The 56,153-nt window shown below is 53.4% G+C and overlaps 5 protein-coding genes and 1 long non-coding RNA gene across 13 annotated transcripts; 2 read left to right on the top strand and 4 right to left on the bottom strand.

Moving 5' to 3' along the window:
• Positions 1-7,556: 7,556 nt before the first annotated feature.
• MAMSTR (MEF2 activating motif and SAP domain containing transcriptional regulator) lies at positions 7,557-17,069 on the bottom strand. Of its 3 annotated transcripts, none has more exons than XM_037819180.1 (10): positions 16,590-17,069; positions 16,091-16,174; positions 14,907-14,945; positions 14,194-14,405; positions 13,850-14,034; positions 13,357-13,471; positions 12,951-13,145; positions 12,478-12,669; positions 12,332-12,386; positions 7,557-12,204 (listed from the first exon to the last, which is right to left on the bottom strand). In XM_037819180.1, the coding sequence occupies exons 2-10, from the start codon at positions 16,146-16,148 to the stop codon at positions 11,921-11,923; spliced, it is 1,335 nt and encodes a 444-aa protein (XP_037675108.1). In that variant the 5' UTR covers positions 16,149-16,174; positions 16,590-17,069; the 3' UTR covers positions 7,557-11,920. The 3 variants fall into 3 exon arrangements, with proteins under 3 accessions (XP_037675108.1, XP_037675109.1, XP_037675110.1); XM_037819181.1 differs by having other exon boundaries at positions 14,194-14,369; XM_037819182.1 differs by having other exon boundaries at positions 14,194-14,339; positions 16,590-17,068.
• A 355-nt stretch (positions 17,070-17,424) lies between these two features.
• RASIP1 (Ras interacting protein 1) lies at positions 17,425-29,756 on the bottom strand. 2 transcript variants are annotated; one of them, XM_037819176.1, is made up of 12 exons: positions 29,483-29,756; positions 29,116-29,256; positions 27,900-28,585; positions 25,832-26,187; positions 23,148-23,801; positions 21,911-21,948; positions 21,520-21,671; positions 21,298-21,413; positions 19,867-20,110; positions 19,472-19,644; positions 18,348-18,495; positions 17,425-17,832 (listed from the first exon to the last, which is right to left on the bottom strand). In XM_037819176.1, the coding sequence occupies exons 1-12, from the start codon at positions 29,695-29,697 to the stop codon at positions 17,633-17,635; spliced, it is 3,123 nt and encodes a 1,040-aa protein (XP_037675104.1). In that variant the 5' UTR covers positions 29,698-29,756; the 3' UTR covers positions 17,425-17,632. The 2 variants fall into 2 exon arrangements, with proteins under 2 accessions (XP_037675104.1, XP_037675105.1); XM_037819177.1 differs by having other exon boundaries at positions 21,298-21,401; positions 29,483-29,755.
• LOC119521123 lies at positions 28,696-34,880 on the top strand. Its single transcript, XR_005214311.1, has 7 exons — positions 28,696-29,266; positions 29,503-30,319; positions 30,621-30,731; positions 31,292-32,056; positions 32,205-32,920; positions 33,847-34,609; positions 34,715-34,880. It is a non-coding gene; the product is annotated as an uncharacterized LOC119521123 (long non-coding RNA).
• IZUMO1 (izumo sperm-egg fusion 1) lies at positions 29,781-34,785 on the bottom strand. Of its 4 annotated transcripts, XM_037819184.1 has the most exons (10): positions 33,652-34,785; positions 32,810-33,115; positions 32,386-32,460; positions 31,920-32,006; positions 31,734-31,754; positions 31,308-31,388; positions 31,050-31,150; positions 30,628-30,781; positions 30,231-30,459; positions 29,781-30,008 (listed from the first exon to the last, which is right to left on the bottom strand). In XM_037819184.1, exons 2-10 carry the CDS (start codon positions 33,042-33,044, stop codon positions 29,969-29,971), a joined length of 1,023 nt encoding a protein of 340 aa, XP_037675112.1. In that variant the 5' UTR covers positions 33,045-33,115; positions 33,652-34,785; the 3' UTR covers positions 29,781-29,968. The 4 variants fall into 4 exon arrangements, with proteins under 4 accessions (XP_037675112.1, XP_037675111.1, XP_037675113.1 ...); XM_037819183.1 differs by having other exon boundaries at positions 32,810-34,785; XM_037819185.1 differs by lacking the exon at positions 31,734-31,754 and having other exon boundaries at positions 32,810-34,785.
• On the bottom strand, positions 34,742-38,141 carry FUT1 (fucosyltransferase 1 (H blood group)). Of its 2 annotated transcripts, none has more exons than XM_037819179.1 (2): positions 38,135-38,141; positions 34,742-37,249 (listed from the first exon to the last, which is right to left on the bottom strand). In XM_037819179.1, exon 2 carries the CDS (start codon positions 37,245-37,247, stop codon positions 36,159-36,161), a length of 1,089 nt encoding a protein of 362 aa, XP_037675107.1. In that variant the 5' UTR covers positions 37,248-37,249; positions 38,135-38,141; the 3' UTR covers positions 34,742-36,158. The 2 variants fall into 2 exon arrangements, with proteins under 2 accessions (XP_037675107.1, XP_037675106.1); XM_037819178.1 differs by lacking the exon at positions 38,135-38,141 and adding an exon at positions 37,413-38,128.
• Positions 38,142-40,752: 2,611 nt separating this feature from the next.
• On the top strand, positions 40,753-42,176 carry FGF21 (fibroblast growth factor 21). Its single transcript, XM_037820553.1, has 3 exons — positions 40,753-41,132; positions 41,223-41,326; positions 41,881-42,176. The coding sequence occupies exons 1-3, from the start codon at positions 40,898-40,900 to the stop codon at positions 42,151-42,153; spliced, it is 612 nt and encodes a 203-aa protein (XP_037676481.1). The 5' UTR covers positions 40,753-40,897; the 3' UTR covers positions 42,154-42,176.
• Positions 42,177-56,153: the final 13,977 nt, after the last annotated feature.

The raw sequence follows: 56,153 nt of genomic DNA, 5'->3' as shown, positions 1-56,153 counted from the left end.
AGAACCCTATCAAGCAAAGCAAATGCCAAGAGGCCAAAAACAACAGAAAACCTTAATGCATATGATAAAACCAGATGATATGGAGAACACAATCCCAAAGACCCAAATCAAAATATCAGAAGAGACACAGTACTTGGCACAATTAATCAAAGAACTACAATCGTGGAATGAAAACATGGCAAAGGATATAAAGGACATGAAGAAGACCATGGAACAGGATATAAGGGACATAAAGAAGACCCTAGAAGAGCATAAAGAAGACATTACAAGAGTAAATAAAAAAATAGAAGATCTTATGGAAATAAAAGAAACTGTTGGCCAAATTAAAAAGACTCTGGATATTCACAATACAAGATTAGAGGAAGTTGAACAATGACTCAGTGTCCTAGAAGTCCACAGAACAGAAAATGAAAGAACAAAAGAAAGAATGGAGAAAAAAATAAAAAAAATCGAAATGGATCTCAGGGATACAATAGATAAAATAAAACATCCAAACTTGACTCATTGGTGTCCCAGAAGGGGAAGAGAAGGGTAAAGGTCTAGAAAAAGTATTCAAAGAAATTGTTGGGGAAAACTTCCCAAGCCTTCTACACAATATAAATACACAAAGAATAAATGCCCAGCTAACTCCAAATAGAATAAATCCAAATAAACCCACTCTGAGACATATTCTGATCAGACTGTCAAATACTGAAGAGAAGGAGCAAGTTCTGAAACCAGCAAGAGAAAAGCAATTCACCACATACAAAGGAAACAACATAAGACTAAGTAGTGACTACTCAGTGGCCACCATGGAGGCGAGAAGGCAGTGGCATAACATGTTTAAAATACTGAAAGAGAAAAATTTCCAACCAAGAATACTTTATCCAGCAAAACTCTCCTTCAAATTTGAGGGAGAGCTTAAACTTTTCACAGACAAACAAATGCTGAGAGATTTTGCTAATAAAAGACTTGCCCTACTTCAGATACTAAAGGGAGCCCTACCAACAGAGAAACAAAGAAAGGAGAAAGAGATATAGAGAATTTTAACAGACATATATAGAACCTTACATCCCAAGCTACCAAGACACTCATTTTTCTTTAGTGATCATGGATCTTTCTTCAGAATGGACTAATATGCTGGGACATAAAACAAGCCTCAATAAATTAAAAAAAAAAAAAAAAAGATTGGATATACGCAAAGCACATTCTCTGACCACAATGGAATACAAATAGAAGTCAATAATCTGTGAATTGTAACTCCACTATTTACTTCCTACATGATATAAAATACACAAACTCTAATGACAAATCAGTGGTTTTGAATGCAACGTAAAATATGTAAGTTTTGACAAGAACTATATAAAGGTGGGGGAATGGAGAAGCATAGGAGCATAGTTTATGTGTCCTATTGAAGTTAAGTTGGTATCAAAGAGAAACAAGATTGTTATAGATTTAAGAGTTTAATTTTAAGCCCCACAGTAAACACAAAGAAATTATCAGAATATGACCATAGAAATGAAAAGTAGAGTATGGGTTAAGAGAAATGGGGGAAGGGGCAATGGGGAGTCAAGAAATGAGTGTAGGGTTGCTGTTTGAGGTGAAGGGAAATTTCTAGTAATGGATGGTGGGAAAGAGATAGCATTACAACATTCTAAATATGATTAATCCCAGTAATGGAATGCTAGGGAGGGGATAGAATGTGAAGATTTAGGCTGTATATATGTTTCCACAATTGAGAGAAAAAAAAAAAAGGACAGTCTAAATAGATGACAATTGAATGCCAAGGATGACCCTGGATGGGTTCTGAGGATGGAGGACAGGAGGCTCAAAGGGTCACAGTTGAGACATAGGGGAGAAAAAAAAAAAGAAATATAGGATGTATGCTTTGTATCAATGCTGAATCCCTAGTACTTCTTAGCTGCATTTAATGGGATTGCATAAAAGAATGTTCTTGTTCATGGGAATTGTATATGTGAATTATAGTGTTTGTTCAAGGATGGGTGCAGCTAGCTCTCATATGTTCAGAAGACAGAGCAGTAGATGATGGATGATAGATAAAGAGGGAGGGAGGGAGGGAAAGAAATACCAGTGTGACAGCATGTTAAAGCATGTTAAAGTTGGTGGATTGGGATATCAGGGGAGGGGGGTCAGGGTATGCTGGAGTTCTGTGTATGGGGTTTGTATTGTTTTTGCAACTGTTCCTATAACTTTGAATTTATTTTGAAATAAAATAAAATAAAATTAGAAAAAAAAAGAGGCTGTTCTTACCCTTGGTTCCTTTTGAAGGGTGGGAGAAACTTCCTAAGCCTTCCAGCAACTTCCCCTCATATCTTTTTGATCAGAATTGTGTCACTTGCTCTCACGAGCCATCATGCAACAAAGCCAATGAGACCCCCGGGACTGGCTTAGCCTTAGACCAACAAATATTCAGTCCCTGCAGCTGGGGAGTTGATCAGCCCCCTCTGAATGAGATGGAAGCTTGAAGAAAGAAAACTGGAGGGGGTGGGCAGGGGGGCTGTTAACGAGGAAGAGGGAGGAGGGAGTGACTGCAGGGTTGACAACAGGGGTCCCTCAAGCCATTGTACAGGGCGTTCACTCCATAAAGGCAGCTGGCCAAGGAGACAAGTGGGGGCTTAAATAGGACCCACAGTCTACGCAACAAGCCATGTGTCCTTGGGCCTGTGTCCACTCAGAGGGCTCATTTTTTCTACTATTCTGTCCAGAAGGGGAGGAAGGGGAGCCATATTGGCTCATAGCTGGTATGTATCTTCTGCTTTCCTAATGCTGCTGTTATGCAAAATACCAGGAAAGGATTGGCTTTTATAAAGGGGATTTATTAGGTTACAGTCACAGTTATAAGGCCATAGTAGCGTTCAAACTAAGGCATCAACAAGAGGATACCTTCACTGAAGAAAGGCCAATGGCATCTGGAACCCCTCTGTCAGCTGGGAAGTCACATGGCTGGCATCTGTTGGTCCTTTGCTCCCGGGTTGCGTTTCAAAATGGCTTTCTCCAAAATGTGTCTCTCAGCTTCTCTCTCAAAGCCTCTGTGCATCCTTGCTTGTTCATCCAGGGCATTTCTATCTAAGCATCTGGGTATCCTCTCTTATCCTCTCCAGGGCAAACTCTGGGCTTCATCTCTTAGCTTAGCTACTCCAAACATCCTTCTGTCTTCACGTCCCAGTGTCTCCAAGCGTCAGCAAGCATCTGGGTCTGTGTCAGCTCTTAGCTTCTCTCTTAAATACTCCAATGAACCAGTCAAGACCCCTCTGAATGGGCGGGGTCCACATCTCCATGGAAATAGTTTAATCAAAGGTCTCACCCCCAGTTGGGTGGGTCACATCTCCATGGAAATACTCAATCAAAATGTTCCACCCAATAAGATTGGGTTAAAAGATCATGACTTTTGTAGGGGGCATAATATATCCAAACTACACAGCGTCCAAAACCATATGCCCCACCTCCGCAGTTCTGGCTTCCTTGGGCCTGGGATGATTACAGCTGAGAACGCCGAGGCCAGCATGGCTCAATGAACTTCAGGAGCTTCTACTCATTCTCTCAGCACATGGAGCACATCTGTCATTCCTCAAGCCATGAATGCATCCCTCAACATCTTTCTCTCTGGGAGACATTTTCAACCATTACCCAGACATCAAATAACCGATATTTATTTAACCATCATTATGAACATAGCCATGGCTTTTTTTGGAGGGGGGGAGGCATCCTCTGAGAGTTTATTATATGGGCACATCATGAGGTCCAAAACACATCTAAGGAGAATATGAGATCGTATTTCAAGCCTGAGTCCAAAGCCAACTCCTCCATATATTTTATAGATCTCAATATTACAGTAATGTCTCCAGACTACCTCCCTGAATATATGTATTGAGAACCTGTTACATATCAGAAAGTGGTCTAGGATGTGGGAACACGATGGTGGACAAAGCCGACAAGATCCCTGCTCTTAGGGGCTGCTCAACAAACGACCCCAAAACCTAATGGCTTAAAACCACAGCATTTCCCACAACCTGCAGGTCAACTGGATGGTCCTCTGCTCCCCATGATGCTGGCTGAGGTCTCTCATGCAGCTGCGTTTATAGAGGTTGGGGCTCAGCTGGGCATCTCAGCTCTCCTCTCTGTGGCCTCTCTGTCCTGCAGGATAGGCTCAGCCTCTTCACCCCATGGCTCTCCACTTGTTTGCTGGAACCCTCACTCTTGAGTCGCCATGTAAGGAGTCCAACAACCTGAGGCCACCACATCGCGAGGAAGCACAAGCTCCAATGAGGGGCCATGCATAGACGCTCTGGTTGGCAGTCTTTGCTGAGGCCAACTGTGGTGGTTTGAAGCTGTTATGTACCCCAGACAAGACCATCTTCTTTTAATCCATTTCTGTGGGTGCAGACCTGTTGTGGTTGGGACCTTTTGATTAGGTTATTCCAATTGAGATGTGACCCAGCCCATTCAAGGTGGGTCTTAATCCTGTACTGGAGTCCTTTATGAGAGGGTAAGGGACAGAAAAAGCCAAGAGAGCTCAGAGAGAAAAGCCCTGGAGAAGCTAAGAGAGGATCCACAGAAGCTCAGAGAGGAAGCCACTGGAACCAGGAGCTGAAAGCAATGAAACCCAGGAGGGAAGGACCAGCAGACGCCGGCCATGTGCCATCCCATGAGACAGAGGTGTCCCAGATGCTGGCGGTCTGTCTTCGGAGTCCAGGTATCATCCTGTTGATGCCCTGAGTTGAACATTTTCACGGCCTAAGAACTGTACGTTGTAAGTTAACAAAACCCCATTGTAATAGCCAACCCATTTCTGGTATATTGCATGCCGGCAGCTTTAGCAAACCAAAACACCAACCTTCGAGTCATTCCACACCAGACATCGGCTATTCTAGCTCAGAGCTGTTCAGATTTACCTCTCCTTTCAGGCTTTCCAGCTAAGGCTCCTAGCACCAAGCAATAGAGACAAGCCATGTCTGAATTCCTGAGCCACTGTATTTATGAACATAATAAGATACGTTTTCTTTTTTTTTTAATTAAAAGAATGTTTAATATTAGAGAAACTGTGAGTTTGCAGAACAATCATACATAAAATACAGAATTCCCCAACACTTGCATTGGTGGAGAAATTTGTTACAATTGATGTTAGCACTTTTTTGTAATTCTACTATTTTTAACAGTAGTTACATCTGTTACAATTGATGAAAGCTTATTATTGTCCATAGTTTACGAAGGGGTATTTTTTTCCCATACTCCTGACTCATTTTTTTTTTTCATACAAGCCTATTTTATTACTCTTCTACCCATATAGTGGATAAAGGGTGCGTCAGTGCAAGGTTTTTACAATCACAGGGTCACATGATAAAAGCTATATAGTTATACAGTCATCATCAAAGGTCAAGGCCAAACGAGATGCCTTGGGGTGGGGGGTGGGCTGGGCTGCACCTATAGCCTTAGCATGGCGGGGACGAGTCAGGCTACAAAAACAAACCAGGTCTTCACTCAGGCTTGCTCAGATTTGTTCACATGATGGAATCACAGAACTGTAAAAGCTGAGAAGCCCCACGGCATGAGAGCTCTTCAAACCTCTGCTTGCCTCATGTTTGCCAGCATCTTATGGGCCCAGACAAGTCACATGGCTGAGCCCAGTTAGAGTGGGACTGCTAAAAGCACAACACAGATTAGGACTAGCTGCTTTCAACACAGATCTAGAGAGGGGAGAAGACGTCTCTCAGGGTCCAGAAGAGGATTTTTCTCCAAGGGAGCCATCTTTGTTGTGGGCGGTAGTTCTGAATTAATAATTTCTGCTTTAAAAGTAAACAGATAATGATGGAATTAGAATATCTCTGGTTTGCTATCTCTAGTGAAATAAAGGATCTAGGCAATGATGGACAGTGCTGCTGACATCCCAAAAAGAGAGGCTGGCAGACACCATTGCCTCCTAATGGAAGAACCCAACAGCTTCTCTGAAGGAGACAAATCCGAACAAACCTCCAGATTCAACTCCAACTGGCAGGATTTACAGCTTCTAGAAAATATGAGGTACATGTTAAACCACATCACAGGGTCACAACAACAAAATCCAATCCTGTGGGAAATGTCAGGGCAAATGACCAAGTTCTTTCAACAAATGAATTGGGAAAAAAAAAAAAAGGAAGGCATATTAGGGTTCTCCAGAGAAATGGATGTGTATGTGTGTGTGTGTGTGTGTGTGTGTGTGTGTGTGTGTGTGTGTGTGTATATATATGTAAAGTTAAGGGATTTATTATAGGAATTGGCTCATATGACCACTGGGATTGGCAAGCTGCAAATTGAGAACTCTGATGAAGGTTTCAATGAATTTCCCAGAAGATGGCTGGCTGGCTGATGTAGAGATAGAATTTCTCCCTTCTGACTGCTGAAATCATCAGTTCTCCCTGTAGGGCCTACTGATTGGATGAGACTTCTCTCCTTGCTGAAGGTAGCCTCCTTTGTTGATTGTAGATGTCATCAGCCATGGATGCAATCAGCTGACTATTGATTTAAATCCACGAAATACCCTCACAGGAACAATCAGGCCAGTGCTTGGTTGGCCAAATAACTGGACACCATAACCTGGCACAGGTGATACATCAACTTAAACCATAATGGAGGGGAAGTATGCAGATTTAAAAAAGACTCAAAAGACAAAGAACCAATATCAACATGTAGACTTTATTCGGATCCTGATTAATAAATTGTAGAAAATTGGATTTTTTGAGACAATTGGATATTTGATGATATTAAAGAAGTATTCATGTTTCTTGAGATAATCGTATTGTGTTATGTTGTTAAAAATACTTTTTTTTAGAGGTATGTACTGAAACATTTACAGGTGAAAGGATATGAGGCCTGGGATTTGCTTTGAAACGAATTGGTAGGGGGGACTGGGGAGGGGCTATAGAGAAAGCAAGATTGACCATGAACTAATAATTAGTAAAGTGAAGTGATGGATATATGGGAGCTCATGAATTCCGTTCTTGCTACTTTTGTATATGTTTGAAGTTTTCCATAATAACATGTAAAAATAGAAAAAGAAAAAAAAAAGATCAAGGCCACTGGATCACAGTTCAACAACCCCAGGTGTTTCCTTCTGGCTATTCTGATACACTGGAAACTAAAAAGAAATATCTGTATAAGGAATCAGTAGTCATAATAATCATTTGTTAAATCCTAATTTCTCAGTTACACCTCTTCCCTGCCATTTGAGCATTCTCTCAATCTTCAGGGATAGCTGAGCAATGACCATTTTAACTTCTTCATGGGGTAGAAGAATGCAACTGGTTTACATTCACTTCAGGATAGTGACATTAGGAGGTATTTTTTCCTGAGATGTTTCCTTGCTACCACATCTGCCGTCATCACCTAGAAAATTATTCTGACCCACACACCTCTCTACAAAAGGCTCAGTTTATCACTAACCTCCACGTGGTTTCTAGCTCACCTTATTTCTACTTCAATTATGTTTATTTCCCTCTCTTTTATCATATATGTTACGACTTATGCAAACCTGGTTTCTACTGGGGACCTCCTTTGTCTCCCTGTCCTTTTTGCTTGCAACAGCTTCTGATGCTCCTGCTCTGCTTAGTTCCAGCTTTTTTTTTTTTTTTTAATCTAAAATGGGTTCAAGCATCTGATACCTTCACTATCTTAGTTATTTAACCAGCACCTACATATAGAGCTTACTATATGCCAGGCACTGTCGTAAGCACTTTTCAAAAACTAACTGATCTGAAGCTCACAACAATCATTTTGCATATGTGGACACAGCAGCCCAGAGAGGGTGATTCACTTGCCCAGGGTCACACAGCTCCAAGGTGGCAGATGGCCCAGGATTCAAAGCTCTTACTCACTTACCGTATTCATTTCCTGAGACTTCTGCAACAAATTACCGCAAGCCTACTGGCTTAAAACAGCACACATTTATTTTCTTACTGCTTTGGAAGTCAGAAATCTGAAACGGATCCCAGTGGGCTGGAATTGAGGTGTGGGCAGGGCTGCTGCTTTCTGGAAACTGTCCAGATTCCTGGGCTCACGGATCCCTGGAAGCAACTGCGTCCCTCCAACCTCTGCTTCGATCATCCCTTCTCCTTCTCTGACTCTGACCCTCCTGGCTCCCTCTTTTCTTCATAAAGACCCTCACGATGACACTGGGCCACAAAGACAATCCCCCCATCTCGGCATCCTCCCCTTCCTCTCATCTGCACAGTCCCCTTTGCCATGGAAGGGAACGTATTCCCAGGTTCTGGGGATGAGGATGTGGAGTATTTTTTTTTTTTTGGGGGGGAGCATTATTCTGCCCCCCACAGGTTGTATCCAGGTCGCAGCTATTATATATGAGGCTGTTAGAAGGACTCAGGTACAAATCTTCATGTGGACATATGCACACATGTACATATTACTGTAGTAACAGGTATAACATAAGATTTGTCATTTTAACCATTTTTAAGAGTCCAACTCAGTGGCACTCATACATTCACACTGCTGGGCCACCGTCCATCACCAAACCTTTTCCGTGTCCCCGGACGGAAACTGTACGCAGCAAGTATGAGCGTCCCCTTCCCTACTCCCACCCCAGCCCCCGGTAATCTGTATTCTCGTTTCTGACTCTACGAATTTGCTCATTCTAATTATTTCATATCAGCGAGATCCTACAATATTTGTCCTTTTGTGTCTGGCTTATTTCACGCAACATGAAATCTGCAAGGTTCATCCATGTAAACGCCTGTATCAGAGCTTCATTCCTTTTTACAGCTGCATAATATTCCACTGTGTGTATAGACCACACTTTGTTGAGTTTCTTGGTTTTTTTAATATTCTACAGATATCCATCTTCTGTTCAGGCAATGGGATGACAGTATGGTGCAGGGGGACCCCTAGGGTGGCTTGGGGACCTCCTCCTTTCTGCTCCCCCATCCTCCACCAGCCCAGCCCTCTGTTCAAAGGCTGGAGGGGGGGACAGATGGACATGTCTGGAGGCAGGCCGGGGGACAGGCAGAAGGGAAGTGCAGAACCCAAGCCCTTCCCTCCGGCTCTGAGTTCAAACCCCCACACCCCACTCCAAGCTCCTGCCTCCTCTCACACTTCCACTTTCCAGGGGATCCCCTAGACTTCCCTGGCTCTGCCTCTCTCTGGGGCCACCCATGTGCCCCTGGATCTCTCAGCCCGAGGCTGCCCTCCTTTGGACATGGGAGATGGGGACACGGCGGGGGCAGAGGCAGGGGTGGGACCTGATAACAAGGCCGCCTGCAGTGAATGGGGTGGGGGGATGGGGCAGGGTGACAGCAGGGGGAATGGACGTAGGATAGAGAGGAGGGAGCAGAGAGCAGACCACAGTCTACTGGGAAGAAGGAATGAATGGAGGAGAGACGGGACAGAGGGATGTGGGCACAGTCAGGCAGAGAAGTAACAGGGCTTTCCTCTCCGTTCCCATGCACATCTCCTCCTGCCCCCTCTCCATTTTCCTGTGCACACATCTGCCTGGCTCCGGCGCTTTTTTCCTGCACCCCCGTACGGCTGACTCTGTCCCTTCCTCTCAGCCACTGCCCTGTCCCACCCTCTCCGTTCTCTGCCCTCATCCCCATCACGCCACGTCCACTCCACTCTCTCCATCCCTCTGCCTGATGCTCTGTGCACAGAGAGAGAAATGCACAGGGTCCCTCAGAGAGTTGCAAAGGGAGAGAAGGGGAGACAGATTCGGGTAGAGAAAAGGACAGAGAAGGAACTAGAGACAGATCGGGGCAGAGGTGTAGTCAGAGAGAAGTGGACACAGGGATGGACGGGGATGCAGACGGGCCAATATGGAGACGACAGGGGTGCAGGGGCAGATGGGGACAGGCAGAGGTGGCCATGCTGCAGCCCCTCCCTGCCAGCTTTCAGCCTGACATGGAGTCTGCAAGACCCAGCCCCACCCCCCACCCGACCTCTCCAGCCCGATTTGGTCACAGCAACCCTGAACCTCGCAGGGTCCCGATGGCCAGCGTCCCCCAAAGCTTTAGATCTTTGTCTGCTGCTGGCTTACAGCTCCTCCTCGACGCCCATCCAACTCGGCTCCAACACTTTCCCTTCCCCTCAGGGCTTCAGGGACTTTTCCTGATCTTAAGGTGCCCCACAAAGGGCCCTCACTCTTTGCAAAACTATGGGTTTCACCAGATTAGTGTGATGCTTTTTGTCTTTGCAGCTCTGAGGACACAGGCTGTGTCCTGTGCAAATCCGAGTTGGCTCCCCAGTCCAGACTCCCCCACCCCACCCTGTCTGAGCGACCCTGGACACGCCAGCCCCCTTCACCAACCCTCAGGGATCTCATCTGACAAGTAAGGACGACAAACGCAAACTGCGGGGCCCTTAACCACACACTGCCTTCACCCCAAGCAATACACCCTCGGTCTTTAACACCCACCGAGTTTAACACGTGGTGGCATGAAAATGGTCGGTCAGCTGCTAATACCGGCAGGTCCCAGGTCCTTGCTGGGGGCCACTTGCGGGCAATCTTAAGGAACACTCCCGTCCACACTGGGCCGGACGTGCATATGGGGAAACCGAGAGCAAGACGAGGGGACATCGCTGGTTCTTGGCCATATTGCATGGAACAGAGCCACTGTTCTCAGATCCCCCTGACCAGTCCTTCTGCCGGCTTCACTGCTGATGGCTTACCCCACCACCTTCTTCCCGGGACTGCCCTTTGGGCTTGGGGTGTCTGGGAGTTAATGATTGACCTGAGGACTGCGGTGGCAAGTCTCCATACATGGCACCCCGCGACCACGAGTCCTGGCGTTGGCAGCCTCAAGTTCCCTCCCAATTCCGAGTGGTCACAATATGCCAGTTCCACAGCTGGTCTTTCAAGAGCCCGGCAGCTTCTGCTTCCTTCCCTTTAAATGCTCACTCCTGGGAGCCCTGAGCTCGCACGTGAGAAGTCCAGCTATCTGTGGGACAGACGACCTGCGAGGGCAGGTGCTTAGACCCCATGGGGAATAAGAGAGGGCCAGATGGACGCCCCAGCAGCCCAGTCGGCCCGGCCTCGTTGCCATCCCCGCCAGGGCACCGGGCACATCCGAGTGGGCCATCTCAGAAATTCCAGCCCCACTGGGTACCCCCATGACTGCAGTCAACGTTGCATGGAGCTGAAGAACCATCCTGCTGAGCCCAGTCAACCCACGGAATTGCGAGAAAGCATAGCCAGTTATTGTTCTAAGGCTGTATGTTTTGGGGGGTTGTTATGCAGCATAGTAAACCAAAGCAGGTGACACGCGGCTCAGTTCCCTTTGCCTGGAGGAGGGAAAGACCCTATGATGTGTTTTTGCCCCTGAGCTCCCCACAGTTACAGGCTGAAGCAGTGACTTCTCTAAAGGTGGTTGTGTGTTCTTGTTTGTCTTCTTCCCCTGCCGGATCCTCTTATCACTGGCCCATGAATCTGACTTCAGGGTCTGCTTCTAAGAGCGTAAGACCTAAGACACGAACTTCTGATTTTCTCACCTCCAGCTAATACCCAGAGTTCTAGCACCCCTTTTCTCCCTCTCCACTCTTCCCTGCTCCTCTCCCACATCCAAAAAAGCACAGACAGCCGTCCAGACTTCCCAGAAGACAGACAACCCATAGTCAGGGGGCGGGGAAAGGAAGGTGGGAATAAAAACGTCCATGAGGTCTCTGAAGGGAGTAGCAAGCAGCTTGTTTGCTTTGGTCACCAGCAGGCACCCCCCCCCACCAACCACGTGACCATGGAGCGAGCTGGGACCGGAGATCCTGCAGGCAAAGGCCAGGCTGGTGGCTTGTCAGCAGCCCTTCTGGGGGCCAGGAAGGGGTGGGGGCTGTCTCTGACCCTGAGTCTGTGGGTGCGAGGAGCTGCGCTGGCGGTGCCGGGGCCCCTCCCCCGGGGAGCTGCTGCTCTGTGGCCGCCCTCCCCCACTCGCTCTCCGGAAACCCTGGAACATCACCACGGGTCGCCCAGCACGTCCCACAGCCGGGGCCCGCTGGAGTCAGAGAAGTCGGCGGAGAAGATGCTGGGGGCTGGGGGGTCACAGGCCAGCGGGGGACCTCCACTCAGGGCCTCCAGCCAGTGCAAGGAGTCCATGGGAGCCCTGGGAGCAGGGGACGGGGAGTTCGCCGGGGATGGGAACGAGGAAGAGAAGACAGACGATAGGCCTTCGGAGTCCGGAGAGGGGGACAGCACGTCGAAGGAGCCGGGGAAGTCCAGGGGGATGGGGGGCAGCGGGTCTGCAGGGGAAGGAATGGGGTGCAAGCTTAGGCGGGCAGGGGTCAGGCCCCAGCCCCCTCCTCCTTCGGACCCGGGAGTCCAGACCCCCAGCCCTGATCTCCCCCAAATCAGAAGTCCGTGTCTTACCCTCAGGCTCCACCGGATCCTCCAGGATGTCATCGATGCCCCGGTTCGGAAGCAGCTGCGGACCGGCAGAAGCTGCGTGAAGCCGGGACTCCGGCACAGATCCTAACCCGGGGCCCCCAGGCCCGCCTGGGTGCGCTTTCTCTCACCTGCGCCCTCCGGATCGCTTCCTGCAGCTCCTCTTCCAGAGTCAGGGCCGCCGAGGGCGGTGCTGAGGAGGAGATCAAGGCCGGAGCCGGAGCCGGAGCCGGAGCCGGAGCCGGAGCCGGAACCGCCGCGAGGGTTCCGGGAACCCATGAAGGAGGCTGCCCGCCAGATGCGGGACTGCAACCGGGCTTGACCTAGAACCGCGAAGGGGCGGTGCCTGTAAGTCACGCCCGCCGGACACACCGCTTCGCGCCCTGTGGCTCCACCCCCTGCCCTCGGCGACCCGCCTTTGGCCAAGCTCCCTATTATTTCATTGGCTCAGCTTCCCTCAGGCTCCTCCCCACCACGCTCGGAGCCACGCCCGTCGCCTTCAGAGGCTTCTCGCCACTCTTTTTTCGACTTCCCGCCCCATCCCGCTTTGTCTTCTCCTCATTGGCCCGCACGCGCCTAGCACCGCCCCAAGCCCCGCCCTCACCGAGCCCTGCCGCCGGGAGGCTCCCGGAGCCTTGGGCCTGAGCCGCGGCCAGGGAGCCCCCGTGGGACTGTCCTCCGGCCGCGGCTTCGGCCGCTCGCGGGGCGGAGCGCCGCCGCGCATGCGCTCCAGGAGCATCGACTTGGTCCCCGACACCGGGAGGCCCCTCAGGCGCAGCTGCTGTCGGAGCTCCGAGACCTGGGGCGGGCGGGGAGAGGCGGTGCTGGGCGGGCTCCCCCGGCTCCGGGAAACCGAGAGGAGGGACCGGGGATCCGGACTCGGGGGACCCTGGAAGGGATGGACTGGGCACCCGGCCTCTGGGCTTCCGCTGGGGCAAAGGCTGCGGGACTAGACCCCTGGATCCCATCGAGGGAGAGGATCAGCCAGGGAAGTTCGTCCCGCAACTCACTGTCAGCTCCTCCAGTTTAAGGGTCTGAAGTTCCAGCTTGGGTGTGGGGGCCGAGGGGCTGGGGTCTCCCTGTGGGGAGGGGGTGAGGGGAGTGGGCTTCCTCCTGGCCATAGTCCTGAGGGGCAACAAAAGTTAAGAGGGGCAGAGAGAGAAAAGGCATTCTGGGGTCCTCAAGGACAGAGGCTCAAGAAGTTGCAGGAAAACGAGGGCGCGAACCCGACAGGGCTAGATTCCTGTGTCTCAGGGAGCGGAACTGGGGGCTCAGACTCTTGGGTCTGGGGCCTGGACTCCCGGGACCTGATGGCAGGAGGGTACTGGATGCTTGATTCCTGGGGAGCTGGGGGCCTGGACTTCTGGGTTCTGGGGGAAGGGCATGCAGAGTTGGGGGCCCAGTCTCCCCTGGTCTTGGACTCTGGGTTTGAGGGAGGATCGTGGGGGCCTAAAGTTTCTGGGTCCCAGGGGAACGGAATCGTGGGGGAGGCAGGGTACATACTTGGGATGTGGTTGCTGTGAGTTTGTCCCTTCCCCCAGGGGCGGCCCTGGGGATCCCAGGGCCGCACCCTTGGCCTGGGAGTCTGCCCCAGACCTCTGTCCCGGCCCCGGGGGCATGTATTGATGGTATGTCAAGTTGCCCCGGGCCTTGGGCTCCCTCCAACGTTGGGCGATCTTGGGAGACTCCTGGAAAAGCAGGTAGGATGTAGTCATATCTTTCAGCTTGGTTCCCATCTTGAGTCCCAGGGCCTCTTGCAGAGGAGCCAAAGGGGAAACAGGAGCAGGGAGGAAGACAAAGGCTAGACCCTCAGTGGGACTTCCTCTCACTCCGATCTTGAGACTCACCTTCTTTGGGGACCTCCAGGGGCAGTATCCTGGCTCAGGGAGCAGCACCCCAGGGCTGAAGAGGAAAGGGGCGGGGCCTGAGGATGAGGCTGGGGCGGGGGCCAGAGCCAGGCTTGAGGCCGATATCCAGGGATCCTGATCCGAGACTGGAGAGAAGGCAAAGGGCCCTGAGGCACCTGCAGGCAGCGAGCCCGGCAGGGAGGAGGACAGCTCTGTAGGAAGGAAGGTGCAGGAGGGCCGGCCCTGGGTGGTGGGGAGGTGGGGGCCTGGACTCCTGAGCGCAGAGGGGCTAGGGGTGCAGACTCCTGCATTCTCAGTGGTCGGTGAGGATCACAGATTTATGGGTTTTGCTGGGACAGGGGCGGTGGGGTTTGGATTCCTGAAAGCCACATCCAGGGTTCTTTTTCATGGCAAGGGTGGAGTGTGGGACTCCTATCTGCTCGGAAGAAACAGGAGTTGGAATCATGCATCTCCTTGGACTGAGAAAGTTGGAGGGCTGGGAAAGTTGGAGAGCTGGAAGCCGGGCTCCTGGGGTGGGGTGTTTGGGGACCTGGACACTTGGGTCCTTGGGGAAGGACATGATTGGATTTCTGTGTATCATGGGGCATAGGGGCTGAGGAGTGAGAACCAGCACGAGGCATCTGGCGGCCACACTCCAGGGTGCCCCGGGGAAGTGGGGTCACCGTCCCCTCCCTTTCAGGGCCCGCACTTACTCAGGTCCTGAGATCGTCTGTGGATCCGCAGCTGGAGGACTGTAGTGGGGAGGAGGAAGAAGGGAGGAGGAAATCAAGAAAGGGTGGAGTCCAGGAGTCTGGCCTGCTGGGCCAGCATGCACTGCAGCTGTTGGTGGGACCCGCGTGCCCAGCCCCCTTACACGCCCCGTGCAGGCGGTGGGCGGGCAGCCTGCTCCCTTTCCCGGGCCTCCCGCCTGCTCCCTGCCAGCGCAGCGCCGAGGGCCAGAAGAGCATTCTGGGGCTAAGAGCCAGCCATGTCCAAGCAGGAGGCTGCCCTGCCCCCAGTTCCACCTGCCCCATCACCAGCCAGCGTGTGCCAACCCCCCCGCCCCCGCCCCAGGAAAAATCGCCATCTTGGCAGCCTGGCCCATTTGCACCTCCCCTTTTTTGATACACACACGCTGGCTCCCTTCTGCACTACCTCTGACCCTTGTCCCACTCACTTCCTTTGCCTACCCACCCACGACCACCATACATCTCCTGGAGCTCTGGTTTTGCACAGACACCACTTTTGTGCACTTTTAAGCTTGTGCACACTCTTCATCTTTGGCTCACTCTGCCTCAGCCCCCATCCAGGCACTTATGTGCACACTCAATTTTGGAACCAGGATCTCCCTTTGCACATCTCTGCTCTCCTCCATACATGTGCACCCTTTTGCACACTCCTTGCTCTTTGAATACTGGTCTTTGCAGCCACTCAACCACACAAGCACACTTCTTTGCACACTCCAACACTCTTTGCACACTCAAGAATTGTCCCTCAGTTCTCCCAGGAACCCACTTGCACACTTCCTGCCTGCCCTGAAATCTAAAACCCAGCCTTTGGCATTTTCACAGCTGGAGGGCCCGTTGTCCCCTCCCACACTCACTACTCACTCTGAAGACCCTGCTCTGCACACGTGTCAGTTTAAGCCCTTTTCCTTTCCAGGGCCTGACACCCCACACACGCCCACACCAGCAGCCCACTCCCTGTTGCACACCCATTGATCCACCACAGCTCCCTCCCTTTGCTGGGGCCTCCGTTAGGCACAAGTGACCTTTTGTACAGAAAACACAGGCCTCATGGGTCCTGCTGCTCCCCAGCCCCGACCTCCACCCTTGCACACTCCCAGGGGAGAGCATTCCCAGGACCCCCTTCCCACTAGCGCAGAGAAGCCTCTCACCGGAACGGAACTTGGAGCGAATGATTTGGGAGCGCTGGGAGGAAGCCGCCAGGGTCATTGCCAAGGCCGGGATGGGGACCTGGACTGGGGGAGGGAGGGACCCCACCGGGGGCAAGGTCAGAGTGGAAGGCCCAGGCTGCTCCAGCAAGTGAGCTCAGCAGGATTGGGGCCTGAGGGAGGGAGAGGCCTCAGGCCATAACTTCTGGATCCTGGGGGAGGAGGAGCTGGGGGACCGGACTCCTGGGTCAGGAAGGAGAAGGGAGTTAAGGGCCAAAACTCTTGATTCTCTGAGGGGACTGGAATCCAAGAGTCTCGCTCTGGAGGGCAAAGGGGTCCGAACAAGTCCCGGGGAGTTGAAGGGTCTCTCTGCCTCCTGCATCTGAGAAGGGAGTGGTGGGTGCTAGCCCCCAGAGTTTGCGGGGAAGGAACTAGGACCAGGGCGGTGACTGAAGAGTTAAAGAGGGTCTCCGCCCCCACCCCCTCCCCAGGGGCTTCTCACCAGGTGGGCTCAGCGCAGCTGTGCTGTGGGGCGGGTTGAGTCTTGCGGTCTGATCTGGAGGCGCAGGCTCCGCCCCCACAGCCTGGGACCGCCTCGGACCCCCCTTTCAGGGGCGTGTCTGCAGCCGGCGGAGCGGGGCGGGAGCTCCGGCTGGGAGGGACCAGGGCGGGGCGATGTCGGGGTTCCCTGCCTCGCTCCTCCTTCTTTACCCTGGGGCCGCAGGGTCGGGCGGGGTGGTGGCGGGCGGACTGACAGGAGCAGGTGACTGGGGAGGAGGGCAGGGTGAGCAGCAGCGGCAGGTGGTCGCGTCCCGGCCCTGCCGGCAGGTGCCACCTGTCGCCTGCTTTTTCCCTGACGCAGCAGCCGGAGTCGAGTTCAAGGGAGTGAAAAGTTCAAACTGGAGACCCAGACTCCTGGATCTGACGGAGGAGGGGTCTGGGAACAAGGACAAGAGATGTTGGGATTCAGCGATGTCCCCAACAGGCAGAAGGTGGCATAGAGGATGTCACCGGGGAGGGTCTAGATACAGGACAGAAAGTTCCGGGAGGAGGGTGGGAGGCCGGACTCCTGGGCAGAGAGAGGAGGGGGCTGAGTATGGACTTTTGGGGTGGGAGGGAGAGAAGGGCTAGTTCCCAACGGCAAAGCTGAGGGCCGGTGTGTGGGAGGCTCCAGTGCTCCTAGGTTGGATTACACACAAGCTGCCAAACTGAGGCCGTACCTATAAATACCTCCTCGGACTCCGCAGGGGCACATCGCTCCAGGCGAGGGCCCTGGTATACCCTATTCCGCAGAAAATCATCACTAGTGCCCCCGAGTCTTAACAAGTGAGGCGTTGCCAATGCCACAGATACTTTTATTGCTCCTTGGTGCTCACATCCCAAGCCCAAATTCCCACCGTCCCAGCCTCCGCTACCCGAAAACTCAAACTCCCAGCATTCCACGGAGAGAGAACTACAACTCCCAGAGAGCTCTGCGCTCAGGCGGCTCCAGCGAGTACAAGCCGAGGAAATTTCAAGGTTCCCGCGCTTGTTGGCTATTGGTTCTCAAGGAGGCGGGTCCACGGGAGGTCCGTGGCGGTGATTGGCTGGCAGCTCCTGCTGCTCAAGGTCCCAGAGGAGGTGACGGAGCCTGCGCAGTTCACGGTGCAGGGCGTCATCCATCACTGGACCCGTGAGGCGCAGGCGCGAGCTGCCCAGGGGCAGGATGAGGGGAGGGTGGGAGGAGAAGCTTTCAAAGATGTCCCCTGTGAGACCGAAGAGGGAGGGTTAAATTCTGAAAATGGGCGTGAGGCGGCTCTGTGTCGGGGAGAGCGGAGGACGCATCACGCCCGAAGGATAAAGAAAACTTCCGGGCCCAGCCAACTCCTAGGAGACGAGTGCACGCAAAGGCGACTCTCCGAGTCCCCAAGCCTGATGGGAGTTGTAGTTCAGACTATGAAAGGCCCCCGCTGCTTGGGAAACGGGAGAGGTAGTTGGGTTCCCAGGTCAATGAGGAAGGAAGGGTGGAGGGGCCGAGCTTCGACCTCTAGGTGGGGAGAGATAATGGTGAGGGGCGACAAGAATGGGAGCCTGAATCCCTGGGAAAAAGGAAATGGAGCCTGATCGTGGCGGGGGGGGTGGGGAAGAGGTCTAGGCCCTGGGGAAGGAGACTAGGGGTCCAGCATCCTGGGTTAGAAGAAGGAGGGGGCTGGGGATATGGACTCGTGGGTCCTGAGGAAAGAAGAAAGCCGACAGCCCCAGTGCTTGTATCCCCTCTCACCCGTGTCCACAGCATCTCGTTCTGTAGGGGGAGGGTCCCAGGCAGGTGGGGGCCCACGGCCAGGACCCAGCTGATAATGGCTGAGCAGGTGATGGAGCTGAGTAGGGGTCAGTGTGGGGTGATCGGTTCGTAAGCTGCTCCACGAAGCCTAATGAGAAGTCCAAGGTCATTATGGGGTGGCCAAGAAATCCTAAAAGGAGGGACCTCCCTAAAGACGGTGGATGTGGTGGTGGCGGGGAGAGTGTCCCCTGGGCACTGTGAGACCTGGTTGCTCTCAGCAATTAAAAAGTAAACAAAAAATAAGTAATTTGATTCAGAATGGAAGAAGAAATAGGAAGTGGATGGGGGTGTAGAAGAAACAAGACTAGCCATTGTTTCCCATCGTTGAAGCTGGGGGTTCATTATTCTCTTATGGCTACTTTTTGTATGCGTTTGAAAATTCCCACACCAAACCTGGCTTGCATCAGTCATCATTGTGGTTAGAAGCAGAGACCCAAGGGTCGGCTACCTTGGTTTAAAAATCCCAGCTTGGCTACGTATTACCTCTGGCAAGTCACTCTCAGTTCCCTCATCTGTACTCTGGGAAAGAACAACAGGAACTGCCTAATAGGGTTGTTAAGAAGATTCAATAGGGCAAGGCTGTAAAATACTTAGATCTCTGCCTGGGGCTTCTTAAATGCTCTGTAAGAGTTTCGTAAATGAAAATAAATATAATTAAGAGATCCATCCTACCTGAATTTCAGATTCCTTATCTGAAAAACTGTCCAGTAATAACATATCCCCTGGAGCTTTATCAGTATTAAATTAGAAGTGTTGAGCAGTGCCTCGCACCTAATTCATGTTCACTGAATGTTTTAACCATCCCATTCCTTGCACTCGTACCAGGCTTCTTGAATCAGCATGTTTGAGGAAAGGGCCCTGGAAACTATTTTTAATAAGTCCAATGGGATTCATAAGCAGCCAGGTTTGAACTGTTGGTGCTGGCTTCCTTCTAGCTGCCAAAGCAGCACCCATAATGACTGGGCGGGGGCTGACTTGGGGTCCGATGCAGGGTTTCCAAGGGTGGGCCGCAAACAGAGGTTGGCTGGATGGGATTGGAGGGTCAGGGGTCAGGGATCAGTCACCTTGAGCAGAGAGGTGCGGGGCACGCAGAGCAGGTTCACAGCCATGGACAGTTTCCGGAAGAATTCAGTGGCGATGTCACCCAGCCCGGCCCCCTGCAGCCAGTCCAGGACAAGGTCCAGGTTGGTTCGGATCTGGACAGCTCGGGACCATTGATAAAAGGGGCGTCCTTGACCTGTGATGGAGGGTGGAGGGGATACAAGGCACAATGGGTGCATGAACCCTGCTTCCTGCCACCCTCCTCCCACCCCCACCCCCCTTTCACACTCCATCAGCCTGGGATCCCAAGCCTGCTCTCCCAAGCCCCCGAAGGTGAAGCCTGTGGTGTGTCTGACTTGAGGTGGGTCTCAGTAGCTCCTGTCTCTGTCCCCCTGCCCTCTCCCAGCCCAGCCCTAACCTCGTTCCATCAGTGAGTTGAGAAGGGATGCGTTGGAGAAGAAGAACAAGTAGCCAAAAGTCTGAGACACCAGGTCTGGGTGCAGCTCGCACTGGCTGGTCAGCTCCAGGGCTGCCTGGAACACGCCCAGGGTAGGTCTCAGCCCTGGAGGCATAGCCCCGAGATCTGCACCAGGCCCTGGCAGCTCCGCCCCAGCCGTGAAGGGGTTACTGTCCAGGAGAGCAGGCAACGTTGAATACAGAGTCTGGGGAGATACAGGGACAAGAACAAATGATTGAACTACAACTCCCAGGAAGCTTCAGGGCAGTAAGCATAAAGATAGTGGGGTCCCCCCCCCCCCGCAGTGGGCTTCTGGGAATTGAAGTCCATTGTGCTGTCAATGACCTAAGGGTCTCCATGAGCAAATTCCTACTTTCTAGATGGGTTTCTAGCATTCATCAGGTCTGTATGCCTCAAGTCTTGGGAAAGGCTTTCCAGAAGTTTCTTGGATATGTTAAGACCACCTCTGGTGCATTGTGGGACTTGTAGTTCTCTACAGAGGCAGCTCAAGGAGGAAAAAGGATACTAGACAAAGAAGTACCTCTTAAAGAGTTATTTGTCCAGAATTCCCAAAGGAAAGAAGAAGAATGGACAGCTAGGAAGTGGGAGTGGGGTGGCAGTCAGCCAGTGGAAAGTGAGATCAGGCCAAGGACAGGAAATGAGGTCAGAGCCAGAGAAGAAATAAAATCACACTTGGCAGGGATGCACAGGAAGTGAAGTCTCAGAGGAAAGAGCTTCAAATATCAGGGCTGCTAGAGGCACTTGGAGAATATCTGTCCCAAAGGATCTCCTTTCATTTTACAGATAGAAAATGGAGCCCATCAAAAGCCAGAAACTCTGCGAATTCCAAGAAGCAATATTAAGGTCAAGGTTAGCAGTGAGTGCTGGAGCAGAAAGCACGTCCCACAGAAAGGGCACTCCAGGGAGATAAAGGCCTGTGGCTCAGAAAAAAGGAGTGAATTCAAAGCCATGGGAAGTGAGGTCAGCAAACACGGGAAATAAAGCCTGATAAATGAGAACCTTTAGCTTAAATGCCAGCGCCTGGCATGCCATAGGCATTTCATCAATAAATATAACTTGTCAAGACCAAAGAGTGGACTGAGAAAATGGGAGCTGGAGAAACCGGTAATAGTGCTATAACCAGACAGTGAAGTCAGCCTGGTTAAGAGGTGATGGTTGCAGAGATGGAAAGAGAAGCCAGAAAGGCAGGAAGTGACATAATCTCAAAAGGAAATGATGTCAGAATAGCCAAGTGCTGGGGTGAAAGGGGAAGTGATATCAGAGAAGCAGGAAGTATTGTGGTGTCAAATAGGAAGTAACATCAGAGCCACAAGCTGTAGTTCAAACAAGAAGGGATGTTAGGTCAAACAGGAAGCAAGGGGCAAGGCCAACCTTGGTGAGGTAGTAGACAGACTGCTGGAAGGTACACATGATGACCTCATCCAGGAGGGCCATGGCCTCGTCACATAATTCCAAGTCATTGCAGAGCTGTGGGTCTGAGGACAGACCTGGGGGTGAGAGGGAGAACCGGGGGGTGGCAGGCAGGAGGTCTGGATCCTAGGCGTGGAGAGTGGCAGGGGGCTTGGGCAGACCCCGGGCTTGGTCAGAGCTCACCTTCCTGGTCCGCCTCCTTCTCCATCTCCAGCACCTTCTCCTGCACAAAGCTCAGCAGCTCCGTGGTGTTAGCCATCCACAGCATGAGAGGCCGCAGCTCCACCGACACGGCCTCGGGGGTCAAGGGCACTTCAGGGACCCCCTCTGGGTGGCTGGGGAAGGAGGTGAGGACCTGTAATCTCTGCCCACCCCCCACTGTTAAGGTTCAAACCCAGAAATGTGGGTCTAAGTTGGAGCCTGAGACCAACCCCCATTTCACAGCTAGAAAAGTGGAGTCCCAAAAGGAGCAGGGCCAGGCCCCAAGACATGCATGGAGGTGCTTGAACCAGAACTGGATGCAAATCCAGAGCCTGCCTCCCTCCCCAACTTTTTTTCCCTGGATTTCTCTTACTTTTCTGGCTGACGGTCTCCAATTTCCTTAATCTTTTCCTGTGAAACAGCGAGATGGGAATCAGGAAGAGGGAAGGGGCTTATTGGTTAACACCCTGATTTTTCTAGAAGCACTTTTTTTTTTTTTTTTCACAGAGACTGTCCCATTCTTCAAGTGGACTCGACCCCGGATCTTCCAAATAGCCTCTCTCTCTTTTTACCTCATGAGTGGTCCACCTCCCTCAGGCCCTCTTGTACTCAAGTGCAGTTTTTTCCTACCTTAGACTAGGCCCTACCTCAACAGGATGGAACCTTTTTTTTTTTCTTACTCTGTGTGCCAGTTTGAATGTATTGTGTCCCCCAAATGCCATTATCTTTGTAGTCTTGTGGGACAGAATAGTGGGGATTAAGTTGGAACGTTTGAATTAGGTTGTTTGCATGGAGATGTGCCCCACCCAGCTGTGGGTGGTGACTTTGGTGGAATACTCCCATGGAGGTGTGACCCCACCCATTCAGGGTGGGCCTTGATCAGTGGAGCCATATAAAACATGCTGACTCAAAGAGACTGAACGCAGTGCAGCTGTGAGTGATGTTATTTGAAGAGGAGCAAGCTTGCTAGAGAGGAATGTCCTGGGAGAAGCCATTTTGAAACCAGAACTTTGGAGCAGACGCCAGCCATGTGCCTTCCCAGCTAACAGAGGTTTTCTGGACGCTATTTGCCATCCTCCATTGAAGGTATCCGATTATTGATGTGTTACCTTGGACACTTTATGGCCTTAAGACTGTAACTGTATAGCCAAATAAACCCCCTTTTTATAAAAGCCAATCCATCTCTGGTGTTTTGCATTCTGCAGCATTAGCAAACTAGGACACTCTGAATGGTTTCTCTCTAGCACTTCCACCTGTAGGGCCAATGGGCTTCTCCCCCCCCATCCCAGAATGGTCTCGCCCACTATCACCCCAAGCTTCAGGCCCAATGGGCTGCCGGCCTGCCCTCTCGCAATGGGGCCTTCCAATGTTCTCCTCCAGTGGGTGCCTGCCCACCCCCAATCTGTCCGAATGGGGTGTCCATAACCCCACAGCGCTAAAGGTAGGCCCCGCCCTCTCTTCGACCCTAATGGATGAATCCACACCCCCAGGATTTGCTTGCTTAATATCCCAGGGCTCTCCTGTGCTGCACGTCTAAGAATAGGAGCCGAGCGCGGGGTAGGGCAGGCCTGGAAAGGACTTGGGGCGCAAGGGGAGCTGGGGGCGCTCACCCAGACGGCCTCCTTGATGAGACGGGCCAGGCGGCCCAGCAGGCGCGGCAGGTGGCCGAGCTCCAGCTCGCGGGCCGAATGCTGCACGCACAGCGCCAGCAGCGTGGCGGGCCCGAGCGGCGGCACGTCCCCGGCGCCCGCGGCCGCGGCGCGCACGATCTCGCCCAGCAGCGCTCCTCCTCGCGCGGCCGGAAGCGCAAGCAACCGGCTCGCGGCCGTCAGGTAGGCGGCCAGCGCCTCGCCGCGCTCCTGCAGGCCGCGGCCGCACAGGCGGCACGAGAAGGCCCAGCCAGGGCCCGGCGGCGCGGCCCCAGGGCGCGCGGGCAGCCACGGCGGCCGCGCCGACCCCGAGCCCCCGCTGCGGGGGTCCTTGTACATGAACAGGAAGTGCTCGCCCAGCCCCAGCAGGTCGCCCGGGTGCAGCTCGGCCTCCCGCAGCAAGACGCACCCGTTGTGCGTGACCGGGGCGCCCCGCGATGGCCGCACCGTGGCCGGGGGCTCAGGGCCCGCGCGCACCGTGCAGTGACGCGGGAGGATGTCCGGGGCGTTGAGGAAGGTGTCCACGTACGGGGCCGGAGACCCGCTGCGGGCCGACGAGCTCCCGCCACGGCCGAACACGTGCTGGTCCCGCGTCATCACATACACCACGAAGTCCTGGAAGGAGGGTGAAGACGCGCTTAGGACACCCCTCCGCGAGGAATGAACACTTCCAAAGGGATTCCTTTCCCACAGTTGCCTCTCCCATTCCCCACCTCCTAGGAGGAACCCTCCTGAGATCTCTTGGGATCTCAAAGAACTCTCCAGTTACCCCCACCCCATGAATGGACGTTTCCAAAGCAACCCCCTTCCTAAGATTTGCTCATCTGCTCCTCTAGGAAATGGACCCTTTCAATCTGACCATCCTGGTAAAGTAGCATCTCTTGGTCTCCAATTCTGTTTGAAAGAATGGAATGGTCCAACATACATGGACCCCCTTTCTACAAAGGGCTCCCCTGTTCCTTAACCCAAAAAGGATGTTCACCTACAGTGCCTCACATTTCAGCCACATCGGGTCTAGACTCCAATGAAATCCCTCTCCACAATAGATTCTATTCCTCCTGCCCCCAAGGTACAGACACTTCCAATGAAGCCTCATTCTTATGAAAGAATTCCTCATGATTCCCACCTATGGTGGTTCAGAGCTGTATGTACCCCAGAAAAACCTGTTCTTAAATTGACTCCATCCCTGTGGGCGTGAACCCATTCCAAGTAGGACCTTTTGATGAGGCTACTTCAGTTAAGGTGTGGCCCAACCCAAACAGGATTGGTCTTAATCCTATTACTGGAGTCCTTCATAAGCAGAATGAAATTCAGACAGAGAGAGAAAACCATAGGAAGCAAAAAGCTGAAATTCAACAGAAACGGGAAGAGAACAGAGAGGCCAAGGAAGTCCACCATGTGCATTCCCATGTGACAGAGGAGCCAAGGACTGCTGGCAGCTGGCCCCAGAATGCCAGACTTGGGTAAGAAAGCGTCACCTTGATAACACCTTGATTTGGACTTTCTCTTAGCTTCAAAACCATGAGCTAATAAGTTCCCATTGTATAAGCCAATCCATTGCATGGTACTTGCCCAAGCAGCCCAGGAACACTAAAACACCACCCCAAGACAGAGATGTTTCCTCCTCTTCTTTTAGTAGATACTCCCATACTTCCACCTAGCAGAATGGATCCTTCCAATTTGACCACTTTCCCAAAATAGACTCCAACTCCTCTGAAGGAATGGGTTGCTACAATATACATAAACCCCTTCCTACACTGACCTCCCTTCCATCCTCTTGCCCTCAAAGGGAGAAATGAATTTTTCCAAGCAAACTCCTCCCTGAATCAAGTCGTATCCTCTGACCCATATACACACCCAAACCATCTAACCCAATTGGATCCTTTTCTGGCAATAAAACTGGAAATGTCCAATAAGCTCCACCGTCTTCTAGAATGGCTTTCCCATGAGTTCTAGCAGTACCTGTTCGGCTTGCCTGTACCATTGTTACCCAAAGGTGGACAACAAAAGAAGGATGACCCCTTCCAATCATTGAAAAGAAAGGAATATTTGCAATTAGACATTACTTTCATAGTAATAAAATTATTTCCCACTGATATGCCCCCATCCACCCATCTTTTCTTCCTCTCTGGTCCTTAGGCTGAAACAAGTTCTCCCACTGTCCCTCAACTAAAATAGAAGTATCAGTACCACCTGCCCCCAACAACAATGGTCAACTCCTTCCCAGGTAAACCACCTCTTTTAAAGAATGGATCAGCCCATTCCCCCAAGAAAATATGGGTTTATTTAGAACAAGATCCCAAATGATCTCCCTCTCCCAGAAGATGGACTCTCCACTTACTGCCCCCCAGGAACAGACCCCTCCAAGGGGATCTCCTTCCTACAATGGATTCTCCTGCTCTCCCATGACTTAGACAATGCTTTCCCTTAACTTTGAATGAAATGAACCATTGCCTATTTGTCCCTCCAGTGGAATCTTTAGACTGTTACCCTCCAATCCCTCTCATCGCTGGAACCTTTCTGGGACCACGCCTCACAGCGTACCCGAGGGTACTGTGACCTGGGGCATTCTGGGAGCTGTAGTTTTGTCGCCCTCAGTCGACGGGTGGGGCAGAGGGCTCCCTGAGTAAGGGGGCGGCGCTTACCTGGGCATCCTGGTAACCTTGGAGCAGCAGGAAGTAGGGACGGTTGCTGGGGGCCTGGATGAGGCACTGGGTCAGCTGGTCAAAGTCGCCGGGGTCCACAGATCCGATTTGGGTATCAGCCGCCCCTGGGGCCATGCTAAGTGCCTGTTGCCTACGCTCCTGCTGCCTCCGCCGCCGACCCTGCAGGCTGAGTTCTGACACGCTGCGCCGTAGGGACAGGTTTTCCGAGCGCTCCTTGCCCCCGGACCCAGCCGGAGGACCTGATCCAGACCCTGGGCTGGGACTGGCCAGCGCCGCCCCTCCCGACGCCGCGCGTGAGCGGTTCTTCTGTGGCCGCCACGAGGGGGCGCCCGTGCCTGGGGAGACAGATGGAGAGCAGTGAGATGGTAGGAGACGCAGAGGAACAAACAGACGCAGATAGCTGGAGGTCGTAAAGAGACAAAGAATTGGCCACAGAAAGGTGAGAACGCTTCCCACTTTTGGGCTTGTGCATATGCTGTTTCATCTACCTGGAACACACTTCCTACAGGACCCCTACGCATCTTGCAGTTTTCAGCTCAGAAGTTCATTCATTCTTTCAACAAACATTTATTGAGCATCTACAGGTACTGTTCAAGGCACTGGGGATTCCGCAGTGAACAGAAAAGACCTTGGCTTCAGGACAGATACCACCTCCCATGGGATATCTTCCCTGACGTCCCAAGTTGAGGCAGGTGACTGCACCAACCGGGTCGTCTGGACTTTGTGTGACTCCAGCACCCACCACAGGCCCTGTGTACAGTAAGTTCCTAGTGGAAATGAGATGAAGGAAGGAACGGATGTATTTCCCACTTGGTGGTAAGATCTGGGAGGGCAGAGACCTCACCTATCAATGCCCCTAAAGTGTTCCCCAGGGCCCTAAATAATAGGTGGCTCACGGTAGGTGCCCAGTGAACGCTTTTTGGATTATAATTGCTAGTCTTTCTTAAGCACCTGTTATGTCCCGCTCTGTGCTAAACCATTTCTATGTGCATCTCATTGGATCCTCATCTAGGGTTTTGCTGAGATTAACTGGCAAAGAATAGATTACAATCCCAGCCTGAGTTCAAAGCCTATGAGTTTAACCACGACACTGCTCTATCTCCCAAAGAAAGACTCAGAACAGAAAAAAGATTAGAGGGCTCCCCAAGTAAGTCCGGGCCCCAAATGTGCCAGGCCCCATCACTGCCAGGCTCCATCCAGCACTTGCTATTTTCCCATTGGTGCCACCTCCTGTTCCAGGCCTCACCTCAGAGAATTGCCCCCCATGCAGTGTAACCTTCCTGGGCCTCCACTAAAACTTCTTCCTTTCGTCCCTCCCTCTCCCATGCGCTGTTGCCGTCATATCCCCACCCGCCCCCCCCCCACACACACACATACACGTACAAACACTCCGCACCCAACCCAGTCTAAGGCCACCTGTTTGCAGGCTCGCCCCTCTGAGGCTCCGCCCACTCTTAGGTCCTCCAGGCCCAGTCCTAGCCGTGCACTTTCTCCTCTGCAGGTCCCTCCCCCCATTATGGGTCCCTCCCCCCATAATGGCCCTGCCCCTCAACTTACCACGCAGAGCTACCTCCTCGTGCAGGGACCCACGCCCCGCGCCCACACGTATCCAGGCATCAGCCTTGCCCAACATCTGTTACCCCATTCCCCAGGCCCCACCCGAGCACTAAAGGCCCCCCACCCATGGGCTCTGCCCATAGAGGGCACCGTCAACCCCTTCTCCAGTTCCAGTCAATATGTAGGCATCCTGGAGACTCCTACCCTTCCCGCCTAGGCCCCTCGGACACGATCCCCAGGATCCACTTCCGATCTGCAGACCCCATACCCTCCCAACTTCTGAGGCAGCATTGAAATCCCTACTTAAGTCACCGATCCCGCCCCGGAGCCACTTTAGGACCACCCTTCCCGCCAGATATCCAAGCCCCGCCCCGTCCTGTAAATCCTGGTCCTCCCCGCTCCGGCTCCGCCCACGTAGCGGATCCCGCCCCCTAGGTACGCCCTGCCTCCCCCAGCAGGCCCCACCCCCGGGCCAGGCCCACCCGCTCACCGTCGGCGTCCGCGGCCCCGAAGGCCTCCTGCTCCAGGCGGCGCGCCTCCTCGCGGCCGCGCAGCTCGAAGCGCCGCGCCCAGCCGGGCCGCGCCCGCCACAGCTCCTGCACCAGCAGCGGGCGCTCGGTGTCGCCCAGCACGCGCAGGTGCTCCGCCCGCCACTCGCCGCCGTTCCCGCCGCTCGCCGCCGGCCGGCCCAGCGCATCGCAGAGCGCGAAGGCGTCCACGCAGCCGCTCTCGCCCGGGCCGCCGCCGGGGCTGCGGGCCAGCCCGTAGCGCTCCAGCGCCTCGGCCACCAGCTCGCGCGCCGTGGAGCGCGCCGTGGCCAGCACGCTCTTGTAGTTGGCGCCCGACGCCAGTCCGGCGCCGAAGATTTTGAGGACCCCCGGGGGCGCCGTGGCGCGGGCGGCCAGCGGGGGCTCGGGGGCCACGCCCGCCGCCAGCTCGGGCAGCTTCTTCTCGCTGGCCCAGCGCTGCGCGCCCCCCGGAGTCCCCGGGCCTCCCGCGCCGCCCGAGCCCGGGGTCCCGGTCCCCGAGCCCCGGAAGAGCTGGGAGATGCGCTTGGCGCGGCTCCCCGACGCTCCCCCGGCTGCCTTGACCGCGCCCACTCGTCGCAGCTCCACGTGCGCCGGGGGAGGGGGCAGCGGCTCGCTGCTGCGGCTCCCCGTGTCCGACGATGAAGACCTGGGAGCCCGAGCGGCGGGGGGGGCACCGGAGAGAGAGCCGGGAAGACACTCAGAGGCGGGGGTGGGGGGCAGGGACGGAGAGGGGGGCCGAGGCGAAGAGAGGCAGAAAATCCGAGAGAGGCGGACAGCACCCCGGGGTGGACAAAGATGGGAGAGGGAGCGGAGACAGAGAGGGAGATAAAATAAGGAAATAAAGGTAAGTCCCACAGAAGGAAATTCCAAGAGGTGGGCAGGAATGGGAGGAAGGGAATCAAGCCTCTGCTCCTTGTGTGTCCCCATCCTTGTGCCTTTTGGGCCCACCCCACCTCCATCCCCCATCCCCAGACCCAGCACTTCCCCGGGGCGCCCTGAGATCACTGGGTCCAGCTCTGTCTCCTCCCACCAGCTGGATCACTCGCCCATTCAGGGCAGGAACGGGGGTGCCATCCGTCTTGGGGTCCCTGGCATTACCCTATGCAGGGACTGGGTCATAAGTGGCACAGATGGTGCGGACGCAGGGGCAGGAGGCCCACGGAGGGGGACACTCACTTGACAGAGGCAGCACTGGGCCAGCGCCGCCCCAGCTTGGCCAGCTGCTTCCTGGGGGAGTTGATCCACAGGCCCACGGGGAGATGGAGCTTCCCGAAGCGGGGGCTTCCGCCCTCTTTCCGTTCACCAGACAGCATGGCCCTAAGGGAAGGTGGGTGAGACCCCAACTCCTATCGTGAGGGTGGGGATGGGCTGGAGGGGAGTCTGGACTCCTAAGCCAGAGGGAGGGAGGGAACTGGGGGCAGGACTGCTGGGTCTGAGGGAGGAAGGCTTGGGATCCTGGACCCCTGGGTTTGAGGGAGGAGGGGGCCTGGATGCTTGGGTCTGAGGGAGGAGGGGCCTGGACTCCTGGGTCCCTGGCTCTTACCCTGCTTCGGGTCCCGGCAGCCCCCGGAGGCCCTGGCTCCGTCGGTTCCTGATCCCACTGCTCTTGTTCAGCCTTTGCCTCTGCCCCAGCTCCCAGCACTGGGTGGGGGACAGGAAAAGGCCAGAGGAAACCCGGCAGGAAGAGCGGGGAGGGGGCGTCCTGTGAGCGGACCAAGCCTGGAGGAGGAAATCTGGGTAGGGCTGGCCCCGCCGCATCAAGGGCTCTGGAATCCTTTCGGTGCCAGTTGCTTCCCTGCAGGACCCAGGGGTCCCGGTCCCCAGCCCCACCCCACCCCCTCCCTTCCTTCAGGAACCCATCCCAGACCTCTCCTCTTGGGTAACCAAAAGTTAGGAGCATACCGGAGGAGTGAGTCAGATACTTGGACAACAATATAAATCTTTATTGGTTCCTTGAGTCTGTGGCCTTTTCCTTTGGCACCTGGGGTTGCCGAACAGCCCCCTTGCCAAAGCTAACTGGGGAGAGCTTTTAGGAAGACCTCGCCTTGCGATATTGAAGGTAAAATATCCTGGGCCGGGGGAGGAATGCAAACAACGGACCCGGGTTAGGTTCTGGGTTGAGGGCTGAGGGGCACCCCTCCTTGTGCCCAGCATCTGACCATTTTCTAGTGATTCTCCCAAGCCCCGCCCTCCTTACCCGCCTCCCGAGTAGGCTCCACCCCCTTGGGCCTCAGGCCGCGGGAAGCCCCGCCCCTCCCTCCCCCGCCCGCCTGGGTCTGTGCGCCGCTCACCCGCCTGCAATGCCCGCGATGACCACCGCGAAGCTCCCGATTGCCATCCCCAGGAGACGGCCCTGCAGCACCTTCTCGGGCTTCGCGGGGTGAGTCAGCGGCTCCTGTGGGGTTGTGGATTTCGGGGGAACCGGCAGGACATTCTCGCCCAGGATGTCGCCACTCAGGTCGTCCTCACTCGACGTCGTGGTCGCGGGCGGCTTCTCCTCCTCCCCATTTTTGGACAAAACTGATGGAGATGGGGGGAAGGGCAGTCTTGAGTGGGCGCGAAAGCCCCCCCACCGCCACCCCATCCCATCCCGGCCCTCGAGGAGATAAAAACCACGGGAAGGGAGGAGGGAAACCCCAGCACGCAGGGCCCTGAATGCCACCCTTTTCTCCACCCAGCAGCACTGACCTGTGACCTGATAGCTGATGATCGTGGCTGGGTTGGAAATCACGGTGCCCAGCTCACAGCGGTACTTGCCTGCATCCTCCGGCCCCACCATGGTCTTGGTCAAGGTGGGCTCTTTCCCCTTGTACAACAGGGTCTCAGACGAGTTCTCCCAAACCTAGACCCAAGCTCAAGGGGTCACAGGGGCCTGGGGGATTCAGGAGTTGGGGGAGTACAGGGGTGAGAGATCACTGGGCCTCAGTAGGGGAGGTGGATATCCTGTGTGTCAAGGGCTTGGGGTCACGGGGTTCAGGAGAAGGCCTGGTTGGTCATGAGTCTTGGAGGGTGGGGGTCATGGTGCAGGGCAATGGGTACAGGAGACTAGGGGGCTCACACAGGCCTGATGGATTTGGAGTTCGAGGGTTACAGGGGTTGGGGGACCCCACCCTGAAAAATCTGTATTCGGTGAGGCCTTCAGAGAGGTGGTGCCAGTTGAGCTCACAGTCCAGGATCATGTCCTCCATTTTATAGACCTTGACTGTGCGTTCTGAGGAGCCGGGCAGGGGTGGCGAGTGGGGCATCACCGCAGGAAGCTCCTTCAAGAGTCTTCGCCCCCACCCCCACCCCCCTGGCCCTGGGCCTGGGCCCCTCCTCTGGCGCCGCCCCTGCCCCACCAACCCTCCCGCAGGGTCCACCTCGCTCACCCCCGCAGTCCTTGGACTTCCGACAAGGGTGAACCTGCTTGTCGCAGCCCTCGCACCATATCAGAGTCTGCAGCATCATACCTGAAGGGGCAGGGCCAAGGCTCGTACGCGCCCTCTAAGAGGCGGGGCTAAACGGGAAGGGCGGGGCCGAGGGGTGGGGCGGGGCCTTGGGCCAGCCCGGGGGCGGAGCTAGAACGCAGCCGGGTAGAAGGCAAGATCCAACGCGGCTGCCTAAAGAGGGGAAACAGAGGAGCCTTCCCCACCCCCCCCCCGAAGAAGTCCCAGGTGCAGAAAGGAGACCCGGGAAATTCTCAGACGCAGAGAATGAAGACACCACTGCGACCCCAAAAGGGGAGAGGGAAGGGCTGGGTCTTCATGGGACAAAGGGTGAGGAAAAGAGGGTTAGTTGCCACAAGCCCGACTCACCGCATTTGTTGGGACAAAAAGCTGCCTCGGAAGGAAAATACAAGAAAAAAGAGACAATCAGATTTCTAAGTCAAAGGGGAATGGAAGCGGGGGCGGAGGAAAAAGCTGGGGCTTGGACTCGAGTTGAAGGGAAGAGGAGGTCGGAGGGGCTAGGGATGGAGGTCCCAGGCTCTAGCTTTCCCTCACCCTCTTTTACGAATTGAGCAGCGTGGCGGGCAAAGACCTCCTTTTGCAGGTGCAACATCCAGAATATCTCCTTCACGAAGAGTTCATCTGGGAAGAAGCGGGGTGGCGCAGAGTGGCCCCCTCCCACCCCATCCAAGGTGGGGGGAGTCTGCCTCTGTCTCCTGAGCCTGCCATTTCACTGTCTGGCCTTCTCAGGGAAGGGAGGGAAAATTTAATGACCCCCGAATATTATGCCGGCCGCAGTGCTAACCGATACACATGTTCTGATTCATTTAATCTTCACAGCTACTGGTCTCCATTTTAGAGACGAGAAAGCTGTGAAGTCCCTTGCTCCGGGCCACGCAGCTAGAAAGTGGCAGGACTGGAATTTGAACCAAGGCCGTCGGGCTCCAGACCAGGCTTCTCCAGCAATCATGTTCCTGAATAAATCTGGGGGGGTCCCCACTCCCCTCCTCCCTGCATCTACCTTTAACCCCACTGTCAGTGATGCGTTTCAGATCCTTCAGGAAACTCCAGGCTACCTTTTGCAGGGTGGGCTCATCTGTGGGGGCAGATATAACCCGACGACGTTCTAGCGTCACTTTCATTGACTGGTCTAGTCTTAGAAACTACAATACCCATGGGGCCTCCAGGCACAGATAGGCCTGGTTAAGGGATTATCCGCCCGTTGCCTTCTGGGAGCTGTAGTTTTATTACATAAAGTTGAAGGCTAAGGGAAGGGGGACACTGTATTTGTTAGCCTTGGGGAATCCCGGAATCTGCAACCTCACCTTCCCCATTTCCAGAATCCAGGAGAGTCTGCCCCCAGCCCCCTCCTCCCTGTGGATCAGCAGCCTTGGCCCCAGTCTTCTCCTTCCCCAGGACCCGGCAGGCTGAGCCCCCGCCCTTACCGACAGCCCCCATGTAGGAATCTTCGTCAAGTGGCAGTTCCTTGAAATCCCTCAGGGCATCCTCGACCCTCTTCATCACATTTTGGCGAGCATCGGCCGACAGGTGACTAGGTAAGTACTCCGTCTCCAAGGACTTAAGCGCTGCCAAGACCGACTGGTCACATATGACACAGCCCCGAGCAGGAAGCAGGCAACCGGCCAGTGCTGCCACCAGTAGGTGAAGCAGCGGCCCCATTGCGGCCAGAGCGTTAGTCCACTAAGACCTCCAGGAGGGTCCTCTCACCCCAAATCGAGAAGAGAGGAACACTAAACGGAGAGAAGCCACAGCCCATTTTAGGGAACCCCACTGGGCCCCGTATCCACAGGGTCCCCAAATCGTGAAATCCCTAAATAAAGAAGAGTAATATCCTTCACCAAGTTCCTTCAAAGTGGGGAGCATGACTTAGTCCCCAATCCAGGGGACCCAAATTTAGGATCCTCCTTGAATTCCAACTACAAGACCAGCAAACTGGTAAACAGGAGGCATTCACCAGAACCCGGAACCCCCATCCCATGCAGGCTTCCCAAGATCCATGTGAGCCCAAACTCCTAAACCTGAAGAGGATCAACACTGAGAGTTCTCAAACCCCAAAAACCTGTTGCATGCGCCTTGAGCTGAAAACTCAATGCCCAAACCAAATAGACTACTCATACAGAACCAGCCAGATATCAAATTCAAAACTCCTTTCAAACCAAAATGCATCCCAAATCCATAAACCTACAAACCTAAGCTAGACTCCAAGCGGTCCTCCAAACCCGGAGGGGGGTGGGGGCTTGTCCACCCTTCCCCGAGACTAACGCACCCCAATTTGCAGTGGGTACCCTTCTCTTTAAGAGGAAAGGACGAACTCCGATACACTCCAAACAGTAGCTTCCCGATCTTGGTTGGATCCCTGACCGTGGTGCCCCCAAACACTAGGGTTTGCTGAGGAGCCGACTGCAGATTCTGGGAGCTCTTAGGAAGCCGGGACCAAGTCCTTCTATACTTAATTTTCTAGGACTAAAATTAAGGATGCTGGTGGAGGCGAGGGTGAGGTTGGTTGCGCGATGCCGAAGGCTTTTCTCTTGGGGTCTGAGTCACGGGTAGCCCCTCTCGACAAGGAGCTCCCGCAGCCTCCCGGTTGGAGCTTCCCACGTGGGGTCGCCAAAATTCCCCAGTTTTTCCCTGGGGCTTTTCTTCGCCCCGCCCAGAAGCCCAACTCTGAACCCGATTGGGCCGCAACAAAGGGAGGCCCGCCCATCTCTTCATGACGTCACAGAGACGGCCGCCCGTTCACAGTAAGACTTTCCCAGCCTCTAAAGAAGCGCCCTCTGCCTGCTCCTGCTCGCGGAGGCGAGGACCGGCTTCTGGGCTTCAGCTTCCTCCCCTCCCTTGGCCCCAGGACCCAGGCTTCCGGGCCCTTGGAAACCTGGCGTCGGACCACGAAGACGCGGAAGGGCGGCGGAGTCTAGCTCTAGGACCACGACTCCCAGAAGGCCCCGGGTTGCTTTTTTGATAGCAATTATCGCAGCCAACCCCGTGGCCTTAAGGGAAATGTAGTTCAACAATGATACTTTTCGTTCATGTCCCCTCCGCAGCCTGTGAGGCTGGACGCCAAAGTCTCAGATCTGCAGTCCAATCCCGAGGGTCCTGGAGAAAGCAAACTGGGGGCTCAGACCTTTTGGTCCTGTAAGGTCTTTCTCCTTAACTTTTTGCATCATTATTACAGGCCACCAGAAAAACAGGGAACCACAAGTGTTGCAGTGACCAGGGGCCGCCAGGTGTGTGTGTGTGTGGGGGGGGGGTGGCAGGGTGCGCTGAACCACAACCCCAAGACATCATAAGTAATGAAAAGTCACAGAAGTTCCCCATCTCCCTCCGGCAAGCCTCCAAGAAAGCTGCAGAGACTAGGATTGAAGATGTGGCTTTTAATTCACACCTCCTTCTCTCTCACCTGTGGCAGCTGAGCTGGGAATGGTCCCCCAAAACTCCTGGAGAAGCCTGGAGAAGGGGCTCGGATTCTTAGATGGGTGGCTGGGGGATGGGAGCAGAGGTTGACTATAATAAAGGTGTTTTCTTTCACCCTCCAAAAAAAGCAAGGGGCTCCTGAAATCTGAGTCAGGGATCCTGTCCTCCTTGGCCAGACCCTGTGCTCCTGCTTGGATTTGAAGCTGGCTCCCAGCTCTCTGTACTTTTAGGAGACTTTCATTCTGGACTTGCCCAAAGCCAGATTCAGTGCTTCTGAGTTCAGGGGCAATGGTTGGCAGAGGCACAGTATCTGTGGCTTTCTGCAAATCCAATGGGCAGGTTTATTCTCTGCTGCCTCCCAGAAAACAGATCCCAGCACCCCCAGCACCCCCAGCAGCCCAGTTACGGAGGAGGAACGTTTCTTCATTATGAGAGGCAGCTTGAATTCGGAGCCAATGTGTGTAGTTCTGTCTTTGGCAGTTTTTGAGCTTAAAAAACTTCTAAAAAAAGTGTCCGTGGATCTCTGCAAAGGCCGACTCTAGAAGTTACAGCATTTCAGCATTTCAGCAGCCATACCCCCCACCTCACATTTTAGCCTGTGTACCCCCCAATCCCCTTTGGATTTTCCCAGTGCCTGAGGTTGGACAGAGTTCTGCTCTGCTCGTAAATGGCCCTAGCTTTTTCAGAGCCTTGGAACAGTACCAGACGCTGGCCAACTAGATACCGGTCTTCCATCTCAATCTTTCTTGCAGTGGTGTGGTGCTGAGTTTCTGGTTGTTTCATTAGATTCCTCCTTGAAGTTATCTGAAATTCCAGAACTCTCCCCCTCTGGAAAGGCCCTGCAGGGTTCCTCCCAGGTATTAGACATGGCCCTTTAGAGAGCAAATCCTCTCTAGAATGATTCCAGAAACAAGGAGGGAATTGAGTGCTTGCTCTAGAACAACCACAAGTTCCTTCTGTCCTCCTAAGACCTAGGGGAGGAGTACCACCTCTTCTAGAAAACACCAGGATGGTCAACCCTAGAGAGTTTCCTACTTCCTGGGTATACCCTTCTAGAAGTATTCTGGATTTGGACTAAAGAACAGAAGGGCACTGTGGCTTCTATAACTGCCATGAACTTCTCCAGACATTGCCTGCCATCAGGAAAAGATGTCCTGCTGGCTCTGGAACATTCAGGCAGTTCCAGAAAGCCCTCCGTCTCTCAAAGGCTGGTCACCTGGAATCACTCTAGAAATGGGAAGGGGGAGATGTGGTGCCCATCTGCTCCAAAGCCACAAGCTTCTCCAGAAGCCACCAGGCCACAGAAGATGCATCCTGCCTGCTCTAGATTGTTCTGGTTATTCCAGAAAGTCTCCTCGCCTCTCAAGGCCCGGCCTTCGTGAGGAGTGGAGACAGGTCTGCAGCAATGCCCACCCACTCGGGCAGGAAGGCAGCCTGGGGCTTAAAGATCTTTAGGAAGTCAGAGTCGGGCAGGGTGAAGTTGGCCAGGTAGACGGTGTCCCCGCCAGCCAGGTAGGCGGCCCAGAAGCCGAAGGTGCCAATAGTCATGACCGTGTGGTTGCACTGCGTGAGAAGCGCAAAGTCCTTCCCCGGCGAGGCCTCCTGCCCGTTGCCGGCAAAGATCACGTCCCCCTGGGAGGTGTTGATGTTTTCCCGGCACCACTCCATGCCATTGCTGGTGACCACAAAGATGGGGTCTTTGTGCTGGGCCCGGAACCAGTCCATGGCCTGCTGGAGGTAGGCACGGTCACCCACCACGCCCTTCCAGCGCTGGGGCATCACCTTCAGGTAGTCCCCCCGGCGCACATGGACCCCCACGAACGTGCCTGGGCGGCCCCTGGCCGGGCCCAGGCGAAGCTGATTCAGGAAACCCTGGGCCTCCTCCCGGAGGTGGTTGTGCAGGGTAAACTCGCTGCGGATCTGTTCCCGGAGATGGTGGAAGAAGGTCCAGGAGCAGGGGAAGCCAAAGAGCTTCACAAAGGGGTCCTGCAACTGGGCATACTCCTCCGACATCCAGTCGTGCAGCTCCACCTTCCTCCACGTCGTGTCCCTGTCCATTCTGGGTGCCAGCACGGGCAAGGTGATGCGGAACACAGGGGCCAGGGTGGCGTGCATGGAGGGCGGGATGCAAGCCTGGCGGCCGTTGAGCTGGGCCAGGGCCAGCAGGGTGGCGTACTGCCCCATCTGGTTACCAAACCGGCCATCGGAGTAGATGGTCCAGGTGCCAGCGGGCGAGGCCGGGCACCGGGGACAGGAACGGGAGGCGCCGGGGGTCAGCGGCGTGCCCGGCAGGCAGAAGATGGACGACACCAGGCAGCGGTCTGGACACAGGAAGGACAGATGTAGGCCTTTGTGGAAGAGGTCGTGGTGGATGTGGAGGAGGAAGATGGCAGAGAGAGCACAGGCTAGCAGGAAGGCCAGGCAGAGGTGACGGCGGCTGGGGGACCACATAGCTGCGGGGCAAAGGTGGATTAGAGGATGCTGGGAACCTGAGGAGTCCTCCAGCGAGGAGGGGACTTGGGGACTTCCAGGTCCGAGAGAGGAGGAGGATGCGGGTGCGCTCCTGGGTCTGAAGAAGAGGGCCTGAAGTCCAAGGAACCCACAGTTCCCACTCACCTGGGCACCTTGCGGGGTGTCGGGGCAGCCAAATCCGCAATCGGCCTCGCGCGGCCGGAGCGCCCCGGCCGCAGATCCAGCCCACATCCGGCCGCCTCCGGAACCCCGGGCGCCAGGTTCCCAGGCCCAGCACGCCCGCCCCTCCACGCCGCCTCCCGGGACTGGCTGCCAGGGCCCGGGGAGGGGAGGAAAGAGCAGGGGGCGCGGTCCCAAGGCTCGCCAGGGCCGCCCCTCCTCCCGGGCCGGGCAGGTAGCGCCGGGGCGGGGCTGCGCCGCCGGGTGTCCTGGCGCCGTGTCGGGGCGCCGGGGGCGCGGGGAGCAGGTCCCACCCGCTCGGGACTCCGGCTCGGGGATCCCGCGCCCCGTGCCCCCGCCTCGGCCACCGAGAAGACTCGGCGGCGGCAGCATCCCTTCCCGGCACCCAGCGGCGAGCGCCCAATCCCGGTCCCCCCGCGCCTGGGCGCACGGCTCGCCCGCGCGCTCTGGGATGCGCCCAACCCGGCCACGCCCCGGCACCTGGGTCCCGGCGGTGGGGCGATCCTCCGCCCCCTGCCGCGGGATCCCCGGGGGGAAGGGAGAACCCGCGGGCCAGGCTGCTCCGGGAGCACCCGGGAAGCCCGGTCCGGCTCTCGGGAACCCAGGGGTGAGAGCCTCCAGCCTGAAGCTGTCCCCGCGGCCACCAGAGGCCGCTGATCCCCAACTCTTGCTCGGGCCACACTCACAGTCGCGCGTCCCGGCCCTCAGCCCCTCCGATCTCGGGTTTCAAGAGTCAGGCGCCTTGCACGACACAGCGAACCCGAAGTTAAATCGTGGACTATGGATACTAGTCCGATCCTAAACATGTGCTGTCATCAGTTGTAACTAATGCATCGCCTCCAAGGCACGGTGTTAATAACAGGGTGGTGTATGGGAATCTTGTATTTGAGACACGATTGTTCTGGAAGCCCACAACTTCTCTAATTAAAAAAAAAAAAAATTCTTTAAAAAAAAGAAAGAAAAGGGCTTGGTCCCGTTTTGGAGTCACCAGTCACGTGGTCTGCTGGATTAGCCACCCGCCTGCACTGGTTCCACTTTGCAGAATGGAAGATACTGAGATAACCCTCAGGATTAAAATGTCCACTATGGATAGTTAAAAATAAGGCAATTAATCCCCCCCCCCAGGTTATGTAAGAAACAAATAGTTTGAATAGAGAAGAAACTGGGCAGATGATGGAAAGAAAACCTTTTCATTGTATTCTTTGATATACCTCCTGGTTTTTGAATGGAATAATGTATCAGAAAATTAAATAAATGCAAAGATATTAAAAAAATGATAGTTCTTTTGTTTGTTTGCTTTGCTTATAATTCTTTATTCTCTTTGGAATGTAATTTTGTACTTGGGAAAAGGGTGCAATTTTCTTTTCTTCTAAAATGGATAACCGATTGTGCCAATACCATTTATTAAATATTTAAATATTTAATGGTTCCCACTGAATTAAACTAACACCTTTGTCCTAAATTAGATGACATTGATGAACCGTTGTGTAAATGTTTCCCAGAATCCAAAGACATACGGGTAAATTGAAAGCAAGTAGCTGAACGATGTTTGCTATGATGACATCTACATAAATAAATATATATTTCACTATTTCAACAATAAAAGGAGCCAGGTGTCTAAGTGCCACATCCGAAAGTGACATGCCCAGAGACAGCTTATTCCGAGGAGCCGCGATGGAAGTGGCGGAAAGGCTCAACCTCCCTGACTCCCCGGGACAGGGACAAAGGACAGGGCTGGGGACAAAGATGGCTATCCCCTCCTGCAGAACGGGGCTGCCTTCCATGGCTGAAGGCCCCTCCCCACCTCCTGCCTGCCTAGTCTGACCACTGACATTCCAGAGAAATCAGTGTACAAGAGGCAGGAATTAGACTGGATTTTCCAGAGGTTTGGCCATCATTTCTCCAAATGTCTGGGCCCAGCCCCATATTTCCAGTCCCTGCACCCTTGGGGGCTCCAGGAAATTCACCAAGCCTCTTTCCCTCTTGGTCATGGGTCCAACCAACCTCCTGGGGCTGGCACAGCTACAAACTCTGAGTCAGAGGCTTGCACCCTGCTCCTCCCCAGAGATATTTTGGGAGCATCTGTCTGCAGACCTGAGGTAGCTTCTCTGGCGAAAGAAACCCTGGGATTGCATCAGGGAGGAGGAGAAGGCTGGTCATGGCTGGGTAGGGGCTGGGGAGCTGGAGCCTGGCTCCAGCCCAGGTGAGAGACGAACAGGACAGCACCCCTCTCTGTGTCCCCGCTGAGACAGTATTTTCACTTGACATTTTATTTCCTGATAAAATGTCAGACCCCCAGATACTCCAAAACTCAGGTGAGGTACAGAAATTCCAGTTATACAACACGGTCTGCCTTAGTCATCCAGGGAGAGAGTTTTCCAGTATCCCAGCCCCCTCCTCCCTCAGACCCGGGGGTCCACGCCCCAGCCCCCTCCTCCCTCAGACCCAGGAGCCCAGGCCCTCAGACCCGGGGGTCCAGCCCCCAGCCCCCTCCTCCCTTGGACCCGGGAGCCCAGATTCCCAGCCCCCTCCTCCCTCAGACCCGGGAGCCCAGATTCCCAGCCCCCTCCTCCCTCAGACCCAGGAGCCCAGGTCCTCAGCCCCCTCCTCCCTCAGACCCAGGGGTCCAGCCCCCAGCCCCCTCCTCCCTCAGACCCAGGAGCCCAGGCCCCCCGCCCCCTCCTCCCTCAGACCCAGGAGCCCAGGCCCCCCCCCCCTCCTCCCTCAGACCCGGGGGTCCAGGCCCCCAGCCCCCTCCTTCCTCAGACCTGGGGGTCCAGCCCCCAGCCCCCTCCTCCCTCGGACCCAGGAGCCCAGGCCCCCCGCCCCCTCCTCCCTCAGACCCAGGAGCCCAGATTCCCAGCCCCCTACTCCCTCAGACCCAGGAGCCCAGGCCCCCCACCCCCTCCTCCCTCAGACCCAGGAGCCCAGGCCCCCCGCCCCCTCCTCCCTCAGACCCAGGAGCCCAGGCCCCCCGCCCCTCCTCCCTCAGACCCGGGGGTCCAGGCCCCCAGCCCCCTCCTTCCTCAGACCTGGGGGTCCAGCCCCCAGCCCCCTCCTCCCCCGGACCCAGGAGCCCAGGCCCCCCGCCCCCTCCTCCCTCAGACCCAGGAGCCCCAGCCCCAGCCGCGAGGACCCTCGGGTTGCGTAATCTGTTTGGGCTGACCTGGCCACGGTGGAATCCCAGCTTCTGCCAAGTGGGTTAGATATCACGGGTCAGGTGTAGGGAGGCTGATGGGGAGTGTCTGTCTGGGTATAAATTCTGGTGCTTCTGCATCCATCCCAAGAGACTTGGGTGTCCTGTCAGCCGGGAGTCCACAGGGCAGAGGATCCAGGCTTTTGAGGAAACCTGAGCAGGAATCTGCTCTCCCAGGATCTGGAACCAAATCCAGACCCCTCACCTTGCCAAATCTCAGACCCCAGACCGTGCCTGTGAAAGGGAGCCATTGATGGGCTGGCGTGAGGCCCACTCCGAGCGCCCGGGGCCGTGGGTCCCTCTGCTGGCTGTCCTGCTGCTGGGGCCCTGCCGGGCACACCCCATCCCCGACTCCAGCCCCCTCCTCCAATTCGGGGGCCAAGTCCGGCAGCGGTACCTCTACACAGACGATGCCCAGGAGACGGAGGCCCACCTGGAGATCAGGGCAGATGGCACAGTGGTGGGGGTCGCCCTCCGGAGCCCCGAGAGTGAGTGTGGGGGCAGGGCCTGGTCTGGGAGGTGGGATGGGGGCCTGGGCTCCTGGGTCCTTTGAGTCCCTCACCAAGCTTTCCTTTCAGGTCTCCTGGAGCTGAAAGCCTTGAAGCCAGGAGTGATTCAAATCCTGGGAGTGAAGGCAGCCAGATTCCTGTGCCAGGGGCCAGATGGGACCCTGTATGGATCGGTGAGTGTCAGGGACCCCCTCCCGCCCACCGCCCTTCCATGATCATCATCGCAATCTGGGGTCTCCCGTCTGGCACCCCTAGTCCAGGCCAGGCTTGGTTCCACACTCTCTGCACGCACGGACCCCACTGAACCCCTTGCCAGAGGGAGCTGTTGTTATCGATTTGGCAAGATGGGGAAACTGAGGCTCAGGCGGGGATGCCACTGGCCCTAAACCTCAAGACGTGGGAATGGCAGAGGGGCTGAGGGGCTGAGCCCGGGACTGCGGACACCGGGGGCTCCTGTGTGCCTGGCCGCCAGCACCAGGGTGCTCAGGACCTGACGGCCTTAGGGTGACCACAACCTCGGATGGTGGCCCATCCGCTGCCTGGCCCTAGAGAGCCCTGACGGGTCACTGGGCTGGAATGGTCTTCCCTGGGAAGTGGAGATGGATGTGGGCCATGCAGCCTGCCCCAGGTTAAAAGGGACCTGTTTTGCTTCCTGGAGGAGGGTCTGGGGGCCTGGACTCCTGTTCCGGAACCACGTGTCCCTGATGCCTCTTCTTGGTCTCCGCAGCTCCACTTCGACCCAGCCGCCTGCAGCTTCCGGGAGCTGCTCCTCGAGGACGGATACAACGTTTACCGGTCAGAAGCCCACGGTCTCCCACTCCGCCTGCCCCCCGACGGCTCCTCCCGGGGTCCTGTGCGCTTCCTGCCGCTGCCAGGCCTGCCCCCTGCCGCCCTGGAGACCCCAGGGATCCTGGCCCCCAAGCCCCCCGACGTGGGCTCCTCGGACCCCCTGAGCATGGTGGGGCCCTGGCAGGGCCACAGCCCCAGCTACACATCCTGAAGCCGCAGGCTTCTTTGTTATGGTTCTCCTCTTTATTTATTGGGTTATTTATGTTATTTATTTTTTTATTTTTCTTACTTGGGATAATAAAGAGTTGGAGAGAGGAGGATTGGAGGGTGCGTGCGTGTGTCTGAGGGAGGAAACGGGGTGTGCTTGCTTGTCTCCCCTTCGCCCCTAGAGGCCCCCCATTGCTGCAAGGCCTGTTTTCTCCCATCCACCCTGTGCTACGTCCCCAGGGACTCCAGACCCTCCTTGCCCTTTGATAGGATGGGATTCATAATCTGCCCCACCCTGTGCTGGCATGCAGAACCACGACTCGGGCTGTGCAATTACAGGGGACTTTTTTGTGTGTAATACTCTAGACCCACCACCTCATGGGAGATGTAGTTTTCTGGGTTCATTTAGCCCCAGGAGTGGGAGACATCTTGGTTCTCAGAGCTGGCAAGGACTCAGGTCCCGAGGGACGAGAGGGCTGGCAGGCTGGACACTGGGTCCCAGGAGAACAGGACAATGGGGACCCAGAAACCCAAGGGAGGAGGGGGCTGGGGGCCAGGACTCCTGGGTCTGAGGGGGCTGAAGCTCAGAGTTCCAGGTCTTGGGATGAGAGCCCTGGGAATCCAAATTCTTCCATCCGAGAAGACTTACAGACCCCGGAGTGTAATGACTATTGTAGACCCTGGCAACCTGTTGCCCATTTGCCATCCTCGTGTACAATCCAGTTTTCCACGTTTCTCTTCAAGTCGACTACTGGTTGGGAAGAAAGTGAGGAAAGAGATCAATACCTATTAAATGTAGGTTTCTCTGCCTGATGCGCAAAATGGCCAATCTATGACACCAGGCTTTCAAAGGGAGAAAGTTTATTGCAATGAAAGGCAAGGAGAACAGATATGATCTATGGACCTAAAATCTGTCTCTCCAAGTCTAAGGAGTTTAGGGTTCTTACGGATTCAAACAAGGAAAATGGAATTGTTACCATCTGTTCCGGTTTGCTAATGCTGCCATTCTGCAAAACACCAGAAATGGATTGGCTTTTATACAGGGGGTTTATTTGGTTACAAAGTTACAGTCCTAAGGCCATAAAGTGTCCAAGGTAAGGCATCAACAGTCAGGTACCTTCACTGGAGAAAGGCCATTGGCATCCGGGAAACCTCTGTTGGCTGGGAAGGCACGTGGCTGATGTCTGCTTGCTCCCAGGTTGCGTTTCAAAATGGCATTCTCCTAAATGTCAGCGTCAGCTTTCAACAGCCGTCTTCAAAATGTCTCTCTAAGCTGTAGCTGCTCTGAGGTCTTTCTGCTTGTGAGCTTTTACAGGGCTCCAGTAAACTAATCAAGACCCATGCCAAATGGGCGGGGCCACACCTCCATGGAAACAATCTAATCAAAGTTATGACCCACAGTTGGGTTGGTCACATCTTCATAGAAACAGCCCAGTCCAAAGATTCCAACCCAATCAATACTAAATACGTCTGCCCCCGCAAGAACATCATCAAAGAACATGGAGTTCTGGGGGACATAATACATCCAAACCGGCACACCATCCAATAATAAGTATAAACAACTACAATTTACAAATGTAAAGGAGCCAAGCTGAGGTAAGCTAGAATAAGCATTACAATAACAAGACACTTCACTGTAGTCAGGGGTTAGTTTGGACTGACTCAAGTTCCTTAAATAGCATTAGGGGGTTGTCTATGTAATCGTAAGACTCTAAAACTGTAAAACAGGATGAGGGGGGTACAGGCCGGGCCAGTCATGAGGATTTTACAATTTGCAATTTAGTGGGTTTCTAATTTCAGGTATTTTCTTTTAGTTATTTTACAATATATTAGAAAGTAAGAAAAAGGCATCTATATAAAGTTTCAGTCATCAGAGTTATTTGTTAAATCTTAATTTCTTGGTTACAAGATTAGGAGCAGCCCTCCCAGGGGATCCTGGGAAAATCCTGGCTGTGTCGTAGGCACCTGATGGCTGCGGGTTCATGGAAGTTGTCATCTCAAACCCTTTGTTGTTATTCCAAGATTTAAGGGAGGGGAATTCCTCAGTAAAAAGGAATGAATTGAAATCAAAACAACAAAACACAGGGTGAGTGTGGGTTCCAGAGGATCATGGAAGACATTCAATGCCCAGAAGAGATGAAAGCCTGCGTTTCGTAGAAAGTGTGGTTTTCTACCCTGATGAAACCAGATAGTCTCAATAGAAGAGAAGAGGTTTCATGTCAGAGACAGAATCTTCCAGGCTGGGGAGGGAGGGCTTAGGTCATGGGGTGACTCTCGTGAGCTGTTAGAGGAGGCTGCCCTCCCAGTCAGGGGAAGGACGCTCACCCTGGTTTGAAGGAGTGGGAGGGAACGCTGGGTTCCCTCATGACCACCTTCCCGCCATCCTCACCGTCACGGGGCTGGGGTCCTGAAGAGCACAGACCCAGAGGGAAGGGGCTGGAAGGGGGTAGTTCTGTGACCGAGACCCGGGAGGGGGGACAGAGACCCAGAGGAAGGGGGACAGAGGCCCAGATAGAAGAGCAGGACGGAGACCTGGCAAGAGGGACAGACAGGGAGCCTGTGAGCAGTCACTAACGGGCATGTCTCCCTGTGGCTGAGGGCCTCGACCCCCAACTCTGTGGCCTTCTCTGCCATTTTAGAAGAAGCCCCTCTCCCCCTGCCAGGCAGGATGGCAACCCCTTGCCTGAAGAGCCTGAAACGACCCCTGCTGAGGACCCACGTCACCTCAGCTCCCTGTTCCGGATCTAGATCCCGACTCCCAGCAGGCTCCACAGGTCAGCTGCAAAGTGGGACTGACGAAGTCCCAACTACACCGAAACAATTGCAACATCATGCCCATTTCTCTCTAGAAACCCGGGGAACCTCTGTGGGGAAGGGCCCTGGGGGTAGAGGATCAGGTTGGAAGCAATTTTTAATGCTGAATCAGGTTGAATTCATTTGAGATGAGCTCATCAGGTGGAGATTCTGGGGTCAAGGGTTAGCTCCAGGGACTGGAGTGGTCCAACTAGTTTGCTCTTTGGCTGGTGGAGACCTGGACCCCCAAGTGGCCTACACCAAATGACGTTGAGTGGCCAGAACATCCTTTATGCTACAGAGCTGCGGGTGTCCAGCTGTGGCCCCCGGGACAGCAGCAGCAGCATCACCTGGTGCTGGGGGTGGACCTGCATCCCCCAAAAGCTATGTTGAAGTCCCGAATCCTGGCACCTCCAACGGTGACCTCATTTGGAGATAGGATCATTGCAGATGGAACTGGTTAAATTACGGTGAGTACTGGAGTAGGGTGGATCCTTAATTCAATGTGACTGGTGTCCTTATAAGAAGGGAGAAGAGCTACAGACCCAGAGAGAGAAGCTGGCCATGTGACCACAGAGACAAGGTAGGATCCCCTGGCTGTGGCTCTGCAGACACCTTGGTTTCGGATCTCTGGCCTCCAAAACTGTGTGATGCTGAATTTATTTGTTTTTAGCCAACGAGTTTGTGGCATTTTGTTACAGCAGCTGCAGGAAACCAAGACACCTGAGAACTTTCTAGAAATGCAAATTCAGGACCCTGCGCCTTTATGCAAATGCATAAAGACAGAAAGCAGATCGGTGGTTGCCAGGAGGGGCTGGGGGAACAGAGGAAGAGGGAGTGGCCACTTCACGGGTTCCGGGTTTCCTTTGGGGGTGATGAAAATGTTCTCAAACTAGATAGTGGTGACGTTGGCACAGTATCGTGAAATATACTAAATGTCACACTTTTAAATGGTCAAAATGGGAAAATTTATGCTACATGTGTTTTTTATTTTGTTTTAAGTTTTTGATAGACAACTTTTTTAAGCACTTTTAGGTTTCCAGAAAAATGATGCCCAAAGTACAGAGTTCCTGTACATCCCATTATTTATATCTTGCATTAGTGTGGTGCATTTGTTAACAATAGATAACCAATATCTATACATTATAAGTAACTAAAGTCCATATTTTACATCAGGATTCGCTCTTGGTGTTGCACAGTTCATCGGGGTCTGACAAATACATCAAGTCATGTACCCATCATTATGGCATCATTGGAATAGTCATTGGAATTCCACCCATCCATCCTTCTGTCCTTCCCATGTCTATAAGTTTTGCCTTTTCCAGAATGTCATAAAGTTGGATTCAAACGTACAGAGCCTTCTCAGACTGACTTCCTCCACATAGCAATGTGCATTTAAGGCAGGCCCCCCTCCATGTCTTTTTGTGGCTTGATAGCTCATTTCTTTTGACCATCGAATAATATTCCATTGCATGGATGTACCGTGGTTTGTTATCCATTTGTCTATCAATTGGTTGCTTCCAATTTTTGGTAATCACGAATAAAGCTGCTATACACTTTCGTGTGCAGGTTTTTTGTGTACATGTCAGTTTTCAACACATTTAGGTCAACACCCAGGCGCATGATTGCTGGGCCATTTGGGAAGCCCATGTTTAGCTTTATAAGAGCGTCCCTGTTGCCTCACTCCCTTTTCAGCACTTCATGTTGTCAGTGCTATTTTAACCATTCCAACAGGTGTGCAAAGGGATATTGCTGTTGTTTTCATTTGCAATTTCCCTAAGGACACGGGAGGCTGAGCATCTTTTCATTTGCTTATTTGCCATTGCATATATTCTTGGGCGAGTTGTCCGTTCAATCTTTTGCCCACTTTGTAATTGGGGTGTTTGTTTTCCTGTTGACTTTTAATGGTTCTTTGTATATTTTGGACCTAAGTCCTTTATCAGATACGTGTTTTGGAAGTATTTTCTCCCAGTCTGTAGCTTATCTTTTCATCCTCTTAATGTTATCTATATTTTAACACACACACACATTATATGTCTACTATAAATCTTCCTCCTGGCTTTTTGTAAAAGTCCCAGCAGCCAGGCAGCCATTTACCGGAGTGATGGGCATTGGAGAAGGGGAAGTAACTAGAGTTTTCAGGGATTCCTGGACACGAATCTAAACTGACACTAATTTTTGGAAAGCCAGGCACCACCATGACCCACAGTCCCAGCAGGCTTTGGAGGTCACATGATTAAGGGGTTCTCCCTGGTGGGCCCAGTGGGTCCCCAACCCCAGCCCAAGGCTAGTCCCCCAGCTCCAGAACGCTTAACTGGAAAAGACACACTCAGCCGCCGGCAGATAATCCCCACGTTTTCCCTGACTTTCAGAAGGAGGGTTAGTGTGGTAGCATAGGCCATGGAGAAACTTCTAGAACAGTCTCTACTCACCAACATTGTAACCAAACACAAACCTGGGGGGACTGTGGAGACCTGAAGGATGCAGGGATGGTGAATGTACCCCCCGAACCTCCCGCCCAATTGATTCGCCTACTTGGCTCTTGCAGGGAACAGACGTGACTTGGAGAAGCAGGTTATCATGAACTTAACCAGCTGCCTGCTCCAACTGCAGCTGCTATCCCTGCCCAGTGTCTTTACAGCCCAAGATTGGGAAGGTGGAGTGGAAGCAATGGCCCTGGCTTCAAAGGCCTCTGCGATCAGGCACGTTGGCAGCGGACGCCAGGCTGCCCAGCAAGTCCCAGCTTGTCCTCACCGTCCTCCTCCTCCTCGCCAGTCTAACTTGTCTTCCCAGCTGCTGGCCCCGAAGGCAGAAACCAGCCGTGGCGCAGCTCCACCAGCCACCCAGCTGCCGCCCCACAGGGGTGGAAGTTACACAAAGGAATGGCTTCCCGGCGAACTCGCCTTGGTCCCACGTTGGCACCTGGGCACGCTCAGCTCCTTGGATTTCCCGGCAAGCTCCAACTTGTCCAGAGCTTCAGCAGAACAGTTTAGTAGCCGCATTGGTGTGCCACAAACTGGGTGGCTCCAAACAACACAAAATGTACTGTCTGATGCTTCTGGAAGCTGGGAGTCCAAAACCAAGGTGTCAGCAGGGCCACACTCCCACAGAAACCTAGAGGACAGACACTTTCCCGGCCTCTTCCAGCTTCTGGTGTCTGCTGGCCATGGCTGGTGTTCCTTGGCTGGTAGAAGCTTCTGCCTCTTTCGGCACCTGGACTTCTCCCCTGGGTCTGCTGTGGCCAGATTTCCTTCTTAGACTAGCACCTAAGGGATTTAAGCTCCACCCTAATCTATTTTGGCCTCATCTTAACTCATCACATCTTCAAAGACCCTATTTCCAAGGAAGGTCCCATTTGGGACCGGGGCTCAGGGCTTGAACATAATATTAACAGTGGCTCTGCTTCCTCGATGCACAACCTCAAGTGTATCACAAATGTACCAATTTCCACTAATTTTAAATTCATCGCAGGAAGGTTCAAACCTTCCTGTGGCTGGAGTCAACCGTGGATGACCAGGGTGCAGCCTCCAGTCCAGGGTGGGGAGCAAATGGGGAATTCTCCAAGAGATGGGGACTCTGAGGCTGGATTCTAAGACCCCAGAGCCCCGGACCGTCATGCTGTCCACGTCCCAATTAAGTTCAGTGTCTCCCCGCAAACATACATGGCTCTTTGCAGCTTGTACAGCTCCGGGTCGTCTACCCAGTCAATCTTCCAGGTGCTTTCCCTTCTGCACCCCAAGTCTCTGCCCGGTCCCCTCTTCTCCTTCAGCCCTGACCCCAGCTCGGGTCTCATCAGGTCCTCCCCACAAAGCCCCACCCCACCCCTGCCCTGCTCCCACCCCTCTCCCCCCAGTGGCTCCCCAGAACCTGCAGAGTCCAGTGGTGTTCCAGCACCTCCTGGAGTTGACTCTGAGTGGTATATATATATTTCCAAAAAAAAAAGAAGAATTATGTTGGCTGATATTCTCTACAGATTTAAAAAAAAGGGTCTGATCGACTGAGAGGAATGAAACACGTGCACATTTTAGCTCCACTGCCGTATGAAAAAATGCACACTTTTTAGAATGTTTGCCAGTGAACTGATGCATATACCAGGATTTCAAGACCAAATTAACTTTTGCACCTCTTAAAAGTTGCCAAGGATGGCTATGCATTCCCTTTGAAAAACACACTTTGTCATCTTATCACCTGGAACTGGCAATGGGGCATTTTCATGGGCTTTGAATTGGTAACTTATTAACATGATACCTAGCACCGTATCTACAAGGTGTAAATACCTGAAAAAGAGTCTGGGAGAAAAAAAAGAGTAAAGGGAGTGATTAGGAGCTTTACTTGATTTGGAGAATTATTTCACTGTTCTCAAATTTTGTTAGGAGTCTTTGTTACCAAGGTGTGGCTATACTTGAGTCACACCTTCCCCTACTGATGAGAAGTTTCCGTGATTTCCTACCTGAGGAAAGTTATAATCAATGGATTTGAATATATTTACAAAAAGAACCCTTCTGTTGCTAACATGACCACAGACATAGGGGACTGGTGGTTTGATGGGTTGAGCCCTCTACCATAGGTTTTACCCTTGGGAAGACGGTTGCTGCAAAGGAGAGGCTAGGCCTCCCTATGGTTGTGCCTAAGAGCCTCCTCCTGAATGCCTCTTTGTTGCTCAGATGTGGCCCTGTCTCTCTAGCTAAGCCAACTTGAAAGGTGAAATCACTGCCCTCCCCCCTACGTGGGATCAGACACCCAGGGGAGTGAATCTCCCTGGCAACGTGGAATATGACTCCCGGGGAGGAATGTAGACCTGGCATCGTAGGATGGAGAACATCTTCTTGACCAAAAGGGGGATGTGAAAGGAAATGAAATAAGCTTCAGTGGCAGAGAGAATCCAAAAGGAGCCGAGAGGTCACTCTGGTGGGCACTCTTACGCACACTTTAGACAACCCTTTTTAGGTTCTAAAGAATTGGGGTAGCTGGTGGTGGATACCTGAAACTATCAAACTACAACCCAGAACCCATGAATCTCGAAGACAGTTGTATAAAAATGTAGCTTATGAGGGGTGACAATGGGATTGGGAAAGCCATAAGGACCACACTCCCCTTTGTCTAGTTTATGGATGGATGAGTAGAAAAATAGGGGAAGGAAACAAACAGACAAAGGTACCCAGTGTTCTTTTTTACTTCAATTGCTCTTTTTCACTCTAATTATTATTCTTGTTATTCTTGTGTGTGTGCTAATGAAGGTGTCAGGGATTGATTTGGGTGATGAATGTACAACTATGTAATGGTACTGTGAACAATCAAAAGTACGATTTGTTTTGTATGACTGCGTGGTATATGAATATATCTCAATAAAATGAAGATTTAAAAAAAAAAAAAAAAAAAAAAAGAACCCTTCTGTCCCAGCCTTGCCCACAGCTACCACCTCACTCCCCCCAACCTCCGAGTCTTTCCTATCTTCAAATCGCCCCATGTGACATCGATTATTGCCTGCATCACCCTGTGATACGACAGTGTTTCCTATTGGGCAGGCCCTGTCCTCCCCTCCTCCGCCACCTCCCATAGCTCCCATCTCCCCCAGGAAAGCCATCACCAGGCACTAAGCCTCGCCTAACAGGCCCAGCCTGGCCTCGGGCTCCCGGCCACAAACCTTCCCCCTACAACCTGCTCCTCAGCTGCAGATTGAACCCTGCGGCTCCCCACGATTTATTTTTATTGAGATGTAATTCACTTCCCATAAAATCTGCCCTTTTAAAGAGTGTAAGTCAGTAGTTTCTAGCATATTCACAGGGTTGTGCAACCATCACCACTGTCTAATTCCAGAACATTTTTGTCACCCCCAAAAAGAGACCCCGGACCCCTAAGTAGTCACCCCACCTCCTGACCCTACCCCCCTTGGCATCAGAGATCTACCTCCTTTCTCTCTGATCTGCCTTTCCAGCTGTTTCCTGTAAATGGAATCGTGCACCAGGTGACCTTCTGCATCTGGCTTCCTTCTCTCAGTATCGGGGTCCCAGGGTGATGCCATCAGGAGCGAGTCCACCCGAAGGCAGGGTCCGGGCAGCGGGAAGGCCTTCGCAGGGAGCAGGGGGCCCTAAGGCATTGGACCCTTTGGCCCCAGTGGAAAGGGGGGTGAGGCTAGGCCAGGTTCCTGGGCCCCCGCTTTGCTGTCCACCAAGGGATGCTGTCATGTGACCCCTTACAGCGACTGCCACACTGGACCCTCGGAATAAACCTACAAGGGAGGTCTCGGTGTCGTCCCCATTTGTCAGAAGTAAAATCTGCAGCACAGCAAAGGTGAGGGGCTTTCCTGACAACACACAGCGCCAGGCTGTGCCCTGGTGACCCCAGACCTGGCACTGAGGCTCAGGAAGCACAGCAGACAGGGGCCCACCTGCCTGTCAGGGTCAGTCCCAGTCCCAGGAGTGAATGTCTCTCTATCTGTCTGTCTGTCTGTCTACATCATGCTCCCTCTGTCTGTTCTGTCAGGCTTTGTTGGTTTGTCTTCTTAGAACCTGGCTCTGTCCATCTGTCTCAGACCCAGGCTCTGTCTGCCTGTCTGTCTCAGACCCAGGTTGTCAGTCTGTCTGTCTGTTTTAGCCCCAGGATCAGTCCATCTGTCTCCATCCCAGGTTCTGTCTGTTCATCTTCTCGGGCCCCAGCTCTGTCTGTCTGTCTCAGCACCAGCTCCTGTCCATCTGTCTGTCTGCCTCTCAGTCCATCTCAGCCCCATGTCTGTCTGTCTGTCTGTCTTCTCAGATTCTGGCCTTATTTTTCTGTCTCTGACCCAGACTGTCTGTCTGTCTGTCTGACTGTCTTTAGTTCAGTCTATCTCAGCACCATACTCTGTCTGCCTGCCTCAGTCCCTGGCCCTGTCCGTCTGTCTGTCTGTCTTTCCCAGCCTCACCCTCTTACCATCTCTCCTTCTGGTCCTAATCCTCCGGAAGTGAGGCTGTGCAGCCCAGGGAGCCTGTGAGGGGCACTGTGGCCAGTAACCCTCCTGAAGGCAAGACTCGCTCCTACTCATTGGACCCCAAAACCTCCCCACAGATTCCCACCATGTCTTGGGTTTTAAGTGCTTACCTCCTGTGCTGTTTTGGATGTATTATGTGCCTGCCCCAAAATGACATGTTCTTTGATGCAATCTTGTGGGGGCAGACATATAAGTGTTGATTAGGTTGGAACCCATTGATTGAGTGTTTCCATGGAGATGTGACTCAATCAACTGTGGGGGAAACCTTTGATTGGATAATTTCCATGGAGGTGTTACCTCACCCATTCAGGGTGGGTTTTAATTGAATCACTGGAGCCATATTAAAGAGCTGACAAACAGAAGGAACCCAGTGCTGCAGCTTAGAGAGACATTTTGAAGACATCCATTGAAAGCTGATGCTGACTTTTTGGAGAAGGCCATTTTGAAATGCAACCTGGGAGCAAGCGGGTGCCAGCCACATGCCTTCTCAGCTAACAGAGGTTTTCCAGATGCCATCGGTGCTCTTCACTGAAGGTATACTTATGTTGATGCCTTACCTTGGACATTTTCATGGCCTTCAGACTGTAAATTTGTAACCAAATAAACCTCTTTTATAAAAGCCAATCCATTTCTGGTATTTTATAAAATGGCAGCATCAGCAAACTGGAACAACGCCCCGCAGTCCCCATCGGGTGTACTGACCATCCTGTCCCCTCGCGTCCCTTCAGCCCAACTGCCCGAATGTTGCAGCACCGAGCTCAGAAAGCAGCAGCTGCAGGAGAGAGCCTGGGAGAACCCGGGAGGTACCCTCTGTGTCCACCCTGTAGGCAGGAGAAGGGCCCAGGGTGATGGGCTGGACAGACCATGTGGCTGAGCACCGGCCAAGAAGCAGGAAGGAAAGGTGGGAGCTGCTGCACCCCAGCAACGACCCGAGGTCTGGAAGCTCAGAGGAGCTTGACGCACCTGCTTGGGAACCAGCCTGACCCCATCCATAGTGTCATCAAAACTAACAGTCGCAGCAGGTGGCCTTGTTGAGCACTGACCATTCACCAGAATTCTGTGCACCTTAAATGTCCTTGAGGCAGGGTTCGTTTTTATGCCCATTTCACAGAATGGAGCACAGGACTTCCCCCAAGTCAAGTGCATATCTACAAGTCCCTTTCAACACTTTCATCCTCAGAGCAAAATACCACTCACTTAGAGTCATTAATGGACAGGTGTGGGAGTTTCAAGCTGTATGTACCCCAGAAAATTATGTTCTTTTAATCCACCCCTGTGGGTGCAGACCTACCATAGGTGGGACCTTTTGATTAGGTTGCTTCAATTGAGATCTGACCTGCCCCATTCAAGGTGGGTCTTAATCCTTCTACTGGAGCCCTTTATACAAGGATAAAACACAGACAGAAGCTAAGGAATAAAAGAGAAGTTCACAGAAACAGGCCCCAGAGAAGCTGAGGGTCAAGGAGATAGGCAGGGCCTCAGAGAGGAAGCCACTGAAGCCAGAAGCTGGAAACAACAAAACCCAGGAGAGAAGGACCAGCAGACGTCAGCATGTGCCATGCTGTCTGACAGAGGAGCCCAAGCTTGCTGGTAACCAGTCTTCAGAGGAGATATCGCCCTGTTAATGCCTTCATTGGGACATTTTCATGGCTTTAGAATTGTAAACTTGTAAACCAATATATCTCCGTTGCTCAAAGCCAGTCCATTTGTGGCATACTGCATTTCATCAGCATTACCAAAGCAAAACAACAGGTAAGCCTGATGTGTCGAGGTCCCAACTCAGAACAAAACAAACTTCTTTCTGTCTCCTCCAGGTAGAGTGCTCATAGAATGCTACATCACACACAGGTACTGACAAACAGGAAATTCAATTTAAAGACAATTTAAAATACAGTCCAAACATTTTAAAAATTGTTGTTCATATGAAATGAATGTCCAAGGACTAAGGATTGGGTAGCCTCTTCTCCTGGGAATGACCTGAATCCTGGAAGCAGAAAGAAAAGTTCCATCTTTGACAAAAACCAGGTGTCTTAGTTTGCTAGGGCTGCTGTAACAGAGCAAAAGAACTGGGTGACTTAAATCCATAGAAATTCATAGAAATTTTCTGTCTTGTTTCTGGGTGCCTAGAAGTCTGAAATTAAAGAGTTGGGAAAGGCCAGACTACCTCCAAAACCTGAACAGAGAATTCTTCCTTGCCTCTGCCAGCTTCTGGTGGTTTGCTGGCCATCCTCAGCTTTCCTTGGCTTGCAGCCACGGCACTTCAACCTCTGCCGGTGTGGCCACATGGCCTTCTTCCCCCCATCTCCTTCTTATAGGACACCAGTCATGTCGGATTAAGAATCCACCCTTCTCCAGTGTGACCTCATTTTAGCTTGCCTAATTCCATCTGTAATGATGCTTTTCCAAACTATGTCACTTTCTGAGGCGTTGGGGGCCTGGACTTCAACGTATCTTTTGGGGGAAACTCAATTCAACCCACAACACCATGCAATCCCTTGAATTTCATAATGATGAGGGGATGCCATTTGCCATTTCAGAAGAGTTTAAGCAGGAGGGCAAGAAAGTATCCTGCAAGGATGGCAAAGCACACTCCGATGGGCCAACCCAACCAGCCTTGGTTTGGGGTGTGTTTGTTGGTGTCATGATCTTCCTGGTCTGTCATCAAGAAGACAAAGGGCAGGAGGAGCTAAATGACACCCCAGCAAGCCACAGGTGCAGAAAGCAATCTGTAGATGAGATCAGTGGGAGAAAGAGCAGCACAAGAGATGCCAATCTCTGTTGGCTGGTGTTTTGCTTTGCTAAAGCTGCTGGAAGACACATCGCTGGCGTCTGCTGGTCCTTTGCTGCCTGTGGGGAACCAAGCTTTTCATCTCACTTAGACCATGTCCGGGGCGGTGGCCTGGAACGCTGGGTCACAAGCTTGCATGGAACGCCATTGTAGGCACGCCCTGTAAAGATGTGTGTCTTGTGACTATGACAGCAGCGTTAACCATTGACCCCAGATTGTTCCTTCTTATCCGCAGCAGGATGTAAGATTTAATATCTGAGGGGACCCTGAATGCTTTTGTACACGTAGTGTAGTTTAGCTTTGTGTAACAAATGAATAAATAACTGGAGCACAGGTGCATCAGCACCCCCTTGGCACACGATGCTGTGGGTCCCTGCTCCTTAATCATATAACTTGTGTCTGTGTCTCATTTCAGCGTTGCCCTGTCAGCAACAACTGGCGCCCAAGCGTGGGCTCGAAGAACCGGACCTGGTTCCTGACAGAAGAATCGCTTGGACGACTGAGGGGAAGGTAATGGCCGTTGGTTTTGTATGTGTTCCTTGTAGAACGACCCAAGCATTTCAAGCAGGGTAATGGGTAATGTTGAAGGACACAATAAATATGTGCCATTATTTCCTCTTGTGGCAGCTGCTGCGGGCCGGTGGTGTCAAGGTGGGAAGTCACAAATCCTAGAATTGCTGCAGGTTATTGAAAAATACTGCTCTTGGTTCCCTACCTTTGGCTCTCTTGAATTGCATGACCTGGGAGTGGAACAAAAACATATGCAAGGAGTTGATTTACCTTTTACTATTTGGTCTACATGGTCTGTAATTAAGTCTGTTCTTGAGCCTCTAAAAACTGATGAGGAGGAGGAGGACAGGGAATCTAGTGATAGTCCTAGTCCCAATCCTCTCTTTCTGAAGATGAGAAGGATGATAAGATTCCTATAAAACCTGCTAAAGTCTTTTATTCCTGTCAATTCCCACAACCTCCTTCTGCTCCTTGTTTAGATGAATGGCCTCCTCCTCCTCCACCACTTCCTCCTGTGCCTAGCAATATCCAGGCACTTAAGCCCTCACCTTTCAGGCGTGCAGCAGGCCTGGCAGAGGCTAGGTGGCAAGGAGATTTAGAGGCTATATGTTGTCCTGTTGCCTTCCCTGTTACGATTCTTGAAGAGTACATCCTGGCCAAGATGCTAATAATCCTGGTGGACTTTATACTTACTTCCATGAGCATGTCCCATTTGCAGTTCTTAAAGAATTGAAAAAAGCTGTACAAACATATGGGGTTCATTCCCCTTTTCAGCTGGCATATTGCAAAGTTTAGCTGAAGGATTCACGTCTAATTCCCATAGATTGGACCACATGTTAGCCCATACAGTCCTTAGGCTCAGGCGAATATCTACAATTTAGGACTTGGTGGGTGGAGCATGCAGAATGACAGGCTGCACATAATCAGCAAAATAAGGTAAATATAA

This window comes from Choloepus didactylus, chromosome 27 (genome assembly GCF_015220235.1).
Source record: "Choloepus didactylus isolate mChoDid1 chromosome 27, mChoDid1.pri, whole genome shotgun sequence".
Taxonomy (NCBI): domain Eukaryota; kingdom Metazoa; phylum Chordata; class Mammalia; order Pilosa; family Megalonychidae; genus Choloepus; species Choloepus didactylus.
This window is presented reverse-complemented; position numbering and strand designations above follow the sequence as displayed.

Coding starts and splice junctions, on each gene's coding strand:
- MAMSTR (XM_037819180.1), bottom strand. CDS start 16,148: ATGACCCTGGCGGCTTCCTCCCAGCGCTCCCAAATCATTCGCTCCAAG. Junction 14,406..14,906: donor CAGACGATCTCAGGACCTGA/GTAAGTGCGGGC, acceptor TCCTTCCTACAG/AGCTGTCCTCCTCCCTGCCG. Junction 12,387..12,477: donor AAGCGATCCGGAGGGCGCAG/GTGAGAGAAAGC, acceptor GCCGGTCCGCAG/CTGCTTCCGAACCGGGGCAT.
- RASIP1 (XM_037819176.1), bottom strand. CDS start 29,697: ATGCGGCGGGGCCAGCCCTACCCAGATTTCCTCCTCCAGGCTTGGTCC. Junction 23,802..25,831: donor AAGGTTACCAGGATGCCCAG/GTAAGCGCCGCC, acceptor CCCTCCTTCCAG/GACTTCGTGGTGTATGTGAT. Junction 20,111..21,297: donor CTGTCTACTACCTCACCAAG/GTTGGCCTTGCC, acceptor GTATCTCCCCAG/ACTCTGTATTCAACGTTGCC.
- IZUMO1 (XM_037819183.1), bottom strand. CDS start 33,044: ATGGGGCCGCTGCTTCACCTACTGGTGGCAGCACTGGCCGGTTGCCTG. Junction 31,151..31,307: donor GAAGTCCAAGGACTGCGGGG/GTGAGCGAGGTG, acceptor CCGGCTCCTCAG/AACGCACAGTCAAGGTCTAT. Junction 30,782..31,049: donor CCGAATACAGATTTTTCAGG/GTGGGGTCCCCC, acceptor GCTTGGGTCTAG/GTTTGGGAGAACTCGTCTGA.
- FUT1 (XM_037819179.1), bottom strand. CDS start 37,247: ATGTGGTCCCCCAGCCGCCGTCACCTCTGCCTGGCCTTCCTGCTAGCC.
- FGF21 (XM_037820553.1), top strand. CDS start 40,898: ATGGGCTGGCGTGAGGCCCACTCCGAGCGCCCGGGGCCGTGGGTCCCT. Junction 41,133..41,222: donor CGCCCTCCGGAGCCCCGAGA/GTGAGTGTGGGG, acceptor CTTTCCTTTCAG/GTCTCCTGGAGCTGAAAGCC. Junction 41,327..41,880: donor ATGGGACCCTGTATGGATCG/GTGAGTGTCAGG, acceptor TGGTCTCCGCAG/CTCCACTTCGACCCAGCCGC.